At 41.4% G+C, this 72089-nt stretch overlaps 1 long non-coding RNA gene across 1 annotated transcript; it reads right to left on the bottom strand.

Annotated features, from left to right (window-relative positions):
- Positions 1-37426: 37426 nt before the first annotated feature.
- Positions 37427-64982, bottom strand: LOC118256071 (uncharacterized). The gene is made up of 4 exons (XR_004781141.2): positions 64879-64982; positions 63843-63967; positions 39941-40053; positions 37427-37540 (listed from the first exon to the last, which is right to left on the bottom strand). It is a non-coding gene; the product is annotated as an uncharacterized LOC118256071 (long non-coding RNA).
- Positions 64983-72089: the final 7107 nt, after the last annotated feature.

Below are 72089 nucleotides of genomic sequence, written 5' to 3'. Positions count from 1 at the left end.
ATAACCTCACGGGTGACTCTGCTTTTCTGTGTATTTACCCAGCAGTTTGTGGTTGGCTGACTGGGCTATAGAGTTAACTTGAAAAAAAAACCAAAGAGGAGCACGAGAGCTGTGTCTGAAGTGGCACCTGCTGACCTGCAAATATTAAGGCAAAAAAAGGGACGAATAATAGGTCAGACTTATCCCGACACGAGCTTTTAACACAGAGTTACCTCCAGGATGATTATGGTCCACTCAGAGATGCATTTTTTGTGCTCATGGTTTCACAGTTTGCAGCATGTCTATGTGCTTGCTCCCTAAGGCCAAAATGAAATGTTTACGAGAACACCAAGGCGGTGTTTCTTCTTCACAGGTCTTTACACATCGTCAAAGGAGACCTATTTACAATAGGCCTTTCACCTGCTATTCTTAGGAACCTTTGCACAGGGATTTCCAAGACCTGAAGTTAGTGTAGAAAAGCTGCCTATGCTCTAGGACTAGCAAATTATGCTAATGAATTTAATATCATTTTCCTGCCCTTGCCTTATTGGCTAGGACCCCAGGCTAAATCAATCACCCTTCACACCCTCAGGTCATCTCCACCTCTATGCTCATGCTCTCTCCCATGTTGTCCCATCTCATCCTTTGCTGAGAGCTCCACAGAAGCAAGTGATGCCCAGAAACGTTCACCTGTGCCAGAAAAGATCTTTAGCATCATAACCATTAACACAAGAACTGCTCAGAGCTACTGTAATGCTGGTTTAAAAATAAAGAAAAAAGAAAAAAGAATTGGAAAAAGAAAAAAAAAAGCTAATTGGAATAAAGGTTAATCAGGCAGGACTTCCTCTTATCACCGTCTTATCTTAGGAGCTGGGTTACAAAACTTTGTCCCACCACTGCATTGTGCAGACCTTCAACTCTTGGCTCCACCCAAGCAGCAAACCAGTGTGACACAGTGAATTTTGTAGAAAACCAGTGGGCATTAAGTGATTTCATGGGTCATCTGAGTTAGACTGCCCTCTGCAGCTGTTCCTAAAACTTGTGTTTTGCATGCTCCTGCTTATGCCTGCAGTAGCCAAATGCCTGCTGAATTCCTATCTGTGTTCTGCTTTATGTTAAATGTTAATGCTGAAAACACTAAATTCCAATATCTACTGTGATTTCCTTTCCTTTTGAACAGCAATCAAATTAAGCTTGACTTTCACTTAACTGCCTCCAGGTGGGCACCCATGGCTGGGGTCTATCACTGACAGCAGTAGGTGTGTAATCAAATCGAGTTAGACAGTGATTGATATTTTGCATACCCCGTAATTATGTTATTAAAGATCTGGCATGTTGTTTGATGTCAAATGATGTGTGATTGCTAGAAATGAAATGCAATTCATTTAGTATTTCAGAATGGGGAGAAAGTCTGGTAATGGGTTTCTGAGAGACAACAGCCATTTTCTACCAGCCTTTGTACAGTACAGTATGCTATAGTTGGGTGTATGTAGTTTTAATATTCATCAGAATTAACCCTTCTGTGTGCCTGGACCTAACAGAACACATATTGGTACAGATCTTTATCTGACAGAGTGATTTATACTAATGTATCACGCTGCTGCAAATCTGCAGCTACTTGAAGCTTCAGCATGAGGTGAAAAACACAATTTTAGTTTCAAGCCATTGTGAAGCTGTTGTACTTACAATACAGTCATGGAGATTTTTCTAGATGCTCAGCTCTCCCAGTATTCCCACACCTGTAGCCAGGCTCCAATCTCCTTCCAATTTAAGCACTAGAGGAAGACTGTTAGTGGTAATTACTCATCACTATATATATATATATATATATCTATATATATAAAATTCTCATTCCTCCATCCCCTCCAGACAGAACACACCCTAACCTAGGGGCTTATCTACACTTGAAAGTTAATTCAAGGTTACAGTAGGGCATGAGTTTACAGAGAAATAGATATTCTTTAATAACCACAGAGAGCGAGCTATTCTAGAATAAAGGGGCTTTATTTAGTTCAATTCACTTTCTTTAATCACTAATCCTAAACAGGTAATTAGTTCTTTATTAACACACTGAAACCGTATCTGAACCCTTCAAAAGCCATTTCTTAGAATTCCCTGGATAACAAGCGCGGTAACAGATCATAATTAAGCTCAGAGTGAGAAAGTATTGTTCTGCATGGCAGAGCCAAGCTGAGCAGGACTGGGTGTCAGACAGAAACTACACTCCAAGTCCTTCAGACAAATCATCTTTCCTTCGTTAGTAATTGCAAGCTCTGGATAGAGGGCAAACTCCTCAAAAGAAGTGTTGGCTGAACAGCCCCCTTGTTTATTTGCACATTCAGGAGAGCTTTGGAAATTAGGTTTTTATGATCCGTTATAACAACCCTCCAGCATGGAGACTTTGCAGCCAGAGATTTTAATTTATTTGCATTATCATTTTAGAAAGAGTTGCCCACAACAAAATGCCTTTAGAACATCATAAATAACATACTGCTAAGACTGTATCATTTTAAGAAATTCCTCAGTAGAGAAGAATGAAAGAAATTTACAGAAATTCTAGAAATACAGAAATTACACAGGAGAAATAACAGAGGCAATATTCTCTTAAGCTTTCACAAGGAACTAAGAGCATTTCATTTTTGGATGATTTATTCCTTTTATTTAAATTAGAAATGTGGCTGCAGAATGGAAAGAAAAAAAAGGAGAAAAAAAACACCATTCCATGTTTTTTAAAGTAGTCTTGCAAGAGAGAGAGCTTTATGGAAGAGCCTCACAGGCTTGGAAGACTGACCTCAAATTTAAGGGTGGAAGTCCTAAGAAATCAGATCTCCCCTTCTCTACTCTCCCACAAACCCTTGAAGTGTCACTGAGCAAGCCATGTGAGCAGAGATTTTTCAAAAGCACTTCAGTGCAGCATCTAATTCCCAAGGACTTAAGGCAGTTTGGAAAAGCAGAAGCACAAATTTGGTTTGCGCAGCCCTTTACTTCCCAGGGGTAGTTAGAAGAAGAATACATCAGTGCTGAATATATATTCAGATACTTTGGCAGGAGACACCTATGCCATGAGAAAGACTTAAAGAGGGAGTTTCAGGGCTTCACAGAAATCTTGCCAAACACAGATTTAACTCATCCTGTAGATTGCTTAAGATGGATACAATTATTTGCTTTTTTCAATTTAAAATGGTGACAAAAAAATTACATTATGTTCAAGAGTGCTTTTCAGTCACACTTCAAGAAGCCCAACAGAAATCCTACAGTGGATTACTGATGTGGATGCTCAAAGCATGGAAGCATTTGAAAAATTGAATCTGTATCTAAAGTCATTTATATTAGCTTTGTAAAGCAAATTACACGGACCACCAGAGAGGTTTTAAGAGCAGTTTGGCCTCTAAAAATGAGACAGGTCTTCTGTACAAACTTTGGACTCATGTTCAGATTTGTAGTGTTCAGTTTAAGGCTTTTTGAGGATTTTGGTTGCTTTTCAATCTTAGGTACAATTCTGGAAATTTAAAACAATTAGAACAGTATTTATGTCCACATCCATCTCTAAAAATCAATAAACAATGAAGTTCTTTATTGCAAATTCACTTGGCATGGGAAGGCTGAGAATTACACCCACTTCTGACAACTCAGTCCAAGACATAGTTGCTGACTTCTGATTGCAGATGAACTTCATTTCAAGTTTCCCCAAATGTCCCTGCTAAATTCTCACGGACAATTCCAGAAAAGCCACACAAATCTGAAATTAATGCTTTGCACGAGCCAGGGCAAATTGAGGAAGTGCTGAGCTTTAACCTTCACCATTTGATCATCTACTATGCAGAATTCACTGAGATCTCGGAATTACCATCTGCAACTTCTTATATCAAAGCTGTTTCTTGCTTGTACTCATTTGTTTCCGTCCCCAAGTGTACTGGGGAAGGTATGCTGCTGCTCTTTGTGCACCTAATCCTTTGATAGTACATCATTTATGAACTAAAGACTGGTGCTCTCAGTTTGCTTGGGGTGTTTTAGTGACCCATAGATTCTTCAGCTGGAAAAAAATAGCCTCTGCTATAACTGTCCGCATAACCCCTGAGTGATAGCTCACTTCAAAAGAAACTACAAAGAACTGGCAAGTAGTGGTGACATCAAAATGTGCCAGTCTGGGTTTGCTTTACAGACAACCAGAAGCTCTGTGGGACAGCATGGGAGGGAAGAAGGCGATCAGGAGTAGAGCAAGACTTCTGCATGTAGTTATGAGACAATTCGACAGCTGGCCTCCTCTGTGCAGGACCACGTCGTGTTTTAGACAGCAGGGACTGCCATCACCCCCTGTCTCCTACCTAACAATTGAGCACAACATGAGCACAACAATTTCAGGACAACAGGAACTCCATTCTAAGTCCCCAAAGGATTTATATCCACTACATTTTCCCACTGCCTTTTTTTTTTTTATTTTTGTTTCCAATAATGTTTAATATGCTAGTCCACATTTCACTTTGAACACTTGGTCTACAAAACGTGTGTATACACCTACCGTAACACAGCAGTGACTCCAGCAGCAGCAGTGGGGTTGCTCTTTATATTCAGGAAAGTCAACCCTCATATTTTGTGTTGCTCACTCTTACAATCTTTATCTTCTGAAAATGATGCTCAAGTCCTTGCTGTTGAAATATATGAGAATGTATCAATTATAAAATATTTTAATATACCAGCCAAAACCTTGAAATTATAATGCTATTGTGTCTTTAAGTCTTGTGAAGCAGAAGACTTAATAATTGTATTTGACAAGAAACTTTTCTCATTATTTTAAGAGCACCTGGTTTATGATTTTTGAATATTTGGGACTGGTAATGGAAATATAGGTGCTCAGATAGAACTTTAAAATCTTAACGTGAGGCTGAAGATTTCCAGATCTCAGCCTTTTATAACATTTCTTCTCACCACATCATTTGGTATAACCCATAGTAGTTGGAAAAATAAAGAAAATAACCAGGCAGAACCCAAAATCCAATTCATGTTTGTATGCAGTCTTTATTCTTCCTGTTACAGGTCATTCTACTCACAGAAGTTGTTTGTCATGTGTATGAGCGTACAGGCATTTCAGGGAGTCCACACTTGTTGTCAGCCAGATGGAATCACATTTATGACCCAGCAGTAAATACCTGTCACACAATGAACTAGATCTATTGGTTCCATTCCATAAGATGCTGAGCCGTTAAATCGAGTGAATAATACAAACTGACTTCTGGCACGCTCACAGCTAAGCGCATGCTTAAGCACTGGAGAAGTCAGGCAGGCTCAGGATGCTCTTACCTTCCTTCCCCAGAATCAGAATCGACGTGAGGCTTAGAAGCCCAACTTATCTTCATTAAAAACCACCACGGGGACTGTATAAACCTTATCTGGGCTTTTAATATTTTTTCAGACTGTCTGTAACAAAGCTGCTTTCACAACCTCACCTAAGAGCTGCCAAAACGATGCTAATACTCAAGGCCTCAGCACTGCGCATTCAGATTAGCTTTAATTCTTCACATGAAAGCTTAAGAAGAGCCTGTCTGAGGAAGGTATTCTCCAGGCTGCAAAGCTGAAAATCATTTCTGGGGATTACGTGTGGAAAATTCAGTATATCAGAATATCCAGAAACAGGAGAGTAAGACAACAACGGGAAGTACCAGTTTAACACCAGTTCATTCAGCTCCAGTTCACATCATTGGCCATGAAAACGCAGTTCGGTGCATATGATGAGGTCCATGGAATGATCTGTGCCCCTTCTTCATGCTCTCTCTGATCCGGTTCTCCTCTCTCATTTAGCTAGAAGAGCAAAACTGTTTCGGGACACCTTGTCTGCTTCTAGAAGTATAAACAAGATCAGTGCAAAGATGGTATATGGGCATGAACATAATGTAAAAGTAGTAATACATTACAGAAGTTGTCATGCATACCATATCCTTAATTTGCCAAAGTATTAAAGCTAATTTAATAACAACATCCAATACTTTTTTTTTTTTTTTTTTTTTTTATGTACGTACTTCACATACCATGTCCTGCAAAGTAAATTTTAGCACATTCCAAACAACGGTGTCAGGATCCACAGGGTATTTCTGTAACACGAAGCGGGTCAGCATCCGGAGAACAGCAACTCTCAGCACAGCAAGGTATCAATTTTCTCCACTATTCCGAGGTATTCTCCAGAAAACAAGGTACTAAGTCCAAAGGGAAATGTTATAAAGTTTACTACCGCAATTATCACTTTCAGTGAATGTTTAGCACCCTGTAGCTCAATTAAAAATAAATAGGTCAGCTGGATTGAATGAAAAAGCACTAATTAAGGCATTTTTTTTATTTTTAATTTTGCCCATAAGAACTGAATCCTCAACTAGTATTTTTATTGAAGCTACCTGATTTATATAATGCTGGATTAATTAATTTTGAATCACTGTTTGATCTTTTATGATATTGCTTTACTTTCTTCCCCCTGCTTGCAAAGTGTGATTAGGCTGTGCCGCTAATGAGAAACATTAATTTAATAGTTTTTAAATACATGATTAAACTCATTTCTTGAATACATTAATATTTCTGATTTATTTTGAATTCAAACACCAGCTCTTCCCCTTCAAGCAATGAAAACTTCATTCTGCATTTCTAATGAGATCAGTTGATGGTGTACAGGGGCATCTGCCTTCCTAGCTCTCTGTCTCTCTATTAGAGTACAGAAATTGCTAAGTGCAATCAGAGACCTGCTCTTTCTTCCATATCTGACACCTGTTACAACTGTCAAGCCTAGGGAATCAAAAACAGGAAAATTCCTAACGTGTCTTATAGCCATAAATGTTCCTAACCCTACAGCATACTGTATATTTCAATTGCAGATCAGCATAATCCCTATGGCTAGATCTCTTAACGTACCAAGTATCATTTCGTTAATCCCTAGGAGAAACAACTCTTTCCCACTATGCAACAGCTAAGGAGCTTATCCTAGGCTTTAAATACTGCCAAGCACAGTATTTGCACCAGTACCAGATCCCTGAAGCCAATGCAGTGTCTGTTGAGAAATTACTTGCTTTTATTAGCATAGGAATGGAGAGATAAAATGAACTCTTTCACAATAAGGGTGGCATTTTCTTCAGCTTTTCTTTCTGCTAAGTGACTGTGCTATTATGGCTTGGTGTAATGCACTGTTGCATGTTATTACAAGAAAAAAGAATATAAAGGTGAAACCAGGAAAAAAAAAAAAAAAACTCTTCTACATTTTGACTAACTTCTGGCATTTCCCCTTTCCCCTCCTTTCGATATAACACAATAATAAAGAGTATAACTTTATCGGCACTTCAAACACTAGGATTCTTCAGAAAACAAGATGTTTCTGGTCTTGTTCCCTTTTTCTATCAACAAAAAAAGCAAAAGGAAAAGAAGAAAAGCATGACAGCCACCCTTGGGATCACACCCAGCAAAAAGAGAAAGAATAATCAAAAAATATTTCAACTGCTGAAGAGGACAGGATGTCAGCTCCAAGGCAAATAGCCGATGATATAAAACCTGACTGTCTCCATCAATTTCATGGACCAATCTCACAGAGAAAGTGCTGGGGGGGTTCAGGTTCTTATGGTATCCATGGTTCTGCACAGTTCATTGCTTTCAGATGTGCTCACTTCAGATTGTTTGACTACGTCTGGAATTTATTTGATGATTGATTGTATTGAGAAATGTAAGGAGGCATTTAATAGCAATCACCTTAGATTGCTTAGGTTGTGCAGTCAAATAGAAAGACTATTCTACCCACGTAATGCAGTAATGGATTTAGGCAACAGGGCATAGACGTGTGTATGTGTGACAGCAACCAGCATCTCTGAACTACCTCTTTCTTGCCTTTATTTCTATGGGAACTAGAAAGGAGACCTATCAGTCAATCAAAGGAAGCAAAGAACAAGAAATAAAAATATGAATTACCTTGTTTGACGAGACTGGAAGTAAAATTAGATGCCAAGACATCCGAAGCTGCAGAAAGCTTTTTCTGCTGGACAAAGCAAAGTGGGTGAAGTACGTAAACCGGTCAAGAAAAGTTGGCTCAGTTCAAACCTAATTACACTAATTTTACACCAACAACACCCTGCAGTTATTGCCAATTTACACTAGAAACACGGTGCCAGCTCAGGAATACACCTATAACCATGGAAAAGTCACACAAATTGACCAGGTTCAGTGCACATTTAAATCCTTTGCTGAATAAGCAAGTACCACAACTTATTTCAAGTGTGTGGACTTCGCCTGCTGATCGTGTTGAATGGTGCCATGCCATATTTCCCTCCTTATCTGCTGCAATAAGCGGGTGACACTATCCATATGTAAAGCCTTTCTACCACTTGGTGCCGGGAGCAGATTGAAAGGTGCTGGAGGTCATCACGCTGTGCTGGACTCATGGGACAATCAGAGGAAGGTTCTGTGCTCTTACAGAGACTGGTGAAAAATGACTGACCTTTAATTTCCTTGCAAAGCTTTGCCCCTTTTTAAAGGAAAGGGGATTTGTCTCTTCCTTCTCCCCTACTCCTTCCATTGTTGTTTAGAAGTATTTTAGGCAGGGAAGATCATCTCCCATCCAGCTCATGCTGCTGTGATGCCTCAGTCTCCCAGCTGCAATACAACAAGCATACAGCAAACAGCAGTGAAATTTCTTTCCAAGATCAAGCCCAGGAAGGGTGGTGGTTTTTTAATGCAGATTTAATTTATTGGTGAACAATAAGGGCTATAAAAGCAGTCATTTCAAGGTTAACGTGCTACTCAAATATCCAACAGTCAAGCGGAGTGAATAATCCATAACTAATTGCTTATTTAATTGCACACTCTTTGTACATGATGCAATTGTAATATTCCTGAAGGCTTTAGGTTCCCCCTCAGCCCCCTTCCATTGAAGCAAACCATAAAAATTCTGTATCTGGTCTACAACACGTGCACTTTGTTGCTTGACTATATCAAGCAAGAGGTATCATTTCCCAATTAAATTTTTTCTATAGGCATTAATTAAAGGTAGCAACTTATGGAAAAAAAATACTGAGGAACGTTCATATAACCTATTTTTAAACATGGCTTTTATTTTCTTCTTTTTCATGGTGGAATAATGAAAAACAGTCTCAAATATCAAAAAAACAGTCTCAAATAACAATCTCAAATATCAGGCTTCTGAAGGAAAGATAGAAGGAAAGACCTGCATGGAGGATCTCCATGGAAGGAAACACAACCAGGTCACAGCATCCAGCAGTGGTCCTGCATTATTTAATGCACAGATTCCCAGTTACCAAAAACCAAAGTGTGGGGTAGTGTGCCACAAGCCAAATTACAAACCCAGTTTCAATCATTCCACTGCTCTTAATTTTTTTAAGATCAGAATAGAAAGTTTTACTTCATTACCATCCAAACGTTAATTTTTTAAACTTTAATTTACTCATTAGCTATAGGAACATATAGGAATAATCAACTTTTAATAGCATCATTTTAATTTTTCTGAAAAATGACTACAGAAAATCCAATCTACAGACTTAAATATTTAATACCAACTTAAATATTTCTTACGTATCACAAGCTCCCTAAACTGGATGTGCCATTATTCTTAAGATGCTCTTTAAGAATAGATATTATGGCCCTAAGCATCCTTTGGCAGGGATTGCCCTAAAAATACGGTGTTATCTAGCAACATAATCTCATATTATAGATTTTAACTGTACTTAAGAGCAGAAAAGGCTGAGTGGAGGGCAAAAAGCTTGTCGAACTCTTTCAGATTACCTCCTGAGACAATTTGGATTTCTCCATTTCACAGAAGGTATCTTTTTTTAAAAAAAAAATCAATACTTGGAATACAACTTTTCCCTTATCAGACTATCACAATTAAGAACAGACTCAACCTACCACACTTGCTGACATCCTTCAAGTGCAGTGTTTATAGGAGAATTCAATTTAAACTTTATTAACTTGCTAAAACTTTCCTGCACTTTGATGCAATCATCCAAAATTAAATAGTTCACAACAAAGATAGCCAGCACCAATTTATTCTGTTCACATTTCCGTGCAATAAAAAATGACTAGCATGTTAAACTGCAAATCCCTCAAGTAGACCATAGCATCCTGGAGAAAATGTCAGGAATAATTAAGATGGAAAACTAATTTGGCAAGTACCTCTACCAGACACTGTGTGGGGAAAGAAGAAAACCAAGAGCTGTAGGAAACTTTATGCTACCCCTTAATTTTGCTCTTAAAAATATAGGATCACCAGTCAAAAATTAAACAGTTACACATTTAGTAAGTTTGTTCTGCGAATGGAGGCTTTTGTTTCATGAAACATCAGATTTAGTGGATGATCTTTCCATTGTCCCTATTAATATAGGTTTTGAGGAGGAGGCAGAACATTATCGTCTGCTTTACCTAGACCATAGGCTTCAGCACATCCCCGCGTGTTTAATGCAAGCTTTCACCACCGCCTTCAGCTCCATGACAACTCCTCTGTCCTTCGCACAGGATCAGAAAGACGTCACTGCAACCCAACCACTGCTGGACAGACGGGACCATCTCAAGGATGCGACAAGAAGTGAAGAGCACTTCCTGCTGTGGGTGGGGAGGGAATTAGCTGTACGTTAATTACCTCCGTGCTGCCTTCTAATAAAAAACAGAAGCGGTTCTGCTGTTTTTCAGTGTCCATACCTCTGCCATCGTTTCGACGGTCCTGCACAGCTACGGGAACCTTTATTAACCTCATCTGTAAAAACAGAGCTCTGACACTTGCACTTCCAGGCATGAAGATGACTTCTACCCACAGCGACACTCTACCTGTGTAAAAATCATTTCCATTCCAATTTACCTAATTTGTAAGAGTGATTGTGCTTTCCAAATGCACCAGCATGGCTCAAAGAGCAGCTTTCCAGTGCAGACAAAACTCTACCGTCATTTCTAGCTCACAGAACATCCTTTACCTTCCCCTCCTTTCTCCATGCCCTTTTCTAAACTGACCTCTAGCAGACAAAATATCACCCCCACATCTGGGCTATACCCACAAGTGCTTACAACAGAGCAATGACATTTTACCACTAGCTAGCACATGTATTTTGCTTCCTACATACAGCAGAAGAGAGGGGTGGTGATATATAAAAATTCTAATTCTATTCATACTGACATTTACTATGGAATCCCAGCAACAGAGAAAACTCTCATTTTCAAGCCTTGCTCACACACGAGTGGCCTAGAAAGTGAGCTGGAAGTTTTAAACCCCTGCAAGGAATTTGCAAAACCAACTGACTTGCTACACAAAAACACCAGCATGTTTTAATTAATCAAAGTAAAATACTTAAGAGGCTGCCAAATGAAAATCTTGGAAAGAAAGTGGTATTTCCTACTAAAGGTTAGTGACTAGAAATAGGCTGGTGGGGATTTTTATATATATTTAATTAAACAGTCTAGCCATCATCATTACAGGACAATTCAGTAAAAAATAATTTGGACAATTCTACTCAAGTCTGTAAGGAGCTTTTTAGTGTTGTATCCATTCTAGTCATGGAAGCCAGCAGTATCTACACAAAGAGTCTCATGGCTGGAAATAAGAGAACAGTATCTTCTGACAACAGGAGTGCAGGAAATAATTCATGGTTGCAGCTTGCGAATCCAAAAGCAATTATTTCCATTCCCAAATACAGTCCTTTGCTCACTGTATTCAGCCCACTCTGCAACATGGTACAAGAAGCCTATCAGGTCACCTTTTGCAGGATTTGAAGGTTTGAAACATACTGGTTCGCCACCCATTGGAGCAAACTCCAATTAGATGACCTTTCAATCAGCAAGGCACACAGGCCTGGTAAAACTAAGACATCCTGTCTCCGTGACAAGCCCTTTACTCTTTGTATTTTAAGGATGCTTGCTATGGGAAAGACATTATTCATAGCGCACTTGGTCATGTTTACTAGAAGTCTTCAAACTTGCTGCCAGCCATTGCACAGCAGGCTATTGAGCAAAGCTTTAAGGTCTACAACTCAAAACACAGCCCCTCCTGTGCAAAACATCAGGTGTTATCTTTGGAAAGCTATTGGGATAGCTCTCAAATTATCAAGATGCACTGGCATGTGTTCAAGTCCATTTCTATTTAGCATATCAGTTAAATGTAAAGTGATAAGCATGTGCTTCAAGGCTTAGAAGTTGTTGGACTCAGCCCTGTGTTTAAAATTAGGGAGGTGCTTCACTGAATCAAGAAAAATCTAATTCCTCTGGATTTCACCATCCACACCCATGAGGATGCATTTTGTATACTGGAGTAGCTGCTCTGGTCACCAGAGACTGATTCAGTAATTGCAAAAACAGGTGATAGAAAAGATTTTGTCAAGAGCCTTCAATGGTGCTTCCTCGTCTTATAACTCACTCCTGTAGCTGAGGAGTTAGGTGCAGTTCTTGCACCTAAAGGCTGCAGATAAAATCATAGCCCCTTCCCAGAAGTTATGCTGTACCAGACCTTGTACACTAACCTGTTTCTGAAGTGATATTTAGCTCCACTTCAACAATGTACTTAGAATAAACAGGGGAAAAAAAAAATCAACTTTCTAGTGGCTCCCTTTCTGAAAAGAACAATCATTTTCAGCTCTTGGGAAACAGCACAGAACTGAATTCTGATAACCTCTAATGATGGTTTTCAGAAGAAAAGATGGCAAGCGCAGAACACTGTGGTTCGGTGTTGGATTCATCCCTCTTCAGCATTTAATAGGGTACTGCATAAGGATAAAGAAAAGACTTCCTATTCCCAAAATTCACATGTATCTAGAACTCAGGCGGCGTTCCCTAAACTTGAAAAGAACAAAACCCTTGATTCTCATGAAGGCAAAGAATTGATTTCAACGGAGTACCAAAGAACTTAGGCTCATCCAGACGCAGTCTGTGGTTGTGAATCCATCCAGCCATAGTCTAAGTTGATCATGGTGGAACAGTGGCAAGAAGTCCATTCCTGTTCTTCTGCTCCCACCACATCTCTCTTAACAGAAGACATTTCCTCAAGCTGTTACTCCATCTTCTGTAAGCGATGCAATTTCCAAAGAAAACTGAGAAATAATTCAAGATTAAAACATGAATTAAATTATTTTTAACCCCCAGAAATGAAGATGTTTAAGTTGCTACCTGCTTCTTGGCGGTAATTTACGTGTCAATGGATTATGTGGGGTTTTAATACCTAATTGTTTTGTAAGTCAAAATGAACTGTTGCCATAGCAATCCCTGCATGCTATCTAAGATGTATTATTAGTGAAGTGTCTCCTTAAAGACAAAGCCTACCCAAACACTCATTGACAGTTTCAATGAGAAGCCATAAGTTAAGCCATACATCTAAATGTCTGCACTGTCGAGACATCTCAAAACCAGCGATTAAAAAGAGACAAGTCAAGAGTGCAGACCACTACTAGCCATTTTTTGATGCCCTGTTTACAACAAAACTCATATATGGTTGATGTTCTTTGTGCATTTTCTAGCACGGAAGCATTCTGGTTTTAGGATTTTTTTATTATTATTTTTATTTTTTAAACAGCTTGCTTGACTTGTACTGTAACATAAAGAGAATTCCTTATGAACTATGACATTTTAGTCCTCAAGAGAAGTTCTTCTGTCAGTTTATTAGCACTAGCCTTAAAGTTCCCAGTTCATTTTCTGTCTGCCACAGATTCCTCCACAACTATCATTTGAAATAATAAATAGGCTTTATGATTTGTTTCTTTTTTTTTTCTCCGATGCAGAATGTTAGTGCTTGTCTTCAAAGAGCATGATGCAAACCTGAGAACAAATTAGTCCTTGGGCTCATCACACTCTATAAATTGATATGCTGAGAATAAGCATCGCTAGCCATGATGACTGCAATTCTCCTGCCAGTCTCAACATGCTTTATCAAAACTTGTTGCCTTAAAACTACGTGATGTTTTAAGGTTACTAATCAGCAATGCCATCATTTAGCTGGTGGTCAAAATAAAGTTAAGAGATTGGGTAAATTGCTTCAGATGTGTTAATAGTACCTGGAAAGATAATAAATTAACATGAGATTCAATGGGTAGGGATCAATTTGTATCAGGGCATTTGTGCTGGTGCACTGCAGCCCTGGTCCCTCTTCTTATTGGTGGGTTCTTCACTCAGGAAGAGGTGGCAAGAGTGTGGCAGCTGGACACAGACATAGAAATGCTTGCACAAGTGCAGTGATGCCTATGTGCAAATGATCATTCTAAATTAATTAAAAGTTTGATGCAAAAATAGTTAAGAAACCTTACCTCGGGACATGCGAGTCAATGAGATCCAGTATTAATGGGTCATCCAAATTGAAGATATCAAGCAATTAATTGAGGAAAGTTTATATAACAAAGCAGGTATCTGTGCTGAACTATGTTCTTCATGTCAGAGGAGAGGAAGGAAACACATCAACAAAGCTCTTTGAGATGCCAAGGTTCAGGTAACAGCAGCTTTCTTATATTTTGTTGTCCAGAGTAATTAAGAGTTGCCGGGGCAGCCTGGAGATCCAACACCAGCTTTCTGCAGGATTACAGGGGTCATTTCTCAGCCTAAAGAGCTGAAAAGGAGCTGTTGATAATGCTTTACCAGCTAGATTATTTGCAGTCCTACATACACTTATTTCAACGTTTGAAAGGCACTTAACATTTCCCTTGATCTAAATAGATTAAACAAACACTGTCCTATTGTTACTGCAGTGTTGCTCATGTCATTTCATCTTCAAATTCTCTTCTATACTATTTCTACAAGTAGAAATTTCAACGATTTGTAGCTGAAGCCCTTTAGATTTCTCTGCTAAACTACAGCAGCATTCCTTTACACCTCCCAAGTCCCCAAGGACCCTACATACCAAACTACTCTTTCAACGCCTGCATTCCCAAACATTTTAAACACCTTAATGACTTTTTTCACTGGACCATAAAAATTATTTATAAATCCATTCTAGGATATTCACACAACAAGAAACTCATAACACAATGTGAAACACAAATTATATTTACTGGAGTATAAAAAATTCTTTGTGTCTATGTATACATAATGAAGGAAAAAGCCAACTGCTTCTCAAAGTGGACTCTTATTATAAGCAATCACCAACTGCAAGGTGAGGAGGTAATGAATTATTTGCTCTACAGTAATTTTTTAAACAAACAACTTGACAGGAGAGAGCAGTACCTTCTAAGACTTAATTTGAATTAAGTACATTTGGTGCGGTTGCAAAGAATGATCACAGTGCTTTATCCAGTATGTTTCACATCTAAGTAGCTGCAGCATCTGCTTTCCTCTAAGGTTAATACTAACACCATGGGCTATTAATCTTTGTTACCTCTCCAAAAGCGAGCAAGGGAAATCACCCCAACACTGACATTTCAGGGGAAATATTTTTTAATCAAGATTCATATGTTATTAGGGCTCCACAAGAAGGAGAGGTTAGTTTTTACATAACTAATGATATGTGAAGCACTGACAGCTGGTAGTCATTTTGGAAACATTCAGCTGTTGAAGGCATAACTATATAAACACAAACACACTCAGACGCATAAAATTCTAAAAATTAAGTTTAAAAAAATATGAAAATTGAAACTAAATTCAAACTCCTCAAAACGCAACCGGCAGAGTTTTGACCTCTGATTCCCCAGAGTTGTGTGCTATGCTGTTAGGTCGATACATGGATAATTAAAAAAAGGATCGTACCTTGGGCATGAAACATGGCATGTAAAACAGGGTCTCTCTCCAGTTGTCTCTGGTTGCAGGTACTCCTCAGCCCCAGTTTGCCCTCCTCAGGAGGCTTACAGCTGTAGCTCATCCTGTGGCACTATGGCACAGACATTCAGACTCACACAAAAAAAATGTCCAGGGGTTATTAGCTAACAACTCTTGGATACCCTTCCATGCCCACCTGGTCACCTTTAGGGCATCACCTCAGCCCATTTTGCCATTTTACGATCTTTTTCTCTCTCCGTCCATAAAACACTACCCCAGCGTCACACGTTCTCTTTCCCCTTACTCAAGAGCACAAACTGAGAGTAAGAGCTCACCATTAATGCCAAAGGACCTTTAAAGGATGATGATATCTGAGAGAGCACGAGAGAGACACCAATGTTTTCAGTATCGGTGGACCAGGATTCTCTTCTCCGTGGGAAATGGGTCATAACATCTCTTTACAAGTTTATTATAAAGTATTTCAAAGCAAAGCTTAATCTGCCAGATCTATAATGCAGATTTTTAGCAGGATCCTTGTGCAAGGGAAAGGACATAAACCACCTGCCTTTGAATTCAGATGGAAACATGGATGATCTAAATCATCCAAGCCTGGTATATAAATGAAAAGCAACAACCAGACCAGGGACTGATCCCTGGAGAACTTGGTTATGATTCACTGTGGAAGATGAAAAGCTGTCTGTGTAAACAAATTGTTTATGGTCTGTTAAGCGAAAGTAAAACCAATGGAGTGCAGCAGATGCAATTCCAGCTGAGGATTCAATCTTACAAAAGTGCACGGCTCTGACCCTGCAGCCCTTTTTCATAAGAACTTTCCTGGTAGACACTCAAACAAGCAAGGACTGCAGTATTTGCCATCTGTGCCCAAACGGCCCCCAAAGAGAAGAGTCAAAGCTTGAAGGAGCACTTTGTGTTCTGCCATTTGAAGAAAGGCAGAGAAGCCAAAGGCAAGCTCTGGGACTACAACAGCCTAACTCAGTCCTTGCGTTGCCACCATGTTCACCCAGACAAACCGTCAGCTCTGCTCTTTCGGGTTCCAACCTCAACTCATTTAAGAGCAATCTCTTTATTAGTTGATGGGCACTGGAGCATGTTCATAAGGGAACTATAAAGACAAGGGGCATTTAAACTGTCAGTCTCATGAATGACTCCACAACCCACTTCCTTCTTTGCTCGACCCCACCAAAACCACACCACTGGAAGGACCTAGGACATCTTCTCCAACTTGAGCACAGGTTTCAGATGACCTCATGGCAGCAGGTATATTTAAATACTGCCAGAGATCCTTATGTTTGCCCCCCCATTCCCCCTTGCCATTTTCAGTTTATTTCCAGACATGATTGCATTCAACCTAGGACTTCTTTGTTAATCAAAGGAGCTGGTATTTCCAAGGCTCCAACGACAGCTGCACCACCCTGGGTGGAGGCAATCTGGGCAGACAGGAGCTGTGGGGATTCAGCTAATAGCCCCTGATGTGCTTTCATGCTCAACTGGCCGCCCTTATGGCATCCTTTAGAGCATTACACAGAGCACTTCTTCACTTTGGTTTTAAAGCTTAAAAACCTTCAAGCATTTCCTGTTTACAGGTTCATGATAATTGCTACCGCTGTTTGATACGACGAAAGGATAAACACCCCACCCAGCATAGCTTTAGGGAGAGGATTTATGATTGCATAACAGATTTGCAGGTAAAATAAGATATTTCAAATCCATTCTCCAGTTAGATGATCCCATCATCTAACTGATTTTTAGGGTTTGTAACCACCCCATGGGTACTAATTAAAACTGGTCTCTGCAGGCTTGTACCATAAGAAATATCAGCTCTCCTAACTGAAGATGTATAAATAGGTGTTTAGCACTGAGAAACATTCAAACAAAAATCCAATCAAGCATGAAAAATAGGATGCTAGAAATAGAAACATATAAATGGTGTTAAGTAGGAAATAAGTTAGACAAGGCACGCAGTGTTCAAAAGTCTGTCCACTGAGCTAGGAGGAGTTTGCTTAACCCAGATAATTGTCTCTAAGAAAAAAATGGAAAAGATTATGAAATCTATAGTATTTTCCTACTTGTCTGAGATGCACACACAAATCAGCTGTCCTAATTACTTCTGAAGGGGATAACATTTAGCTCATTACTAAATTAGTGCCAACAGCAGATAGGGAAGATGCCACGCATCTTCCAACTCTTAATTTTCAAATGTATCTCTAAGAGCATTGTCTAAACATCCATATCTACAGAAGGCAAAAAGCATTCATAATCACAGGACAAATCTGATCTTAATAAGCAGGAAATCATAGAAGCTTCCCACATCTGTTTTCCGCTTACTAGATTAGCAGTGGTGTCACATCTGATGTCATGCTGCTGTACACTGACTTTCAGCAACCTACAGCTTTTTTCCTTCCTTTCCAAGGAAGCATTTGGAAGCTACTTTTCTTGGCAAAGAACGTACATATTTGCACATCGTGTAATCAAGGATATCTAAGAAGTGACAGAACTGCATAACCAGGGATAAGGGGAGCCTCGTTGCAAATACCTTCAAGGCCTGAACCTCCCCGTTTTCCCAAGCAGTGTTTCTTGGAAATATTTGTTACAATCAATTTTGGTATTGGCATTTCCAAATTCAGGGTGCATTTGGGTCACTTATGTAAAAGCTCCTCACTCTGGCAGTACTTACATACCTTTTAGCACCAATGCAGCGAACTTAATCCACATCACTGGTTAAAGTTCCCCCTGCGAGGCTGCTTGCGCTGGGATGGCATCTTGCATATAAGCAACGAGGGTTCAAATGTGTGATATTTAATTAGCAGACAAACTTACACTAACATGCATGGTAAAAGGTCAGGACTTTCATCTTTTATCTGGGAGATTTGCAGGAGTGTACATGGCTTCTAGAACCTTTTGATTTGCCCTCAAGTCGGTCATCTAAATACCGGGCTAGGTGACAGGCATCCTGGTTCTGCAATTCCAGCAGAACAGGATAAGTTAAAGTTTCTGTGGATGTCTAGCTCTTGCACTGCTTAGACAATATTAGCAGATTTACTCTGTGTATCCTAACCTACCTTAGAAATGCTCACTACACCTGAAGGACTCTAGTCTTTGTTTACCACATCGCAAAACCTTTTTACCAACGGTTTCTGAGAGCTAGGCAAACCCATCCAAGGTTTTCCCTTGCTTTTCTTTTAAAAGCAGAGACTTTGCTGTACACCAAGAACCACGACCAGTAGCTGCATATTATTTCTTATTCTATCACAAAGAGGCAAAGGACAGGCTAACTCGCCTCCAAGCGGAGAGGTTTTGTTTTCAGAGCAGAACTTGCCATTCTGCTGGAAATGGCAAAACACCCAGACTTCAAAACATCCTCTCATCCCCCAGTGCAAAGCAAACAAATACATTCTCCATGACACAAGCAATTAACCCTGAAGTCCTTCACTTCAGACACAAGTCAACCTCCTCTCTTCTCCATTACTTTATAGAACAAAAGCCTCAATTTCAGGTTTTGGCCTCATCAACATATCCCATTTCAAAAAACTGGCAAATTACCACATGAAATATTACAGTAGATTTGTATTTTCCAAAAATTGTTCTTTTTTTTTTTTTTAGAAAATTTTCAGCCAGTTACAGCTACTCCCCATTACAAAAAGCATATCTTAATATCAGATATTCTTGAAATCCTCACTACTAGACAGACTGTTTTTTGAGTAGTCAATGTTAATACTATCCATAATCTTGCTTTCCAAAGCATCTGTATTTCATAGAGTTTCCTACTGAGGTTCACGAAGAACAGATTTGTTTTGTTGGCTCTCGCTTGATATCAGTTCACAAAAATGTCAGCGCAGTTGCTTAATCCCTGTGGACCTCAGGTGAGGTCGAGGCATCAGTTTATCTGGGATGACTCTCCTAGAGAAACAGCATCCAGCAGCCCACAAAGGTTCTCTGATACCAAACAAACATTTGCCTTAACGCAATTTTTAAAACTAAACTTTTGCATATTTAATTAGCCACAGATGAAGGGAAACATCCCCAAGTCCTACAGGAGCAATTGTGCAATTATGCACCCAAATAATTATGTTCAGGAGAGCTGCTGTGAAACTCAACTGCAAGATTCCTGATTTCTCCCATCTGTGTAACCGAGTAGCCCCTCGGATGCCAGGCTACAGAGATATCTCAGGTGAAATCCGCACTTTAGAAATGAAAGAGCTCAACTCCTGTAAGATATCCTACAACAGCAGCTGATTTTGAACACTGCTCAGCATCACACATTCGTGCAACCTCACCTGCTGAACTCAGCCATGCATTTGCAACGCAGTCTGGCAGTATAAAAATCAAGTTTGGGTTTTGATGCTGAATCCTCTCTTGGCCTTCCATCAGACGTAAACTCAGGTCTTCAGGGACCAAAACAGCAATGCTTAGAAGTTGATGCAGGAGACGTAGCCTAAACAAACAGCTCTGCCCAGGAAGAGGGTTGCAGAGTTCACCCACACATCCTGGAAAGCTTAACAAAGTTGTGAGTAGTCAAGTCATGACTTTGCCGTGGCTATTGCAAGCTGGCAGAGCAGTCCTAGAAAAATGTTTGCTACTGGCTGCAAACCAAGCCAGCCTAATTTAGGGCAAGGTGTTGTTTGGTGACTCAAAGCCTTTAAACTTCACACTTTTTCTGAAGCTGTAAAAAGAGTGCTGGATGATGTTTTGGCACATAGGTTCTCATTAATAGAGAGGACTACGTGTACTAGGAAAAATTCCTTACAAAGTCTCATCACAGAATGTTTTCTATGCTGACGAGCACTATGTTCGGCTTCAAAATATATATTTTCGCACTTGGGCTATTTTATTTCCCTCCTGTTAAAATAAAAATTGGCTAAACCACTTCAGCAGTGCCCGTCATGCACTTCCTTTCACCTGCAAATCCTAAAGCTCCGATTCTCTTCATTAAGTCACTGATGATATAAAGACAGACTGCTACGTAAACCACCATCAACAAAGATAAATGCACAGCAATGATATAGAAAGTGGCCTGCAGCATCATTGCAACACAAACAGAACTTTCTGAAGATGAAATTCATCCAGTCACTAGGAGAACTCAACACAAAACAATAACGACTTGAATTTTAAAAGCCCTCCTGTATCAAATGCTGCAGAAGGATTCAAAAGCCTTTCAAACTTCATAAATCATTAAAAAAAAAAGACTCCACTCCACACAGATAGAGCCATCAACTCCACAAGACAACAAGAACAATATAGTTAACAAACACTTCTCTCTGCAAAAGTACAAGTCCAACTGAAGGTCAATCCGATAGCTTGCCAAGCCCAGTTTGTCTGGTAGAGTATGCTTGAAAAAACATTGAGTGGAGACGAGCATACAAGAATTTGTCACCCATCCTCATAACAGGGTTACAACACATCTTTTCAGAGCTGGAAGTACCAGCTGAAACACTAGTGAATGTACCCTCCAATAAATCCTTTAACCCTTTTTAGAATTAACCTATATTTTGAGTTTCTGCAACATCAAGTTGCCAGGGTCCCACAACTTAATCACTTTTCTTAAACATTATTTCTGTTTCTTTTTTTTTTAAACTCACTGCTTTCTAATTTTATCTAGTGCCCCTCTGCTTCTTGTACTACAAAAAAAACAATATCCAACAGTAATAATTTCCTATGTCTTCTCCTTCATCTCTTTCTTCTTCATTTTTATCATTTCAGCTAAACTGAAGGCCATGCCTCCAATCATCCTCGTGCCGCACAGGGGCTGGAATGCAATGGCAAAACAGAATGAGGATAACCAAGCTGTACTCCTAGATATTTATTTGATCTTTAATAATAAAACTAGTTTGAGTGTAAATTCAGGGAGGGGGAAGGATGGAGATTTCTACTGTCCTTCCCTCTGCAGTACAGCTTGGCATGACCATTTCTACAAACTTTCTCAGAAAAATACGACGGAGAGCATAGCAGAAGTGGTTACTACATCTCCAGGAGCAGTTCCCTACACCAGCATTTGTACCTTCCCCAAGCACCAGGCAGTTTAACACTTGTCCAAGCTAAGAGTTGCCTCGCATCCTGATCTGAGCATTTGGAAGTCAACAGGGAGATTACAGCTGCTGCAATTAATCCAAGTGTAAAAAGATTAACAACAGTCTATTCATCTTTTATTCTCTTACGACTGACTGCAGTTAATGCTACCAACACCTCCAAGGATACACAGTCCAGGTCCAACAGCAGCTTAACTGTTCCTACATCCTCCAAAATGAGACACTCAATAACTGAATATCAGTTTTCCTTCTCCCATACATCCCTGCATATCCATGGCAAAACTTGATTTTCTTCCTTCCTGCCGAGGAACGCTAGTCACAAATGTTCAGCTTATATTTAGGAAAGAAAAGGTAAAGGGTGCTTCTGAACCTGACTTCATGTGCCAGGTTTGATGAGGCATCAAGTCTTTTTGGGGTGTTTCTATGCAATACATGCTGTTTCTTCCATCAGATATCCACAATCACATCAGTGACATACTGCCAGAGATCACTTTTATTCCACGGGACATTAAGGTCTTCAAATGACACAGCTAGGTCCAGAATAGAGCATGGAAAATAAAGAAAATACACTCTTTAATTTTGTGGTGCCATTTACGCCATTTGCCCCGCCATCCTTTTCCTGAAAACCCACAGTGATGGCAACAATGCAAACGATGACATTTCTTGGAGCAGAAGTGCTTTGTAAACAAATAGCCACAGCTTGGAGTACAAAACAAGCAGCTCCAACTTTAAACATTTGGCGAGGTACAGGTGCATGATGACAGCGTGTTAAATTCATTATTCAACACGCTGCAAAGCGTAACGTGTCAAAGTGACAATTTATACTATACTTACCTCCAGTCAAAGATATTAGAACAGAGTGATGGGTGCTTGAGCAGCAGAAGTGATTCAGTAATAGAGATATCCAACCTGCAACAGCAAAGAAAACTGCTTACCAAACTTAAACACCCTGATGCCAAAGGGGGATCAAAGGAAGTGTTTGGTGCCAGAACAATTCAGTGAATAAATCCATTGCATTTAGTTCACATTGTCTTTTGTAGAGGAATAAAGTATATAAGCAATTATATTTCTAGTATCCTTAGAGCTTCATATGAAAGAGAGTTCCCATGTTATATCATACAGTACTTCCCTTGTATTCTTAGTGACCCGAAGAACCCAAGGGGATTGAATCTACCCAGACACAGGCGTAGGAGGTCTCCTCTGTGCTCCCGTTGCTGGGACCACAGCCCAGTACCCTGGAGGTCAGCAGAGCTGGGTTATCTCCCCAGCTTTGCTGCTAGCCTGGAGGCTGACTTGGTGGTGAGCAGGTCCAGCTCTCTGCATGTCAGTCTGTCCAGTCGTAAACTGAAGTTAACACTGATACTCACTGCCAAACTCTTGGAAATGAGCTGAAGTGAAACATATTCTGCTAGGACAGGCATCACTGTTGTGGTTAGTATTGTAATTAAGCACAAGACCTTGTCATTTCCCTTGTCAAAGAATTCTCCCAGCTACAAGCAAGCAAAACTTCCCCCAATCCCCCAAAAAACAACTCTTATTTAAGGCATAAGTTGATAAACAAGAAACCTTAGTTGCAGGCACACAGCATAAAGGCAACGAACACCTTGAGAGCCCAGGTAACTCAGTCCTTATTGCTGCAGCAGCCACCAGTGCCACCCATATTACACAGCCAACGAGCAGCAGCAGAGGGCCACTGCTGGTGTTTATCGTAAGTCATTCACCGAAATGGATGTTACACGACGTTAAAAGTATGTTGGGTGTCTGGGTGCAATAAAAAATTAATTTACCATTCACAAAGCTTCTCATTTAGTTAAATCAGCTGTGTTTCAGCTACATTATCTGTATGTTTCTAATGTATTTATTCCCTATATTTTTGCAGAGCTGGCTCAAACTGAGCTTTATTTTTTTTATTATTAATTCAATATAATTTCTACATATTCCTGGGAGTAGGCCGTGGTGTAACAATTGTGCTACCACATTGCCATCTCCAGGCAAGCTGAAGAACTGTGTAAAAAGCACTTTCAGAATTGAGTATATATATCTCTTTTTAAAAGAATATATTTTAACATTTTTTAATTAAAAAAATACAATGTGTGTACTAAAATCAGTCTTAGAGAACAGAATGATATAGGTGTATATTATTCCTAAGCTGACAAACCCTCATTAGACGAGTCCATACCCTCCTATCAAGCTACTCCCAAGAGCTCTGACTGAGAAGGACAAAAAGTCAGTCACTTCGTATATACAACATACATTTCATTTTAAAGTATCATGTCACATTAAGACTTCCAGCAGATTAATAAAGAGCGCTACCAAAGACATGCTCTGGGTCGTACTTTGACTGGCAAGAGCCAGCCAGCACCACGTTAAGGCTTTCTCGATCTCACACATGCTTCTGCTGAAAAGTGGCTGCACACAATAGCTGTGCTGCTCTGTTTTAAAGATAACTAAGGTGTTCCAACTAAGTACTCTACCCTTCAAGCACCATGATGAGAAATGGCATATGTAAAATTTCTTGGAAGCATTCTTCACTCGGCAGCCTCCTTGCTTTAAAAATGAAGGGAGCAAGCCTAATTGTTAAACCATTCAAACACAGATCAAGACTATATTTAAAATAAAATTTCCAGAATTACCATGGTTCATAACAGAATAAGAGGCAGGTTTACAGGACCATAATACAGCTGTGTGAGATGCAAAAATGTGCTGATCCTCACTTGAAGCAACAGAATTTCATGCTGCATCAGCAAGTTACACCTCTTGGTAGCTGGGACCCTGCCAGTTACACAGTTGCACAACAGCAAAGACATTATTCTGCCAGAACCATGCAAGATCTGTAAAACTGGTGGGCACTCTCACATGGGAAAGGACCTGGAAAATTAGAGGTTGGTCTTCATAGATGTTCTGTTCTTGTCCTCCTTGCCCACTGCAAGCTCCCTCCAAAGGTGGCTGGTAGCTCAGCACTGGCTGCAATTCATTGTGTTTCCCAGGTTCAGCTTCTGAAACTGAAATATTGGGTTTTTAGAGAAAAGCCACAGGCAGCGAGATGTATGTTTCTTACAGAAACACCTCCCTACCAGGGCTGAGGAAGGAAAATAAACCACAAAAGGAAAAATCTTATCTCTAGAGGCACATAAAACTTAAAAGAATAAAAGGATTCATTCCAGAAAAGAAATTCTGTGCTTTATGAACAGCAAAGCTTCATTACCTGAAAAAAAAAGAATTAAAACTGTAGCCTTAGACTACACTCAGTTCCTTCTGAACTGCTTCTTGCAGGTAGAGGTGAAATTGTATAAAAGTTATTGGATTCCTCTATCTTTCACCAGCTACAGTGATGTATATCATCATGCCATGTTAGCAACACTTACCAGTATAAACAAAATGCACTTCTCTGGAGAAGCATAAACCTCATCTAACCCCTAAGCAAAGATATGCAAGAAGTTGTTTTTTTTTTTTTTTTCCCTCCAGTGATAACGAATCTGATTGTTACCATATACACGTATGGCTTTGCTCATCAGAAGTCAGACACGTTGACCTGGCTCTGCTCCCACACAAGATGGGGAACGAGCTGTCCCGACAACATTAACCTTTGCGGTAAAACAACTTGTTTCTCAGCAAGGCTTATCATCTTGGGCTCCATTTTGTGATAACACCATTTATACCCCTATGCCAATATCAGAACAATCAGTTCAATTCCAAAAAGTACAGATGAATCATATCCCTGTTGGAAGTAGTTGTATTTCTACGGTGAATACAAAGCAGAAAGTTTCATGTGCATAGGAAGCCTCCTCTCACTACTGCTTGATACCAGTGACAATGTGTGCTGCAGCTCCATAGCTCTTCAGAAAACTTTGTGCACCACAGCAACTAGAAAAAAATAACTAGTTCTTTGAGGGATTATGGTTTTAGCCTGCAATTTAACTGAACAGCAAATTATTTAAGTTCCACTGGAGGAGCGAGAGAAAGCATCCGTCAAAACACACTTCACATGCTTAGCACTTACTTGATGTCAAATCAAAACATTTTGTTTTGTTCTTCAAATCATGAAACCTAAGAACAAATTACCTCAAAGTCAGACTGTACATATTAAAGCTCAGGCGAAAAAATGGTGGGTTTTGTGGTTGTTTTATTTGTTTGCTTTGTTTTCCAAACACTGATTGCAGCTCTTCAGATGTTAGAAACTAGTTGAGAAAACCAAAGTTTACACTGGCACTTAAACAACCGTAAAGGTCTTTCAAAGAAATTTAGTTACCTTGTGTAAAGCTTGAAGTGATGCAGTGTTGTAGGAGGCAAAGTCTTTTACAGCTGGGCAAATACTTCCCAAATTACTGTCACAGCCCACATTTTCCAACTGGCTTTGGAACAGTGCTGTAACTCTGCAGAAACCCAAGTTGCTAGGTCACTTCTGAAAAGGAGACTTCAATACTTGAGAATATTTTATCCAAAAGTAAAGCCTCAAGTTTATCCAAATTTTATCCAAAAGTAAAGCCTCAAATCCTCAAGAAACAATCTAGTAATTTGCAAAGGCAAAGGAAGGGCAGCCCCAGCCCAACTTTTAGATGCAACCCTCAAATGTAACACAAGCCACAAGAATACAAAACACGGAAGGCATAAAACACACATCCAAATTAACTCAAAATACACAGCGTTACTTCCAGTCCTGTCAAAACCATCCAGCTTTCTGCCAGCAGACTGTAATTTGCCAGTCAAGGTTCGGCGCATGCTGTGCTACCTCTGCAAGAACTGATCTCGCAAACCACACCATACCCCAGCACACTTCTCCGAGGGAAGTTTGGGCCCATTAAGTTAACACAAGTAGAATCAAAAGGCACCAAGTGGTTCTTAAAATGCACAGAACATTTATTTTCTCTGCACTGTGCAAAAAAATAAGCTTAGATCGACAATTGAAAAGATATATATGCATATACACACATTCAGAAGTGTCACTGCAGTGTCTCTGGACTTCTCTATTCCCTTGGGCATGACTAAATTAAATTTTCAAATTAAATCTCTCTTGATTTACAACAGCAAAATGTAACAGCATTACACCACAGCAGCTCAGCAAAAAGGACAGTGTGATGTATCATGAGGTGCGGTGCTTAGCCTGAGCACTGGCCCCTCAGAGAAGAATATATCCCAAAATTAACTGAACTACAGCACCCATGCAGGAGCCAGAGGAGCATTTATACGTTTACCATGTTCGCTTTCAGTCTAAAGGGTGTTTTTCTCTCCCATTTTTACCTTCTATGCCAAATCAAGAAGTTGAAAATATCATCAAACCTTTCTAACCAATAAATTCATAGGAGCGAAATACGAATACAAAGTGAGGACAAAGTTATCACAAACATGATGAAGTGATGGCAAATGTAATAAAGGTCAAAACAGTGTAGTTCAACGGTTTGACTTCCTTAACCAAGTTTTGGATATTCAACCCCTGATAGCCAATGACAGATTCTTCCTTTATTATTATTATTGTTATTATTATTTTTTTTTCAACTAGCCTTTTCACCATGGTTCAATGGCAACCTCTAAAAGTAATCAGCCAAGCACAGATTAAGCTGTGAATCCATATAAAGCCTATGTACCCTCCATATAACAAAGCAAACAGAAAAGACTCACCACTGAGGACCCGTTTAAAAGCAGAACGGCAGCATGATGTGCTCTGCTTTACCAATGCTCTGTTTCCATGGGACACTAACAGTCTAGGCAAAGCTACAAATTAATTCAGCTATCATTTTCAAACTCATTTCTCATCTCGTGAAAAAATGCATGCAGCACAGAAACAAACAGTTACATGCTTTTGAGCATATTCAATGAGACCGTTTGACACGGTGTTGTAAAGGGCATCCAGACCTGTTTGTTTTGACTAATTTCAATAAACTATTATGTCTGCATCTGGAAACACTTGACTCCATCGCTTTCAGAGGCAGCTCAGTTTTCCAGACCCCTTATTTTCCATTCCTCTTCAGTAATGCCTTATTTTCCTATTTTCTCTCGTTTCATTTCATCTTGACGTGAAGAATTTCCTCTGGATCACTTGAGAAAGAATATAGCAGTCCGGAGGGAGTCCAGAGTAGCTGTTTCCATGGGGCATGAAGACCACCAACATCCTATCCATATCAGTGACTACAGAAACTAAGAAATGAGCCAAGGTAAAAGACATCTTCCTATAGCATTAAAATGAAAATATATATATATAAATAAAACAAATTTACACTAGCCACATACCCTGAAATTATACTTTCTTCATCTTTCCAGAAGCACCAAGTATGCTGTTTCTGCAGGACACAGACATTGCTAGGCTAACAATCCAAGTTAGGTATTTATAGTGAACACAAATACGTGTTGTTTAAGTGCCTTGCAGCTCCTATGTCATTTATCTGCAAAATCCTAGAGAGGCAGGGAGGCTTCCCCCTCCTGCTGAGGAGGACATAAGGAGGTGTACAGCTATTTGCCAGGTACTGGCAAATGTTGAAGGAAAATCCCCTCCTATGTCAACCCGTAGCACTGCTTCCTGCAGAGTTTTTATTCTAATTTAAACTTATCTGCTCTTCTGTGAGTGAATCACAGCTCCCAAAACAATTTTGCTGTCTTAGAGAAAAGAATGCAATAAAATTAAGGAAAAAAAAATCAAACACCTTTGAAGATGTGGCACAATACAGGAGCAAAGAGACCGATTACTCTCATCTCACTCACTCTAGGTCCAGAAGCAAATTGCACAGCTATGTCAGCACAGCACTGCCCCATGGCTAATAACCTGTGATGCCACACTGCTTTCTGACACGAAGAAAACCTCCCTGCACAACACCATCCTGTGCCCTCCGGCTGTGTGAGGCTCAGTCTCTGCTTTCACTGCATGGCAAAAGTGTCCACAACGCCCGCTCTCCTCTGCCGTACAGATCTGTCCTAGCACACAAGTGGAGAGAAGCCCCAAACTAAGCATGACAGCAATTAAAAGGTATTTGAGGCACGTGGACGTGGCACTAACAGACAAGGTTTAGTGTTTGATCGTTGGACTTCATGACCTTGAAGATCTTTTCCAACCAAAGTGTTTCTTGTGGTGGAGACTGGTCAATCCAATTGATCAGGATGGGGAGGAAGAATCTAGTCCCATGTTCTGGGCTGCAATCAAACTGAGGCAGAAACGTTAAATGCCCTGCGTGGGTTAGCCTCCTTAGCAGGAGAGATGAGCCAGGTAACCACAGCTCCTTCACCATCACTGCAAACTGCATTTTCATGACTTTGCAGAAAACTGGATGTAAATCTCCCATCAGGCGAACAGACAACCCTTATGATTCTGAAGAGCCCCGAGTTCCGTGAGTGAGAAGTGCTACGGATATTATCCTTATTATTTGCAGCTATCAATCAACTACATTTCAGCAGCACTAAAAATTCAGTCAAAGCAAAGTCTCAGCAGAATCGCTCCAGAACAGGTCACGCTACACCACGAGTATTCTCTCTTTCAGGACCGATTGGCTGATACAACACGTACGAGCCCTAGCTCAGCATGCTGCTCTGCTAATGCTTCCTCCTGTACCAATTATACTCTTGTATGTGTTAATGTTACACGAGAAATCTTTACAATTACAGTAAATCACCCACTCTGAATTCTGCAGATAACATTTTCTAATGAACATTCATTATAGGAAGAAAATATCTCCTCAGACAAAACTGTGGAAAAATACAGTTTTATGACATGAAATTCTGGCTTTCCCTGTCTATCTAGGCTAATTTGTTTTGTAGATTTAGCCCAATATGCAGCTCTCGCATACATAAACTGCCAATGTTTTAGACTCCATCCAATCAATCGGTAACTGGGAGACCAAACAGTGTCACTAATGTTTTGGTTTCAATACACAAGCCAAAGCATTCTGTCAGAGCTCACAGAGTCCTTGGCACGTCCTCTGGTCAGGATAAGCTCTGCAGCCATGGACCCATCAGCCACACAGCTGCCACATGCAGCAGCACAACACTGAGATGCCAGCATCTAAAACACATCGCTGAGACACAAGGAAGAGGCAACACGGGTCAGTGGTAAGATCAGAATGACCATTAGCAAGTGTCACAACACGTTTAGCTGGCACTACTTGTGGCCGAAGCGAGCCATAGGGAAAGAATTTACTTTGGTGCACCCATAAGCCCAAGACCCACTGGAATACATCTAGGTAAAAAACACACTATGTTCTATAATCTCAGCAGGAAACTAACCTGAAAGTATAGGTTTCCCTTGAATAATTTCTCAGGCAAGCTGTCTGCCAAAGTTTGCATCTAACCCGCAGGATATTTCACCACCTCCCACAGGCAACCTCCACCAGTGATGGAGATAAGTGGGCATTGCTGCTGTTAGGAGGATGAGACCTCACAAACAGATTTTCTTCCAACTGCTGGGAACGACCGGATATTTATTTGTGGTCTCTGGAAATCATTTTGATCCGAGCCCTTATAATTAGCTGCAGCAATGGCTGAGAAATTATTTATGTAAGAATCATTGCTCTTGCATTAAGAAGGTGAGTTAGAAAGCACGAAATCACACCAGGGTGGGGTTGGGGATGAAGGCAGGACCAGGGCAGGCTTTGCAATAAAAAAATAAAGCTTTTCATCTGTAAGTAAGCTGAATAAACAAACACTGAAATCAATCCCCCTTAAGTGAAAATAATACTGCATCACTAAGCACAAGCAAGCTGGACCAAGTGATGGAACAAGTGTTTAAAACCCTATCAAAAGATAGATTATAAAAAATCAGTTTACAAATTAATTGGCAGAAGTAAACCATTGAAAGCAGATGGTTTCACAGGGAATTTCTGGACAAATCTTTTACCAAGGAAACAAAACAAAACACCTAAAATGCGTATTCATAGGGTGAGGAATATGGTCAGCAAGTGAGGCAACCACTTCATCTCATGTTAATGCAGTAACAAGGTACAAGGCTTTGGCCTTCTACTGTCTTTTTGTCACAGCACAGCTCTGCTACTCCTTAAGAAAGTATAAAATGCTAAAAAATATTGTGTCAATGTTGTTTATTCTGAAAATAAGCAGTCCAAGTAGAAACTGGGAAAGAAAGGGAATAGCAAAGCCACTGGGCATAACTACATGCTTACTAAGGAATGCTCCTGCTTGAAATATGGAGTCTATGATGCATCCGTGAGCAGCTTTATGTCACCCAGTAGAAAAAATGATCTGGTCATTCATTAGAGGGCAGGTCTTCATAGATGCAACTGCACATCAATTGACACATGAGGAAAAAGAACCTGAACAGAATAAATAATTAGATGTGGTGATTTCAAACAGCTGTGAAGTCACTTCTGCCATCTGACGCTTGCTTTGGGGAATGTTGGCTTGGAAAAAGTATACTATGTGGCTAAAATCACACAAGAATCATCAGTAAGGCAACATCTGCTTCCTTGTTTCTCAAGTGTCTGAGGCCTAATTCAATGTGTGTGTTTGGCATTCCAGTTTTCAGTAGATATCTATTATATACTTAAGAATAAAGCTAAGCAAGGTTTTTAATCTGCACTGTACAGAAATGAAACTGACACAAAACAAGTGATTTCACTCATAGGATGCGGGAGCTGAAATATGGACGCAAACTCTTGATTAGAGTAACCCAAACTGAAGCCAGAAACGAAGTGTCTTTCCCACTCCAACTCTCTTAAGACCAATTTAATTAATAAAATAGTAACAAGATCAACAAATTCTTCAACAATTTGACATAAGTTAAAGCCATCCTACCCACTCCCAAGCACCACAGAACAAATTGGATCGTGCCATCTTGAGGCAAATTGGTGGTCTACTCCCTCCACAATACTTACTGCATTCCAGCACTGAATATTAGTGACTGAGCTTTATTTGGTTACAGGGCAGGGTGGAAGATGAGTCTTCAGAAGCTGTTCATTCCGTAGAAGAGAAAATCAAGGCATTTACAAATCGTGGTAGTAAAGTCAGGGAACAGCTCAATTACTGCATCTGCTGCTACTGGAAACAAAACTACGTGCCAGAGGCACAATGAATAACGACTGTGGCACATAAATGAAGAAAATAATTCCAATGGGTAATGAAAATCAGATGAAGTTATGTATTATAACCATAAGAAAAAGAGCTCACTGCAAGCAACGCGGTGGCAGTGACAACCAACAGGACTTAACCTTCAATTACAGCTCTCATGTTGTAGCTGCACTGAAGGCAACGGGGGCTCATTGCATGGCACCACCCCAATGGGAAGCAGCTTCGGGGAACATGGGCCACCCCAGTTCCCATTGAGGTGCCAGCTGCTTGAATGGGGGAAAAACCACCAATGTGTTAAGCAATGGCCACATTGCATTGCCTATTTCAAAGGTCTTCCATGCACCCTCTTATTTCATTGTTGTTTTTTTGTTTGTTTTAAATCCAGTCCAGGTTTTTAAGTCTTCCCTGCTTGAATCCCTAGAAAAAACATTCTAAGAAATATTGCTGTTACTTCTCAGTTAGTTTTCTTGAAAACCATACAAGAGTAATACTAAACAGTGGTAGGTGGAAGAACAATAGACAGACTCCAACAGACTTTGGTGCAAAGATTAATAGATGAGTGAGGCAGCATCCCTGCAGATAAAGGTGGGTTAGTGATAACTTCAATAAGTCCTTATCACATTCCTCCAGGTATCAAAAAACAGAGGAACAAAGAAAAGGGTCAAAAGAAAAGTATAATTAATGAATGGTGGGGAATTGGAAGAAAAGAGATAAGTCTCTGGGCTGTAAAATGGAAAAGGTTTTGGTAAAAGAGCTTTTATCATCTGTCTTTTTCCCCACACTACAGCAAAACAACTGCAGACAGGACGAATAGAATGTGGGAGCAGGAGCTAAACTGGGCTGGATATTTGACATGGGATTTGGCTGCACAAAAAAGATTTAAGGAGCAAGTTATCTAGTCTGATGTATTTCCAAGAAAATAGCCCTCAGAGAGATTTACCAGGAGGTCCACTAATCTTAGGTCTCAAGTCCTTCCAACTGGTTTTGAAATTCAAGAGAGCCTGGATCAAGCTTCGTTGGAAAGAGAGGGAATTGATGTTTAGACAGCTTTGTGCTCCAAATCTGTACAAACTGTTACTTATGCCATAGAAGCAGTCAGAAGCCTCAGGTGCTAACCACAAGCAGGCTACCCTGTGTTAACTCTACCTGTAAGAATACACAAGTAATTACAGTTGATTAACTAGATCACATTATTAACTAGATCCGTAGGGAGACATAGGCTATTTTCAGCATGACAAAACCTTCTTTTCTATGTCACCCAGAATAGCCATCTATTCAGCAACTTTTACATGATAAAGAGAGATGGATTTGAGCCAGTGAATAAAACTCTGCGAATGAACTGAGGGAGGAATGACATGAGCATCCAGAAAAAAAAGCTTAAAAAAATCATAGAGCTATGTTGCAAGTGTGCTGCCATCACTGGACTTGTGGTGTACGTGTTCTACTGGATACTCAAACAGAAGTGCAACGGCAGCAGTGATTGCAGAGACCAAGAGGACCATCATTTTGCCTGCAGCATCCATATTACCTGTACTGAATCCTGAGAACCGAAGAGGCTGCTTCACTCCTAGCCTTAAGGGGAGCTGCAGGGCTGCCAGTTAAGGAGCAAAATGATCCTTTTATATGTAAGCTTCTCGTTGATTTTCCAGAGCAAATGTGCTATAGTGAGTAACACAGAATCTCATTACAGCATTTCATTCTATTTTTCAAGAGACACGCCAAGTGAAAGCCGACTTTGAAATCACATATTTTGGGGCAAGTGTCTGTGGAATAGCTCCTCCTCTCTAAATGATCATCTTTTTCCAGCCAGTGCACTACTCTTCCCCAAACTGTTACACAAAGTGTTTGATGGCTGCATAATTAAAATAGCCTTAGGAGGAAGTTCCCAGAGAGATCCCCAAGAGATCCAAGTGCCCAAGGCTTACGGACTTTTCAGCTGAAGTTAAGAGCACACAAAGTCTTTGAAACAAATTCAGCAAGAACAAAGTCATCACAACCCCACTACAGCCACCAAAAAATAAAAAGTCCCTTTCTCCCCAGTCACTCTTCCTGCTCTGTGCTTCTCCTAACAGAAATATGTGGGTAGTAAACCAAAGCCTAACCAGCAAATAGCTGATTTTCATGAAGCACAAACTGCTTAGATTGGTACGGTTTTGGAAAGTACCACTTGCAGCTGTCTAACCCATCCCTGCAGCACAACCCTATCTATCCTGTAAGCCAGCTGTAGAATCTGCTGTGCAAGCACCGGTTCACAAGGCTGTGCTCCTGGTGGCTGGAGGGCATAACCCCATTAGCTACCCCAAATTACACAACCCCTACCCCAAAGCGTATCAGGACTATTCCTGCTAGATTCCAGCTCCAGTGACAGCCTTGAAGAAATAAATGTGTTTACAGGAACTTGGGAGTGAGTCGACACAGATTTCAGAGGCTGTAGGGAGAAAGACATGGAGGTGGGTCCAACTATCGAGGATTGCAGTCTTACAGTTTGTTAGACTCATGCCCAAGATACATTATCACTGTAATTACAATAAAACATCTCAGAGAGCGCAACGACAAAATGCTAGATCTTTATTCTACTGCAGTTGAGCTCAGAAAAAGAATAAAGAACACCCTGCTTTTCTGTGAATGGCAGGGCCCTGCCAATTCCAAGAGGGGAAAGTAAAAAGCTGTCTAGAAATGATTATGCAAATTTCCTTAGTGGCTTGAGGGGGGGAATGACATTAACGTCATTTTGCAAGACCTTGAATATTTTTAATTCAAAATATGTATCACATTTTAATCAAACCAGCTCTGTGCTATTTCTATCGAAGTAATTTGCATTCTGGCTATGTCATGGGGGCAGTTATGAGTCAGCTAAGCTCTCTAATATAATAACTATCAGAAAATTGTGTTGCATTATTCATGTTAATTATGCTGAACCAAACACTGTAGACGGGAAAATGTATTTTCCTTTATGATTTTTTTTTTTTTGCCTTGTAGAGATTTTAAGAATTGATTGGACCAAGTTTCTTTCTTAGGATTAAACCTTTCAGACAACAGGGATGTCAAACATGCATGTGCTTTTGCAAACAACAGGAGCTCAGCGTCTGGGTTTTTGTTACCTTTGGCTGGTGTAGCTGCAGTGTATAGATTTCATTTCTTCTTAAACAGGTAAAATAAATAACAAAAGCCATTGCCCTGAATTAACAGCACGTTCAGCATTAACAGATACCTGGAACATGCAAAGGAAGCATCTGCTAAGAGAAATCAATTTTCCTGGCTTGCCTCCACTCCAGTCACTCTAGTCTTTTGACTTTTGTCTTAAAATTTTAAAAGACGACTTGCTTTTTCATGAGTAGCCTTATTAAGTATACCATCCACCCCATACCACAGGTATACAGGGACAGCTGTAGATATCTGTATAGGTGTCTCTGGAATTCAAATTAGCGTGAGCAAAATCTGTATGATTTCACCTATAATACAGCTTCACCAGGAAGCTCTGGAAAAATGTCCCTCTACTATACCCCATTCCCAACCTACGCATCCACCCACCCTTTCTGCATTTAGACCACGCTCTTCGTGCAGCCAATACAATAAAAAAATTAAAAGAGACTGCAGAAGGTGAAGATGTTCCTCATCTACCCCACCGAAGGTAGACAAGGGACAGTTTCCCTGCCCTCCCTGTCTTCCCACTGCTAGCTGTGACAGAGGTTTAATACACCTTGTCACATTTTATGTTCATTAAATAGTCATTACCCCGACATTTTTGTATCAGGTCTCAGTTGCACGGAACTAATTGCATGAGAAAATCCTGATGTGAAGTGTCAGAAGCAGGCTCAACACTCACATGTATTGTCAATAATCATTAGAAACTTCAGTGGATGGCAGACAAGAACATACAGTCAAATATTCTGATAGAATCAAGCAAATTCACAACTTCCTTTGTACAGGTGTTGGGTTTTTTTTAATAAACTCTTAGCCATTAATTTTTTCCTATATTAAGGATAATTCATTATGTTCCCTTGGTTGCTTGCACTCCAAGAAATTCTTCAAATTTCTAAAGAAGTAATCTATAAAAGCAACCTGGTCTAGAAGCTGGGCTGCTACCAGCTATTGTTACCATCTCATCTGTAGGACAACATCTGTATTCGTGCTGTCAGAGCCTTATGACAGTAGCTTTCTGGAATGGCAAGGGAATTAATGGGTCAATGAAGACGTAGGAGAAGGTAAGAAAGGGAAGGATTTAACTCCCCACCTTGAATTTCACCACTGTGACAAGCCTCAGTGAAGGAGTTAGTTACCAAATATTAACGTGCAGGGGCTGGGAGAGCTACTTTTAATTCCCGAAAGCGGAGGAGGCTATGTTCCTTTTGCACACCAATCTATCAACAGCAAGTAACATAACAAAAAGAAATTTATCAACATAAAGTCAGCCGGTTCACAGCCACTTTGCTCCACATAATCTCAACAGCTCTCCAGAACCCCATTATCACCATATCCTTGAGGATGTCTAACATAAAAGACTATTAGCTCCTGTTGTAGGTGTAGACCTGAACATAACCACTGGCAGATTTATGCTGCTACAAATACAGCTGCTTGATCAAGACCGTGATCAGTAAAACAGATTGATAGTCTGAGCACACTTAACCCTAAAGGGCAGAGTGATAATACTTAGTCTTTATTACAGTAATTTAAAAGGTATGCTTCGGATAATTATCATTGGAGGGTTTACATACTTCTAATTTGAGTCTCTGGTAAGTTTATTAATTAAATATTTGCAGATCCAGAAGGATAACGTAGGCATCCTGCACAAATTTTAGAGAACGTGTGCCATGGACAGTGTGTCGATAGGTGCCTTCAAAGTCAGAAAGCTCTCTTGAAAAGGACAAAGCAATAAGGTACCTTGAGCTTGATTTGAGAAGGCTTTCAGGCGTGTGTTTTCCCACAGCTTTCACCAAGGAAACTTCCAACAACCAAGTTCAGCATACAAACTTGCCTCTGAATCAAGTTTTAATGAATGTCTATTATCCTCATTTTTCAGAGCAGGCGTTGGGGACAGCAGGCAATTCTGAGTGCAGCATCGCCGCTTGTTTTTAAGAAATGCAAACTGAAGGTAATAAAACAATGAACTTGACATGCAAGAACCAATACACATGCCTATACTGACACACGTTCAGAAAAGACAGTTGCCTGAGACTCTCTTAGCTTCTGGAGAGACTGCTGGATTTAGTTTGGTATGAAAAAATTGTACCCAAAGTGAGACTGATTTTTGAAGTCAAGCTTGCTGGTATTTTCCCTACAACTCACTGTAATTACCTAGCAAAGCATCATCAGGAGACACCCCAATTATTCACTACACTACAACCTTAACTGTATTTAGAAGAAAAATGACTATTTGCTCAGGAAGTTGCAAAAGGACATGCCTTGAATGGAGCCTTGACACAGGTATGTGAGGCACAGCAGCTGGAAGGGTTGAAATAAATCTGTCCTCACTTAAAGCCACCAGGGGTGTGCCTGGGCTTCTGATTCCCTCTTTCTTTGGGAATACAGGCACTGATGCTGCATACGCCTGCATAGGTGCTCCCTCAAGCAGTCACTAAGTGGTTGTCACTGCTTCTATTATTATATTTTTATTTAGTGTGTTGACCCTTGCTAGAGAACAATACTAGCTCATACCTGCTGTCTCCTTTCTGCTCCATACATACCTGCGTGGCGTGTAGGTTCACAGGGGCACCAACTTCATGAGCCTGAATGGCAGCCAGCACAGTTACCCCCAGCAACCATATACCAATTATCAGGTCAACGGAAGACGTAGTAATTCTTCTTAAGGACTTGAATAACCTTTTTACCAGCTAAATAAAAAAAGAAGGTCAGCCAATGCTAATTAAATATAATGCTGCTTTGTGCAGCAAAAGCAAAAGACGAAGCCCGTTAATGAGCTAACAAAATCAAAATTAATGGTTTTATGTAACACCCCTCCCCCAATCAATTATTTTGCAATAAGCATCCCAGCACACAGCAAGTTACACAGGCAGAAGATTACCATGCTGTTGTCAGTACAACCTAAGAATCCATCCAACAAGTGGGGCGGTAAGCAAGGAACAAGGTCCTGCACGTGGCTCAGACACTGGCAAACAGGGCGATTCAGAAAGTATCTTTGTCCTGCTAGTTCACATCCCATCTCCTGTTTAATTGCTTAGGGTTGATTCCTATTACACAGCACCATTGATTACATGTACAAAAACATCTGAGGCTTCAAGCACTAGCTGTAAATACTCCTGAGATGGGTGTCTGCACCAACCACAGATGACTACGAGATATTTTCACGTTGCCTACAGTACAGTATTGCATCAACAATAACTCCCCTAGATATTTATAATTCCATTAAGCCAGTAAAAATTCATGAGCCAGTATTTATGTAATTTTCGTCACTAGAAGAAATAACACAGTTTCCTCCAGGATTTCCTAGGCTTGTCTGTAGTGTTAGAGCCCTTCAAGTCTGCCCCAGGTCGCGTTGCCCTTAACCTAGACCTTAGATCATGAAGCCAAACACACAGACTGGCTGTACCACGACCAGCTGGGGTTTAGATGGCTGAAGTCTGGTCTGTTTTAAGGACTCTAACTTCCTGGGTTTGGGGAAAAAATCTTTAGAGCTCTTACAGAAGTGTCAAGGCATGTCACAGGAATGCATATGGACAAGCTTTTAGGACTACTCTTCTTAACTTTCAGATAAGCTATTCAGCACCTGTTAATAAATTTGGAAGGTGCTTTGCAAGCATTCAAATAAACAACAATCATGACTACAAAGACTGCTGAAGAGCAACATCAAATATCAGATTTGAGAGGAACTGAGCTTTATTTTTTTTTCCTACTGCACAGTCTGAGCTTCCTGCCTCACTGAGAGGATGCTGGAAATTTGGGCTAAGTGGTACACTACTGAGGCTGTTGAGCTGGGACCTGGAGGCTCACAATGTCTTCCTCTCCAGTGCAGAGAGTGCACCTGCGACCTTTGGCACAACTCATGCAGAAACCCTCTCCTCCACAATAGGTCCTCATTTGCTACAGGTCAACCCTGCTGGCCTGCAGTACAAAGGTATATGACAAACACATGTAAGTGGGGGTTTCTTGTCCATTTTGATTACTCAAGGGAAAAAAAAAAAAAATCTTTTTTTTAACTTGATTTTTCACTCATACCTAACTCTCCTCAAAAAGAAAGAAATTCTTGGCTAAACGATGATGAATTTACAATAGGAAGCTATAAATCCATCTTTGGATACAGAAGGTAGCACAAACTGCAAAAACAAAACTTCTACATCAGTCTTAGTTCACAAAGATCAAGTTCACTGCATCCATCTCCACTCATTGTTCTCTCTATAAATCTCCTTTGCTAAGAGCAATACCAGGTTTCCCAGAGGCATCATTTACTGTTACAAGGTCCATTCTTCAGCTGATTTTGTGCACACAATTATTCCAACTTAGGAAAGGGATTGGATTTTTTGCCTTTTTTTTTAAAAAAAAAAGTTTGCAGCTCAGTTTTTCGAATAACCCAAAGCTTTAAACAAATTTCAGAACAAATTGAACTTAAGACATCCAGCTCCAGATCCCATTTATGAATCTGAAAAAATCTAACAATTCCTTTCCCTCCTCCATTTCCTTTGGTATTTACAAAACACAGAGACACTTCACCTAATTTAATTCATATCACACTTAATATTTCCTAGCTTCCTCAAAAAGTTTTCTGAATACTTCTATCCCACCACCGCCCTCCCACCGGTTTCCCTTCTCCCACTGCTCACTGCAGCAAGGGCAAGCAGCCACAGCAGAACCCATGCCATAAGCTCTCATCTGTGAATGGGTTGATTTAGGTTTCCAAGTGTAGATTTCTCTACATTTTTGTTCCCTTCATGGTTTCAAGATGCATGCCTCAACTGAAAGCTCCTTGTGGCGTAGACTATTTATTCAGATAATAAACTCTGAGGCAAAAGCATTTTATAAGTACTTATCCAGCCAGGCCAGATGGGACAAACTTTGGAATTCTACCAAAATAAAATGACTAAAAAAAGAGGTTTCATTCTCTGCATCTCATTACAGCCAGTTTCTCAACGTACCCGTGGCTGCTGTGGATGAATAGCAGCACAAAGTTTGCTTTCCCATCAGAGTGAACTGAAAACATGTGATTTTCTTTGTGCCGTGACCATGTAAACACACAATTACTGCTAACAGCGACCGGGAGCTGCAGGATACACGTTTACCTTTCCGAGCACTGCGGTGCACCTCTGTCCAGAGGAAAGCAAGAAAACTGGCTGGTGTTGCTGAAGAACTGCAATTTGGAAAGCCCAACGGTGGTTTCAAAAAGCAAGCTTCCCTGCAGGAGACAAAGATGAGATGTGACAATTACTGCAGAACCATCTATCGGAAGGAACACTCAACAACCTAAAAACGTCAGCTCTTGTCATGTTACTGACACTGCTGGTGATTTTAATTGCCTTTTGTCCTTCTCAAGTGAGCAATAGAGAGGACAGGTGGAATATTAGATTTTAAGTCCCTGGAAGTTTAGTCCAACAAACATAAAACAAACGTAAAATCCTTGCCGTGTCCTTTGCAGCAAGTGAGGCTGTGAATGAGCAACTTCACAAAGGCATGGCTGGGAGGAAAACTTTTAGCAGGATAACTTTTAGTGGGATAGTTTTGTCCAAACCCCCTTAAAATTACAACACGACCATGTTCTGTTTCCAAAACCTCGACCATTGGCACTGTTTGAAAACATGAGGCAAAGAAACTGCTCTGTGAAGCTTGCGTTGCTTACCACATCTGTCACAAAAAGCCACAGAGTGAACCAGGGAATGGCGAAGGAGAAACCAGAAATTAGCAATTTTCATAACCAGATTTTATATTTTTCCCCCCACAACCTGTAAACTTAATATTTTCTATCAAGTTTCCAAATGTATTCAAACCTCAAAAAAAGAGTTTAAACATTTCCTAACAGAAAGGCATTTTCTGTTCTGAGGCGATGTGTTCTTTAAGCCTCACAAAACCCAAGACTGAGTTTAGATTCGATGGCATCATTTTGTAAATCCTTTGTGTTGGTCGATTGCCTTGGGCATCTGCACTCGTAATTCCTCATACAACCGTGTTGCAGCATAGTTGTAGTGCAATAAGATTTGCACACATCCTTGTGGCACTAAACCTTTCCAGTATTTACTTGGAAAGAATGCATTTCCAACTTCAGTCCAGTGATTCCTCCCGTGCTGTCAGGGCATCCATCACTGATGAGTACGCTAGCATAAATCCCTATAAAGTTAGAGAAACTCAACTCTGAAAGCAAATATTCGAACAGACAGCACCAGGATCTCCCAGACCACCACAAAGCACACACCCCCCGGCAAACTGCTCTTCAGGAATCTGGCAATGGACAGGCTCATGAAGAGAAAACTCTGGGAGATCTGTCTATTAAGGCCTGCCGTGTGGAAAAATCGTATTCAGATATATGGAAAAGATGCATGAAGCTTTCTGTTACACTGCCTGACAGTTGAAGCTAACTGAAGCTCTGTTACTGTGAGGATCAGCGATGGCTCCAGCTGGTTCCAGTTCAAAGCAAGTTTACTGGTGCAGGGAGGGCTCACTGACAACAGCTATGACCCACAGCAAAGCGTGACATTTCATTTTTAGGGGATCAAGCATTCCCAACATTGGTAAACTACCTGAGCAGAGCAGGGGGAAGATGCATTCGTCACAACTGAACCAACATTATTCTGGGTGGCAACCCTCTGGAAGTCTAAAGAGAATAAATTAAACAGGAATTAAATATACACAAGCACAGAAAATACATTTTGTAAGTACCTGCATAGAGATGTATGGCTTTTCATAATCTTTAGCATGTGATGCTCACGTATCACAGGTCTCTGCCCTTCTAGCAGCAAGAGGCAAAGCCTCCCAATTCCTCAGCTGCTGCGGTTTATTCAGCTTGGTCTCTTATCCTAAACCACAGCACGAATGCAAGACAGCATGAACTGCAAGGAGTAGACACACACTGAGCTTGGAAGGAGAGCTGTGAGCAGTAAAACCTGAAAGCTCTGGAGCTAAACCCAATAAAATGTGCTGCCCCTTTCAGGATTTGCAGCCTAATGGAAAGGTTCCCGTTGACTTCAGTGAGCTCCAGGTCATGCCTGGGGCTTTTACAGGAATCCTGGCTCCCAGTGCCCATGTCTGGCCTGAGTTATACAGGGCACTGAGGTAATTTATCCAAATAACCTGGCAGGCCAAAGGTGGTGGTCCTGGGAATCAATCCCCCTCAACCATCCCTTCCAACTAACGTTACTGAAGCACTAAATACCAGGCACAATGTGCTGGAAGGGTAAATGATGTACAAAAGCTGTTAAGTCTCGGCAGATTTTTGAACAGTCCTCAAAACTGAAGAGAGAAAAGCATAAGAAGAGTCTTTTTGCCAGTTTTCAGCCCTGTATACACTGCAAATTCAGCTTACTGTTCTTGAAAAGGAAGGAACATGGATGTTTTAGCATCAGCTGGAAAGTTCGGAAGGATTTGGTGGGTTCACATCTTGAATGGGAAGAGCCAGCTCACACAAAAGCATCCCACGCCACATCGGCTTTTGTTCCAAGTCACTATGCCCAACTCTGTCTAGACAGACACACGTACCATTAAAAAATAAATAAAAATAAAAATAAATAAATACACTCAAGATCTTAAAGAAAAAACATTCAACTGTACAGGATTCCCTTGAAAAGGCTTAAGATTGGAAAATGTTTTTGAACAGACAGACTACTCCGCGAAAAGCAGAGACACAAGTTTGAGAAGAAAGGGGTTTGGCTTTAAATTTATTTTATTATTTTCCCTGCCTGGTAATGCCTTCAGAAAAGTTGGAAACTTGGAGGAATCTTTAGCCTTTGCAAAGGAAGTTTCTGCTGCTCAGGATGCTTTGTCACATCAACAGAGGCAACTCATTGCATTTCTTTCCAAACAGAGCAGTGAATCTATGGCATCAAGAAAATGCTCACAAAAAAAAAAGTGAATTAAACCTAAAAATGTTGTTTGGAGACAGCAATATAATATCTACACAGCTCTTTAAATCTCAGGAGCTTTACCAAGCTGTGGGTGGGGCAGACTGAGAACATTTATGACGTGCCTTAGCATCAGGCTTTAAGCCAACTTTGAAACTTCTTTCCACTTGAAATACAAATGTTATTCCTCCTTTTTACAACTTCCTACTCTAAAAGCTGCAGGGTACAGTCAGCACCTAAGGCTTCTCTGTCCACTGAACCAAACCTTGGATGGCTGCTAACAGATTAATTTTGACAGCAGTGGTATCTATAAAATAAGGACACCGTCATTTATTTTATAAATAGAGGAGAAAGTGCTTAAATTTCCCAGCAAACTAATAAAACAAAACCTGCTTCTGATCAGTTCGAGTGAAGAGCCAAGTGATTAACCATCACTTTGAATGAACACCTTTATTCCTGGGACCTTGGGCTGTCCTAGGACCCAGAGAACAGGACAAACCTCAGCTTTTGGAGAAGAATTAGACTCCAAGAGGCTCTGAATTAAGGCTTACCTGCAGAACACACCAAAATGGTGTAGGATGGAAGGCAGAAATGCAAGTTATTACAGCTATGCAGGTGCAATGCACACGACTCATGGCCCCTAAGGAACGCAGTGGGATGTCTGGCACGCAGCGAGCAGCAGGTCACATATAGTCCTGGGATAAACATTTCATTTCCTCGACATTTATTACCAAAACTATAGCAACAGCTTGATTTCTTTTCCTTGTCTCTCCTCCACGCATGCTGAGAACTTCTCCAAAGTTACTCATGCAATATATTTCTGGAGGTTAATTCAGGACAAAAATCCCAGGAAGCAAATAGCACAGAAACTACCAACATATTCCTTTTTTTATTGTTTCTGACAATCAGTAGTAAAATGTGTTGCTGCTACCAAGGGAGCCAGTTCTAGCATTACTCATTTTACATTAGGATCCAGAAGAATAAATCCTTCCAGAGCTCTTGCTGGCGTTAAGCTGAAACATAAGTCTAGATTTGTAAAGGAAATGTATTAAACAGATGAGACAGCAGTAGAATACAGATTTAAAGGAGAAGAGAGACATATCTTCCTGCCCTGTATACTATTAAAGAACAAACAGAAGGGAACCACATGGAAACAGCCGAGCTGCAAATAAGCATCAACTAATACATAGATGTGTCACCCTAAAAGGAAACAAATCTCTGTATTTCATCCTGTTCTGCTTAAAATCTGGAAGCTTCTGCAAGAGCAGATCAAGCGGACCAGGAGAGCACCCACACGGTTTGGATGGAAACTGCCCGAATCTTGTTTCCTAAAGAAAAGGAGAACACAGGCAGAATACAAAGTTCTCTTTTCAGCATGAAAACAGTGCAGGATTGGGACTTTGTCCTCCTGGACAGGTTGGAGGAACTTGTAGGGGAGAAGCACGAAGAAAATAAAAGGTAAGTACAGTTCGAGGATTACGTGTAGAGGTTTAAGTACACCTTCTGGACACAGCAAAAAACAACTGGTGGACCACAAATGCCTTTTTTTGTTATTAAGTTCACAGGGCCACTTCACAGCAACAACCCAGCTGGTTTTGCTGCAGTGCTAGACAAAAAAAAAACACTACAGCAAAGAGAAAAGATAATCCAGCTGTACAAGCAGGGAATGGAAGTCAGGAGATGTGGCAGCTTCGGTATTTAGCTCTGCCAGGTATTCCCTGCATGCTCCACAAAACATGGTTCCAGCATTAAAGCAAGTGAACATTTTTTCCTCAAATATCTCTTCGTTTCAGAGCCTGTAGGACCACTACACAGCCCAGCCACACCGGGGTTTAGCCCCTACTAGTACTTTCACTATAAAATCATAAACTTGACCGCTAAACTTGGAAAAAGTATTTTGTCACGAAGAATCACCATGACTTGGGTACAGACAACAGAGCAGAGATGCCCAGAAAGTCCCAGGGATGCTATGAAGCCACAGTGCATATTTTTAAATCAATTATCCTGGACAATTTTATGAACAGCTGCAGAGATCAAGTAAATTGTACTCTCTAGGTTTACAGGGAGCAGGCATGAAAATTGTATGGAAATACGGTAATCAGAGGGGTTTTTTCATTGTTGTCACTGCACAAAGCTGGAAAGTACTCCATTAACCTAGGCTCCAGGTGCAGCAAACCCTGTTTGAAGTACGGAATCAGGACCATTATACGCTGAGGCAATATAGCTGGCTAAAAAGCTTCAGCAGACCTGCACAATTATTTAGCAGCACAAAGCAACTCCTAACCACTGTCCCCAGAGTTCGTGTAAGAGATGCTCATGTGACAAGCAAGCTAAGTGTTCAGTGTTGAAGCCCTTCTGACACATATTTTGATCATAGGCAAATTTGTTCTATGTATCTAAAGGTAAACATAATAGAAATAAAAGTCTACAGGATTTAAGGTGTCCAAAAATTAGAGTTTAGAAGAGTAAATAAAAGAAATCAGAGGTCTCGAAAGGATTTGATTTTACTCCTCAGTACTCCTTACAAGGTATTTGGTATTGCCCAGTGCAGGTGTAATCACTGGCTGCTGCTTCTTTGCCAGTGTATCCTGAGGCTCCTTTTCTATTACGATCAAGCCTGCTGAAGGAGAGAGAAGCCCTACCCTGCTAACACTGCTCCGGCGTGGCCACAGGGTTTGCAGCAGCAGCTGTTGGAGCACACAAGTGCTGGCACTGCCGCTGCTCCTGAAACAAGGACTTCAGCTAATGTATCCACAGGCTTTTTTGGTCTCTTAGGTGAAAGGCTCATTTCAGCTTTCTCACGTGTTAGTTATCCGCTCCTTGCATTCATTCGTACATCAGCCCGTAACAGACAAGGATACGCACCTCTTACCATGAAGAGGAAGCTCAAGGGGCTGCACCGTGCTGCTTGCATACAGGCAGGCAGATTATCACTCCCAATCCCCTCCCCACTGCAGAGCAGGGGGAAAACCATCAAGGGACAAAGAAAGGTCTTCAAAATCAGCACATCTTTGGGGCCTGATTAAAACCCAGCTCGGATGCTGCAGCATTTCCTTGCCTGTCACACGAGGCTGCTCCACACAGCTGTTTGAGCAGGAGAACAAAATCAAATTGCCTGTGCTGCCCAGGCAAAGGGAATGAAAAACCTCCCTGGCTGTCAAGGTGGAAAAAAAGATCTAGTCCGTGGTGTGCCAAGGGCTGTAGCCATCATAGGAAGCATCGAGCCCAGAGGAACAATTACAGCGTGACAGATAACACAGCGGTACTGCACCCACAAAGGAAGCTGAAGAAGAGGCTGGAGCTGGATGCTGGGGGAGAGGTGGCAGCCTGGGTTACATCAGCACACTTCGGGAGATCACCCGCATGTCTGCGGTGCACGAGTCTCGCCCAGCAGTGCACAAACGGCGAGCAGGCAGGTTTGCAAGTCAGGCTGACAGCCCAGTGCAGGCCCTTTGGTGACAATATCATCTGGGCTAGTCAACTAAGGCTGCCCAGGGCTGAAAGCTGATCTGCAGACCTTCAGCGCATCAGATGAATTGTACTTCAAAAGGACTTGATCCAACCCTCCTTAAATAACTGATTTTTTTTTCCTGCTGTTAATAAACATTATCTGCAAAGCCTTTTGGATGACTGCCCTTCCAGAAGCTTTATAAAAGAGTCACCCAAGCCAAAGCAGCACACTGGAAGCAGTGGCTGAAATGCAGTTCCAGGGAGTTCAGAACCAACAAGCCAACCAAAACTAGAAGTACACAGACCAAGAATGTGTTTCCTCACAAAAAAGGACATCTCTTTTCTGGCTACAACAGCAGAAGGGTGGTTCTAATAAGCTGACATAAATCATCAGCTGGTGATGCTGATTACCAATCCTTCCCCATCCATTCCTTCTTCCCCTGCAGCCCAAGTGCAGCATCCTCTACCATCACTCAAAAGTGGCAGAGCAGCTTGTCGAGCCCACAGTGCTTGTTTGTGACCATTTAAGAGCAAAGATATTCCTGTGATATCCCAGACAGGCCAAAAGAAGAACAACCTGACAGCCAGCTAACCCAGGCTCTGTGCAGGACTTGAAGATCTCAGCACGGCACCACCGCACACGCACGGCTTGCACATCCAGTTTCACTGGGCTCCTTCCAAGGGGAACACGCGGAGTTAAGCATTCACACCACATCCTGCAGAAAAAGGTGCTTTCCCCATCCTTTCTACTACAAAATTCTGAAGTGTTCATTCACATTTAGAGCTTGGCACAGGAAGAGAAAATCCAAGGCTTGTCTATAGCTCAAGATGTCTGTGTGGGTGAGAAATCCATCATCACTTTTACCACCTGCTCTTGGAGGCCAGACCCAGTGTGGATCTTGAACATAGCAAGCGCTGCTCAAGGTCTTAGCGTGATCTTCAGCAAATCTTTACTATCTCGTCCATCAGCCACATAACTCAGATAATGCTAAATTCATCTCTGTGCCCTGCAGGAACGCACAGTGTTCTCCTATAGAGGACTTCTAAAAACACAAAAGCTTGTAAACATTTGATTTGTTCTCAAGTCTTGTTCAACGCGAAAGAACCTTGTCTGTAGCACTGAACAATATGCTGCGTACCTGAGCGAGGCAAATCTGAGCAGTAAGCTGTTTATCAGCGTGCTGCTCTAACAGCTGGATTCTCTATGAAAAAGCTGAATTTCAAAAATCACGATATTTGGGACCGTATTAGAACCAATATAGATCTATTAATAGAGAAATGAGAAACATCCCATGGAATTTCATCCGGATTACATGAATTGAACAGGGGACACTGAATAGTTTAGAGAACGTAAGCAATCCAAAGACAAATAAAACAAACACTACTGCTTAAGTGTTCCTAAAAAAAATAAAGATTCTGCTCAAGGGGGAAATTATAAGCCCAAGTGCTTCAGTTACTCTCAGCAGAAACTCGTATATTAGTCAAAACTTAGTGTATTTCCAGCCACTGAGCTGTGTTGCACATAATTACAGGGCGGGGATTCAAATCCACTATATTTGCTTCACTTAATCCTATAGAACGTTAACGTGGCATGGCACACACAACATTTATCGTGAGAAAACAGATTAGGAGTCCCCTGCTACAATAATAGTCCAAACGACAGCAGTGTTTTACCATCACACTACATGAATAGCGGCCACGGGTGATCATAAGAAGATTTGCAGGTACGAGGGAGTACCCATTACGTCTGCATCCAGCACAAGTCCACAAGGGCTGAACTACGTAGGGAAGGTATCAAAAACGGCGCTCCAGACAAGAAAGGGTTTCCTCTTTTCCACCAGGAATAATCATTTGCAACCCAATGAAAAATTTTACGCAAACTGAAATGAAATAGTTTGTTTCCACTTGAGTTGGAGAAGGCTGCATTTGTTATTTAAGCAAAGCCTTAAGATTAGTCATTTTAATTGAAATACTTGTTTTAAAAACTGTTAACGATGGCAAAATTGAAACTGTTTTTGTCTGGCAGCTAACACGTGAACCACACACTTGCCTGGAGACTGCCATAAAACTGAAAAATAATCATGGCAGAAAAAGATAACAAGTCTCCAAATGTGTCTACACCTGCTGAAAGAAGCTTCATTGACACAACTCTAAACACAGGCCAGGTTACCAAATTCACTCATACTTACATAAATACTTCTGGGCTATTTAGATGCCAACATTTAGTTTTCAATTGCTTTTTTAATGAAACCTCCTTCCAAGTCTTGACACAACAGATTATTCCTTGATAGGATGAATTAAGGTCTATACAGTCTTCTGAAGCATCACATTTAATGACTATTTACTTCGAGCCAGGGTTGTAAATTGTTCCGATTCAGACTTGATACACCCATGCTGTTAGAGAGCTCAAATATTCTCCTAATATCGCAGCAGAATCTCATTAACCTGCTTGTTTAAGGGTATTTATCCTTTTGACTCATCCGCTGTGCTTCCTTTATAGTCCTTTAAATTTAATTTAATTTCTACTGGGGATAAAGAAGGCAGCTGGGGGAGACTGGTCACATATTCCGACTGCATTTCCTTCTGGCTGCAGCTGCTGACACCCGTTTGTGGCAGACACCTGCGCGCAGCATCCCTGCTCTAAGTGGAAGTTCTTGGAAGCTGCTCCTACCCAGCACCAGCACCAACCGCTCACAAAGCAGCCCCTGCAACACAGTTTAAAAGAAATTCCTTGAGCAGCATTACAGAAATCACCGAGGGAAGGCTCCAGCCACCCTCCCAAGCTGGCACTTACAGATTTTATCTGCAGCTCTAGTTGTTTGCATTGTAATGTCGCCGGTTTAAGGAGCTACACAAAGCTTTACAACTGTAGGAATAAACAACGCGTTGGGGCTTTATTTCCTCTTCTCTCCCCAACTGGCAATGCTGCTGAGGATAAAAGGATTAATGCACAATTACTCCTGACATAAAGAGATGGGGAAAAGACCCAGACCCTCTACTTGCAGCGAGCAGTGCCCGGTTTGAAGCCCACCGAGGACACCAGAAGCCTTCCTCCTGAATACCTGGACAAGTTATTAAGAAAACACTTCCAAGCACTCCATCCGCTGGACAATGCCTGCCTGCCTGCCTGCCTCAGAGCACATGCGATACAGCCCGACCTAACCATGCTGGACAGGGGAAATTCACAAGCAAGGTTTGCTGTGGTGCTGAATGCGAGCTGCTGCTCAAAAACTGTAGGCCAAGCAGATCTTTTATCTGTGCAGCAACGCAATCGCTGGTGGAGCATTTTACAGCCTCCAAAGAGGTTCTAGGAACAGCGACAGGTCAGCAGTTTTTTCCTCGAGTCACTCTACTGTGAATTAATACAGTTTAATGAAGTTAGCGATGTGCTGCAGCGGATGGTTCAATGGGTTGTATTTGAAGTTCAGCTCTCTCTAGGCTTCGGTTCGGCTTTGTCCACAAGGGCACAGCAAACACAGAGCACGCTGAGCAGACTGCACTGGTCCCGAGGTGCTGAGCCTTCCCAGTTCTCCTTTCCCCGAAAATAAACGTGCTGAATGTGTTCCCAGCCTTGCCAACAGCAGTGAATGAGGTGATAAATGTTAGGGAAGTAGCTGTGCTATTTACAGTGAATTCATTATTAGCATCAAATAACACATTAACATTTGTTTTATTAATGGAAAAATAGAGCTTAATAACCTCATCCATTGCTAGCAGAGCAATGCAGGGCTTAATCAAAATTGTGTTTCTTTCAGACATTTTTTTAATCAGCAAAGCCGACCGTCCTATACTTGGGCTAAACAATTTTATCTGTAATCACCAAAACTTACTATATCCCCTTCATTACATGCTTTCCCTCCAAAGTAATACCTCTGCAACGTTTAATTATGCAGCACATTACAAATCCATCATCTTTACAGCAGAAACAGGTGTATATGAAGAACTTCTTTCATTGCGAGCACGAATAGTTTTATTGTACACAACCTAAATAATGCAGCATGTTGTTTGAGTTAGTTACTCGGCAAGACTATTAGATTTCAAGACTCATATCTTTTAAAAAGGCTGTCTTTTAAAGCTCATCTTGCATTAAAGACACAAGCACATACTGCATTTTGACAGCCGCGCTGTCTACATACATGTCTACTTCCATGCCTACAATGTGAGCGGACACCCAGCATCCAGCAAGCTTCCTGGTATCCAGGTGGCTGTAATGAAGTGATCTGGAAATGGTTTCCTTCAGAAAAAAAAAAATAATAATTTAAAAAGAAGATGCTGCACTAATTGGAAGCCCCTCATCAGCAGTATTTGATCCCCCTCTTTGGGGTGGCATTTGCGTCAAGCTGCTTGGTCTCTAAGCACAGCCTTCACTTGTGAAACAGATAAATCACACACCACCACTTCCTTATGGGGGATCTTAAAAACAAATGCTCAAAAACCAACCCAACTACTCTTGGATTGAGCGTCTTGTTGCTAGAGATGATGAACTAATAGGATTTCTACCCTACCACAGACTTGTGCTTCGTATAGGTGGTTGTTCCACGTAGCCTCTGCGGGATCTGCGGGACCAAGAGCAGAAGCGAAGCCTTCTGTGCTCTAACCCCAGTTCCTCAACCGTCCTGAGCTGAAAACTAAGCCAAGGAAGACTTCAGGTAGGACACAGACTGAGAGGTTTGAGGTTCAGTAAGGAAAAAGCAACAGTAAAGGTCTGCCTTCGAGACCTGAAGACGCTCAGAAGCTTCAAAGGACAGGTTAGATGTACAGCCTGAAAACAACCTTCCAGGAGCCCCTCAAGCTTTACTTTTTCCATCAAAAGGTAATAGAAACTTTATTTCCGATGTAGCACAGGAAGGGAAGAAAAGGGCACAGAGCTAAAACCTTCCAGTGTGGAAAAGGAGGTTGAAAAAAAAAAAAAAAGACACAAGACTTATCTGCAGGGTTTGTAATCATTTCTGGCTTCCTCTCATCCTGTTCCAAGAACTGATCCAGGCTACGACCTAACCCTCCAGACTGCTCTGTTTTACACTCTGATTCCCACTTCCTTACATGATCCCCAGAAATAAGCACCGCAGAGCACGCTCTGACATCGCCTCTAAAACACCTTCTGCTGGGAACTGTGCCAGGGTACAGCTTTCAGAGAGCTTTGGGGCTATTTCTGCCCGTACCGAAGCTACTTTATTTTACAAGAGCACATGAAAAGGGATTTTGGATGACAGAATTTAGCCCCAGTAGAGAGAAAGTTTCTGAAGTTTGAAAACAGATGATTTTAAATGCCCCAAGAGGATGTTTCAAGGAAAAAAAGCACTAAGTCTTTAACAAAATGTTTGCATGCTATTTTGAAGGCACTCCCTCCACTGTTACAAACCCTCAATTTCATGAAGCAGATATTAACAGAATTTGCACATATATTCCAAAGGTAAAATAAATCCACATCTCCGCTGCTTTAGCCTCACCGGACTACAAGACATCCACCTGGGACACCAAAAATACAACCTGCAAAGGCTTTGGGAACAGAAGTTTAATTGCAGCTGCATTTTCCATTTCCGTTCCAGCTGTGTCTCTGCTTGCTTACAGCAGGGCTTAGGAAAGAAGGCGGATAAGACAATAGCGACTCCCAGACTACTTCCAGCTCTGTCTCCACCCAGTGGCCTCAAGCAGCGACTTAAGAAGCACAGGGCTACGCGATGGTTCACATCTGAGATACAGAAAAATTATTTACACATTTCTTCCGTGGCCGTAAGACCAAGACATTGCTCTGTACAGCAATATCTGTGCGGAGCACTGCAAAGCCTCACCCCATGCCTGCTGAAATTAGAACTCCCCACCTACGCCAAAGGACCCCAGCTGAAAATGTCCTTTGGATGGGTTGCAAATAATGCACTTGAAATAATTTCTTCCTGTGCAAGGAGATCAGATATAAGTTGTCTCATGGCTGAAACCATGCAGCTCCTGCACTCACAAGTCCATTGCTCCACATGGGCCACCTCTCAGCTTTTTCGGTTAACTTGGAAGCCAGGAAAAAAGTAAAGAAATATGTAAAGACAGGTTGCTAGTTGGCCTAATTTCTTTGTCTTACTATGAGATCTAGCTTAATTCTGGAGCTCTACCCAGAAGTACTTTTATAAAATGCATTTGTGTTTCAACATCTTGCCATACACACTTCCTCCTTGGACGCCAATTTTAGTTATAAAGAAGCTGTCTTAGCACGAGGCCCAGTGACACGTCTCAGCCAAGTCCGGAGCTATAATTAAAACTTGCAGGGGAGGAAGGTAGGTGGCATCAGGCTTCCAGCCGCTCTTTTTAATATATTGCTCCTGCTGAATGCAAAAGGCCATGTGCAATGCAAGCAGCGTGCTCCTGCTCCGTCCTGCCCGTGCCTTTTAAGAAGGAACGCTTGCTAACTGGCGATTAACCACCTTCTGCCAAGGTGCACATACCAAGCAGCAATGTGATTGCTACCCCTGTGATAAGAAAAAATGTTATTTATGCTACAAGTCTCTGGCAAGTCCGCTTTGCCCAGCCAGAGGGAATGGTTTCAGGCCCTCAGTCTGTGTGCTTCATTTGCAAAGAAGCGGGGAGTTTCAGGATTCACCAAGGCTGCCAACTTTTGCAACCACAGCCTGAGGTTTTCTCCCCTCACTCCCCTCTGGCTGCAAAGAATCAATGCTTTTATGAAATAGTTTCAAGTCCTTAATGTTTGCAAATAAAAGGATAAAGAGCTAAAGACTGGAGCTATTGCACAACAGAGAGGCGGTTCGTGATCCACATAAACATCACTCAGAACGGAAAAGGATGGACAGTGTTAAAAATCACATTCCCAAAGCTATTGCTAGATCAGCTGCAAAGTCAAGAATACACAAGCTCAAGTTGGCTCAGCACCATCCTGAATGAAGCAGTAATCGTGTACTAAAAGGTCTTTCTTGCCCATCTTTCCTCGCTGTCTACAGCCCTGGTGGCTGCCCGTGTCCCCAGGCAGTGTCTTCAACAAGGGGCTTGTTCCAGCCTGCTTCCAGAAGATGAAACCACAGGCTTAAGCGGCTTTCTGGATTTCTTTGGAGCTTTCCCATTCCCTCACCCCTGTGCTATTATTTGACACTTAAATATTTGCACAACAAACAAGCAACAAAGAGGAACTCAAGCTGATAGATTTAAATGTACACAACGATAGACCCAGAGCAGATAATGTCTCGCCAGGAACATTAGACATCCCAAATTAAATTTGTTTGCGTGTTTTCTCACACTTACATCCACAAACAATTTGAAATTGGCCCGTGACTGAGAGCAGGAAAAATAACCTTTGTGTCATAGAAATCACAAACCCTTAAGCAACTTCATTGTTTCCATACTCATAGAGCAAATGAGAAAATAGCTGGCTGCTCACTTTTACTGAAACCTTGCTTGTGCACAGATCCCAGAACTCAGAACTGAATCCCAGAACTCCCGGAACTGGTAAGCCGTTAATACGGACAGGAGCTGATAGGACAGCAGATCTTTACAATGGGATTGATAAGGATAATTAAGATCCTTAACTGTGGCAGTCAAGGGATAGTGTCTTTCAGAATAAAGTGTATTTCCCTGTTTTATCTGATAAACAACAGGTCTCTTCCCTGGATAGGATATTAGGTGGAAGTCCAGTGAATAACATATAAACAGGAGAAGGCTTCTGTGCGCTTTAAGGGTCAATTTTCTCTTACATCTGAAAGCAACATTAATGTTTCCTCTTAATGGTCCATCGCTTTTTCACTTTTGCTTAGTCCCCTAGCTCCATCTAGCGCCAAAACGAAACAAAAAGCCTTGTTCTTTCAGCAACCTCAATAAACCTAGTCCTCGAAGTCCAAGCCAAAGGAAAAACAATTTGCTTCGTGCCAAGTTCTGTAACTCTGCGTCTCTGCACAGGGATTTCTGCTGATCCAACGCCCCGGACACAAAGGGATCGCAGCCTGCGCATCAGGCAAAACCCAATTAGCAGGGGTTCCCAAAGCAGTGTGCAAGCAGGAAGACGGAGAGCTCGTCTTCAAACAAAATCCGCATTATGGACAGGTAAACAGCAATATCAAGACTTTTCCCAGAGGAAAGGCCTGATTCTAGCAGCTTGCTTTCTTTTCCCACGGCCTGCTTTCAGCAGGAGAAGAGAAGGGCATTACCTTGCGCTTTTCCAGCTATTACACTTAGATACCATCACAACTCATGATTCCCTTCCGACAGGGATTTCATCATTTTAAAATGTATTTTCATTTCAAAATGTCCCCAGAGATCCTCCTTGAAACAAATCATCTTTAAACAAACGTTTGAAACTACACCTTATAAATGATGAATAGCTTTTTGTATGGTTCCTTGAGCTATTTTCCAGCGGCAAAAGTTTAGTAAGCACTACCAGGCAATATTGCTGTAATAAACATAGTCCTAGCTCTGTCATCTCCAAAAGTTATGACGTATAAAATATTTTCTTGAAACTCTTAGGTACAAACTACTTGAAGTATTGGATTTTTCAGCTCCATCATCTTAATTACTGTGGAGGAAATCCTGAACTATTTTCAGCAAAGGTAGCTTTTGGAAAAAAAAAATAATAATAAATAAATAAATAATTCTCTGGAAAATTTGAAAAACTAAAAAAAAAAAAAAAAACAAGAAAAAAAAAGTCTTCCTTCCTATTACCTTTCCTTAAGGGTAAAGGTAAGCAGATCGGGAAGACAAATGCATTGCATCTGAATTGTATTGAATTGGGATCAGAATCTGTTTTCTAATGTTTGCTAAAATGTTACTGAGCAAAGACTAACACAAGTGACACTTTAGACCTTGCAATAGCCCTAATTTTTATTTTCCTGCACTGAATGCCAGATTAGATCATTCAATCTCAATTAGATCATCAATCTCTACTGCTTTAATGATTTTTCTACTCTTCTACAGCAAATATCCGCTGCAGCAAAGCAGGCAAGGCAACTCGGGGGAAAAAAAAAAATCTCCTGTGATTTATATTCCCCATACAGGAACTGGGGCTTTTCATCTAGGAGAGTCGGGGGGTCCTTACCTGGTGTTTACACCCTAAATGAGGTGCACCCTGAGCCTTGTAGACCTTTGGGTCCCTGTTACAGCAGACTTTGCACATCCCATTACTCAAGGTAGAAATAAACACACTGTGGATTGGAAAATCCCCAGTATAATTTAAGCATTAATTAAACAAATGGATTTTTATCACAATTCTTACATATTTACCCAGTGCAAGCAGCATCCCCTGAGAACAGATACTTCTCCACATTCTCATTTAGGAACAAGATAGGGAAATGCATGATATTGTAACGCTGTTTAATGTCAGAGAGAAGACCATGTTGTCCAAGAACTACATGCACGCAAAATAACAAGAATTTTGTCAAATGTAGTACTTCTTTTTTTCCTGCAAGAATGAATGAGTCCCTTCAAATCGATCACTACATGTGGTAAACGCAGGTAAATGTGAGAAGGAAGTACAGCTATTTGGTAGCATGCTGCCCACAGCTACCACTACTGCAAAGCTGAACTCAGAAGGAAAAGTTCAGAGACGATAACCAAGGGCAACAGCACTGAAAAATTAAATTAGACCAAATCTCATTGCACAGAGTATATTCTCATTACTAAATCCCCTACCTTTCTACCAGAACCACAGCACAACCTCTGGATCTCACCAGGCCAAGCTGCCAATAGCTCAGTTTCCTCCCCAAACACCTTTTTAACGTTTACCCCCCCCCCACCACCTGTTCATCTGAAGAAACCCTGGTGCAATCACTGCTAACCTTCCCCAGGGAATCAGATTAACTCGATAGCTCTTTATGCTGGTTTAGGTGATTCTGCCCCAGATGAGTTTGGGAATGACGAGATTCTTTGTACGCAGGACCACAGAGAAAATTTTCCAGTAGTTTAGATGATCAGCTGGTGTTTGTGACTTTATTCACAGAAAACAAATTGTGAGATTCACTTCAAGATCTGCCCTGTAGAAAAGCCACGGTTACTGGGCAAGCTGAGGCTTTGCTTTTAGGTCCTTCCCAGCTTCAGTTTGACACATTTAGGGGCATAACCACAGCTTGTTTGATGTGCCCATATCTGTGGCCCACAAAAGCTGTTGCTGCCCCACCGCTCACTCCAAAGCAGTCCTCGAGGTCTGCCATGTGCACACGGACAGGCTGAGGCATTAACCTGAACCCAGCCAGTTCCTGCGTAGCTTTGTTTGCCAAAACCTTCCCCAGAACAGGCCCAAGGTGGGATGAGCTACCTGCTCACAGCCTTCTTCTGAAAGCTCCCTGCAAGGCTCATCCCGGTAGTAAAACTGTACCTTATCTAAACTGCTCCTCTGAGAGATGCCTACTGCCCCTAGGAGGGCTCCTTCTTTGTTTCTGCACAAATTTGCTCACAGCATCTGCAGCATTGCTTGAAGAAACTCACTTGACACAGTATGAAATGGACCGTGAGCATTCGCAGTCAGGACCTGCATCCGTGCTGGGAGAAGCCACAAGGAAGCCGTCGAGCCTCGGCTGGGAGTGTGCTTAGAAAAATCAGATGACAGCTGAGGAATACTCCAGGGCTGTGTATAACTGTAGGCTACCACTGCAGTGTAAACATGTTAATATTTAATAACATCTAATGCAAAATCAACCTCTGCATGCTCTGCTAACATGAGCTAATATGTTAAGGCTGACAGTGAGGTTTTCCAAGAGCCTTTTCAACAAAGAGAACATTTCCACAGCAAAGCTTAGACACTGTAATAGCTGTTAGCAGGAAAGGAGACAAGTGCACGCATGAGGAAGTGCCAGAGTATGTCAGGAAAAGAGACACCAAGGTAAGCAACCTTCCTAAGGGTAATAAAAATGCTGTTCTGAGCAATTGTTGAAGCCAATATCAAGAACAATAGAGGAAACCTTCAACCAAGGCTTTTGCAAGATGCCAGACGACATAGCAGCACCACTTTCGTGTCTTGTTACATCTTAATCCCCATTCAAAGAACATAAAATCTCCAGAAGAGGAAATCTCAAGGACTGCATTCAAACCCACGTGACAGGTTCAGACCCCATGTGAGTTCAGCTGTTCTCTATATTGGTATTTACACGGTTTGCAAGCCTGGGGTGGCTCCAAGTCAATACAGACAGGGTCAGATGGTAGGGGGGCAGGGGCAGGGGCTATGCACTATTTTCAAACATAGAACAACTTTCTTGAATCTTACTAGCGTATAGACAGAGCAGTGTATTCTTATATTCTAGTATCTGGCACATTACCTACCTAAAAATACACAGACACATCCCTTATGGATCACTTTCAAAACACTGGATTAAAAATGGGAAGTGAAACTATGAAACTAGGGCTGCACAGAAGAGCAAGGGTGAAAAAAAAAAATCTCACCTGCAAATAGATGATACTGTAAAAGCACAGAAGAAAAAAAAAAAAAAGAATTCCCATAATGGACACTGCAATTTTAAAAAGTACGTATAAACACTTACTGGTGCCTGTTTTCATGCATATAAAAATATCCCATATTTAAACGCATTCTTTAAGTGACCATAAGAACCTTGTGTTAGAGATTACTGTAGAAATGAAGTCAGGCTCATGGAAATAGAGACAATAAAATAAACTTCAAAAGATAAATTGTTTGACTTTGGAGACATTTAATGAATCAATCAGTGCTTAAAGCATAGCATTTAAAGGGACTGAAGGGCAAGAAATTGATATATGCCACAGACTCCTCGGTCAGAAACAACTTGAAAACGTAATAGCAGATGACAGGATAAAACAGGCTTATAAAGTGAACGATATTGTGATTTGGAGTGACCTCCAGCCTCCCTAATCTTTAATAGCAAAACCTTTCTGACACCAAGGAAAGCATGATGGATCTTCCCTAGCATTCAGCTGCTTCTTGAAAGCCGTCAAGAGCTGCCTGAGACAGTTCATCTAACTCCAGTCTTGAGTGATCAGGGGATTAAGGAGGGAATCGGATGCAGTCAGGGGTGCTGTATTTTGGGAAGATAAACTGGACATCAAAAGCAGTGATTTAAAATCATTAAAGAGAGCAAGGGCAACTGCTAAAGCAAGCTGAGAGGGAAGCAAAAGAAAGGGCTTGTTCCATGGTCAAAACAGACAGCGGTGCATAGAGCACATAAAGAAAAACCCCCACGGCGAAGGTGACAGCGAAGGGCTCCGCTCTGCAGCTTCTAAACACGCTGCTTGACCTTGCTTGATGCAGTGGGACGGAACCTCAGGCCCATGTATAAAAGAGTGATATAATTTATCAGACCTGCTTCTTGTATAAAACTTAACAAATGCTTATCTCAAAGCATTTTATAAAGGAGATAAGCATCATTACCCCAGCTGGACAGATACACCGGGGTTGGTGAAGAGCAGTTATTTGTCCCGCAATACCCAGATGTTGTCACAGGATGCAGCTTCTTAAATCAAGAACCTGAATTCACCCAGGCTCCTAGGAATAAATGGCAGCGCGGTGGCCTCAACACGCGGAGCTGTATTCCTCAACATGCTGCCACCTATTGATTCACTTTTAGAAATAACTGTACGTGGGAGAGTATTTAGTGCCAATACCCTAAGACAGAAAGCCATCCAAAATTGGTGAAAGAATAAAGAAAGCCTATGCAAGCTGACAGTCTTGCACCAGGCATGCTCCCGTTTAGAGCAGTAAGGGCTTTGCCTAAATGGATTTGCCTGGTTTGGCCCCCATTAGCCTTCTCATCCCCTCCTCAATAAAGTACCATCTGGATTTCCCAAATATGATGTATAAATGTGATGTCTCATAAAAAAAGTCCAGTTCGATCCCAACATACTATTCAGGGTGTACAGGCCAAAAGAAACTGTGGCTCCTTCCAGCTATGTGATGGGCCAGGGGAATTCAAAAAAGACCAGAAAAAGCCAAGTGTGTGGTTGTTTCTTAATAAAATAAAATTAAATTAAATTAAAAAAAAAAAAAAAAGACTCAAAGACCTTTAGCAGTATCCTTACAGATATAGGACACAACTCAAACACATGGCTACTTCCACTGCCACGTTTCACAACTGGGCATGCCCTCACCAACCCAAAGTAGGGGATAATAATTTCTATTGTAGTTTCAATGAAAATTCTCTGAGGTTGCAAAGCCACAGGGAGAATTCCCTGCACCCTTCAGTCCAGGCTCCAGCTTGCCATGTAGCGACCGGCAGACTGACAGGCACCTGGTTTCTTTAAAGGCTGAGAATCCAAGGGGCTAAACACGTATCAGTCCTGAGTCCCACTTAACCCAAACAATCAGAGCAAAGCAATAGCTCTTCTAAAACAAGCCCTCACGATGCTGTATTTATTTCCATTGCCGAAGACAGAATCAAAATGGAAACTTTGAAGGCCTGATAGAAGTGGGAAATTGCTTGGTTTGTGGCTTGAACTTTGAAAAAGCACTCAGGGCCATGCTGCTCTGTCCAAATGCAAGCTCCAAACTGAAATTTGAAAAATCACTGCAAAGTCCTGAGGCAAATGAACCTGTCTGTCTCCCAGCACTTGTACAGGACTGATAATGCTTGGAAGACTTCGCATTTCCAAGTACTAATTACAAGAATGTGATGGATGCACCGCCTGAATTAAATTTACAGGAACAAGAGAGTATGGAAGGGAAAACAAACAAAAACTAGGAGGAGGAATTAAATGATGCATTTAATGAAGAGAAATCAAAACTCATTTGTTGTTTTGGGAGGGGAAGGCAACTTTTAACGCCATCGCAATACTAGCAGAACAGCATAAAATTGATATCTAGCCTGTCAGAGCTGGAGTAATAAATTATTATTTTCCATTATTTCATTTTTCCTTTTAAAGCAAATACTTTATTTTGTTCAGCTTTAAAAAGAAAGCCACATTATTTAAAATGACTTAAAAATATAAGTGTAATGAGCTATAATACAGACATTTATAGAATGCAACGTGTTTTGTGATGAGGTATTTAACTTCTTATAAGTAGTAAGGAGCAACATTTTTTACTAGGAGGTGTATTTCCCGAGCAATTAGGCACAGGAGCCTAATTAAAAATTAAGTCAATGTTCAAATAAGCATAATAGAATAATATCTGTAATCTGCAGAAACACAGGAACAGCTGGAATGCTGCTTAGTTTTACTACTTCCTTGAAAAATGCTAAAAAATTTCAGGAACGCATTCCAGGAGGTGCATTTCCAAGGTCACCTTTGCATATAGGTTGCTTCATTCTTGAAAATAAGAGCTGGCAGCCCTGGGGACCAGGGCTGGTGTCACCTCGCACCCCAACCAGTCTTAATTGCAGCAGACAGCCCCCTGCCCAGCAGGTGCAGGGACCTGGTGATGAAACCTACCTCTCCAAAAAACATTCCTTCATAGTAGCACATGTATCATGCTGCAGGCTCCATCCAGGTTATTTCTGGGACGTGCCAGCTGTGGTCTGCTCTGGCTGCCTTGCACTTATCCGTACTTACTTCCCCATGGCACACAGCTCTCTGCCACCACAGGTAGCAAAAAGTCCCTCTGTGGTAAGGGAAACAGTTTGGGGCAGTTTGGCTGAAGTCTTTCCTTGATATAACCTGGTCTGGGATTTCTCATGGTTGTCTTTAAACAAGCTTGCCTACATCTGGGCTTTTATATATAAATTAGATATCCATACATACAAACCCCACCCACATACATATATATTTATATACATATATACACACACATTTTCATGAAAATCTGGCTATTGACCTCAATTTAAGGTGGAAAACAGAACTTTTGCACATTTTCTGTCAGCTGAGATTCAGGTAACACAGCTAGAGTTGCTCTGAAACTACTTTCCAAAATTTGAAGGTAGAAACCCAAGGTGATAAACTTTAATACCATACTATAAGCTAGGTAAATATTTACCACAAGAAGAAAATACACTGAAACATGCAAACAGACAGTTATCTGTAAGCTGCAGGAGGAAGGTCTCCTCCAGAGACTCACAGAGTGAAGTTGCCACAGGAAATTGGACATCAGCATCTCACAAAGTCATCCTCCAGGTTGCACATACCCACGACCACTCACTCATATCACTCATATTTGTATTTTTCATAGCTAGTTATGAAAAGATGCCATGCCCTTTAAATGAGGCAGGCTTAACCTTATCTGTGACATGGGGATTAGACTGAAATCAGGGATGAACTGATCAGCTGCAGGTCAGCAAAGACTTCATATTTAGGCATCGGAAGATCTAGAAAGGCTACAGTTTAGCATGTTATACCACCATATTTAGGTATTTAAATACTTTTCAATATGGTCCACTGGATAATTTTAATACTTCTGCCACTAATGTATTATAAAGAGAAATCTCCATACATAAATCGCCAGCTAGCATGATATTTAATCAGACACCCACTGAACACTAGCTAGCACAAACAAACAAGCTAATAACACACTCCAAAAGTCTTCACCCAGAGACACTTTTCAATGATCTGTCAACAAAAATTACATTTGTCACCAAAGACTGGGATGCCTACATATACTGTGGAGGCAAATCAGCAAAGCCCAGATTTTTCTTTAGCTGAATAAGCTGCTTTCCTGAAGGACAGGGGCAGACAGCCACCACCACTTGTCAGAGGGGATGAGATCCACAGCCCTACACATTTTGACAGCTGTGAGCCTCAGGGTGCCGTGCACATGTACCTTATCTCCTGCCATACAACCTGTCTGCGAGGTGGTGGCACTCACAAATGTCCCCATGCACCAGGAGCACACCAAAGGCACAGCTGTAAGGCAGCATGCTTGCAGGTGGCAATGCAGTCCCTGTGAAAAGCCAGGCTTCAGATTAGCTTTACGTTGCATTACAAACCCACATTTTAATCACATCTCGGTCTACATATTTAAAATGAATTGGTTCAGTGTTAATTGCCATTAAAGGGAGAACTTTTTAGACTTAATAATTCTGAGTGACAGTTCAGGTCCCAGTGTAATAAGCACAAAGCCAAAGCAGATTATGAAGACTGTGATTACACAATCGATTAAAGCAACAAGGTATATTTAAACATGACACTGACGTTAAAGACATTTCTAGCAGGTTAATTGCAAGTCAGTTAACATGGAGAAAGTTAATTGCCAAAAACACCTTGTTTTTTTCCAGTAAAATTCAATTTCATTTAGACAACCCCTCACAAACAGTTCAAGAAAAAGATACCCAGGATGTATGGGTGCAAATGTCAATAAGTGTTCTTTAAAAAGAATTGGAAGAAAACCTGTGGTAACTAGTATTCCCCACCTCCTTCCATCCACCTGTGAGTTCAGATGTTTGCCCATCACCCTGTATCTGATCCTCCAGCTCCCCCATTTTCACTGTGGCTCTGTTGCAAAGCCAGAGTCCCTGACAGCAAGCTTGGCCAGGAGATAACGAGGCAAACAGCCTGGAGCAAGCTGCTGAGACCATCAGGGAAACCTGGGAGGGACAGATGATGATTACTTCTTTATTAACACAAGCTGTGAAACACAGGAAGCAAGCAATTCTCCCTTTTAAAAGAGTCAATACACAGCCAAGCTTTCTACACAGTCTAAGTATGGACAAAGTACGTGTAAAAACAAGGCAAGTCCATTTGATGTGTCATTCCCCTCCCAAAACTGTCCCTCAATATCTTTCACTATAGCTGCTCCTGAAATGATTAGCTGTGGCCTCTGTGCAAGTCAGACTTGTCTTAGATTGCTCCCTTCTAGCTCAAGGGACTCAAAGCAGCTGAAGCAGGCAGCACAGAAATCACAGCACCATGAATAACACAAAGCTGCTCTGCCCTGCCTCGGGGGGCTGCTTCTTGGTGTACACTGGTAACCCTCCTTCTGCAAGAGCCCTTGTCTCTAGGATCCACACTGTGCTGAAAGACCGGTATCATTTCTGAACACTTCACATGCTAAACGCAATGGCACCTGCTCTGGGGAGGAAGTGTTTTAAAAATTCTGCATTTTGTTTGACTTCAGAAAAGAGACAGACAGAAGAGAACAAACCAGAAACAACCAGAAGTCAAGAGGCAGTAAGCACTCATCATCCAAAGAAGTCCTGGGAGCACACTGTATCTCTGGAAGTTCAACAGCTCTTACAGCATTGAAGACAATGAGGGCTTAACTATTATTTTAATAACACAAGTATTCCGTGTTTTTTTTTCTATAGCCTAAGGCAGGCATCGATCACTATACATAAAAACACACCAGAGACTCAGCTGCGAGTCAAGTTGTTGCAGATAGAAATCAAAAGTGGATGTTTTCATTTTAATTTCACTTTTCACTGTAATTCGTGTCTCAAAACTCAGAAAGCTGGTTTGCCATTGTTCTGTAATAACAAGTCACGCATTCTGTTTCCAGCCCTTTTCCAAGTAATTGTGTATTACAGCTGCTAAAACAAGTTGTTCTTAGGTCCACCAACAGACAACACTCCTACCACTGTAAGTCAGTATATTCCTGTACAAGTCATACTTTTTCAGTTTCCTAAGTAGCCCTGAGCTCTTCCACCAGCTCCAAGAGAGCTGTGCTGCTTCACAATAAGCCATTTAGAAAAAAAAAAAATAGTTCACACAGGATTAAGCATAAACTCTTGCAGCAAAGACAGACAGCCCTGGGGGCTGCGTTGACGTGGGACAGAGGGAGGTATTTTTTCCCCTCAACTCAGCACTGGTGAGACCACAGCTGGAGAGTATCCAGCTCTGGGCTCCCCAGGAAAAAAAGAGAGAAACATGGACATACCAGAACAAGTCCAGGAAAGGGCCACTTGGAGAATTAGGGACTGGAGCAGCTGTCAGACAAGGAGAAGTGAAGGGCTGGGGGGTGGAGGGAGGTGTGGTGGTTGTCTTATCGATGTGTATAAATACCTGAGGGAGAGAGCAAAGAAAACACGGTCAGACCCTTCTTAGCAGTGCCCAAACGCACATCAAGAGACAATAGGCACAAACTGAAATAGAGCAAATTCCATTTAAAAATAAGAAAAAGCTTTTCACTGTGAGGACAGTGACACACAGGAACAGGTTGCCCAGAGAGGCTGTAGAATCTCCATCCTCAGAGATGTTTAAAACACAAATGTACATGGCCTTGAACAATAAAAAGACAATAATCAGTCACTCTTTACAGAAATACCTTTTGTTAGACATCTTAAACCTATGTAATATTCTCCCTGGGTCGTTAATTTGGGAAATTTTCACATGAATACTAATACTCTACTTTGTTCCCAATGAGATCCTATGGCTAAATTAGCTATTTTACTTTCTTTAACTTAGGCATTTAAAGTCACGGAGTTTAATCTCCCTGAGAATTAATGAGCCCCAGTTAAAGAGATTACTGCAAAGGTCTGGAGACCCAAATTGATTTCAATCTATTTATTCTATACCTGCTTGGAGATAAGATTACCACTAAACAAGGCTTTTGTGTCCCTGCCTGTTTATGTTAATGTATTTTTATTACCTGTTCTGTCATCTGGACTGTGGTCTCAAGCCTGCTTTCTAGGAATTGGGCATCCCCTTTCACACTTTAAACATGTGGTAGTGTGCTTTCTCCGATTTCCCTGTTTAAGCATTAAGTATTTATAGCATATAACCCATAGCAGCCCAACAGCACTTTAAACATGTACAGGAATCCTTACTACAGACGGGGACTAAATATTTAAGTAGGCAACGTTCTGCAAATGGGCAACAGTCCTGGGTTTTGCATTTGCTGATGCTCCTGAAGGAGCAAAACTGAAAATTATCTGACTTGTACTTTGGATTCTCTTGCATATGGAGGTACTTACTGTATGGACGTATGGAGGTACCTGGTGCTTCAGGAATTTGGGCTCCCATGACAATTTTGCAGACTGTTTTCCTGTGAGTGGTTACATGTTAAGCCAGGCCCAAGCTGACAGAAGGAAGCATCAGAGAATGAACATTAAATACAGATTTCAGGAACAGGAAGCAAAGCACAGGTAAAATTACACATGCTGGTGGTGGGAATTAGAGCAGATATGGCACTGAAAGGTCCTAAGTAAAAAACCTAGACATTGAAGCTGAACTTTATTGAGAAATCACTGAGCACAATAATCTGGTTCTGTTCTGTTCCGGTAATGACAGAGATGAAATGTGACACTGAGGAAGAGATTAAGCAGCAGTACCCATAATAGTGTGAAAAACATTCTGTTCCTCTTGAATCCTTTTCAGCTCAAGTGCTGGAAAAGAAAAAAAAATAAGATAGTTTTAATGACGCCAAAAATGCAATTGCCATGGAAGCTAATTCAAACCCTGTGAATTTACTTTAAGATTCCATAATTTACATATAGGAGCAACACACCCCAAGCACCACAAACCCCCAGCCTTCAAAGAAACCTCGCTAAACTCACCTGCAAGCGCTGCTGACTTGCTTACCTCCAAGGCAGCAATGGCTGCGTGTACATCTTTCTTGAGGCTGGGCTGATGAACACCAGGCCGCATGAGATGGGCACTCTGGGCTTAGTAGCTTAAGGCAGGGGATGCCAGGACACCGGCCAGCCCCCCAGCTATGGGGCGGCCCGGCTCCCAGGGGACACAGGAAGACTCCCCCCTTTTCCATTCAGGGCCCTACCAGCCTGCACCCCACTGCCACGGCGGCCCTAAAAACCACTGCTGGCTGGGCATGCCATCTCACAGCCCCAGGCCCTAGCTACAGGCAGGTCAGCACCCAGGGGTTCCCCGAGCTCAGCCTTCCCCCACAGCTCCAGGAAGGACTCTCCGAGCCAGGCAGCAGGGCAGAGCAGCCACAGGCCAGGCCAGCTGGCACCCAGAGCTCCCCTGCTCCATGCTCCTCTCACCTGCACCTCAGAAAGGCAGGGGCAAGGCACAGCCACCTGCTTACAGGGGCAAGGCACAGCCACCTGCTTACAGGGACCTCCTCTGGCCTAAAGATTTACACAGTGGCTGAGCTCTGCCCTAAAGCAAGGGCGCAAAGCCCGAATTCTCCTTTTGCTCAGGTACCACCAGGATGGCCCTACAGCTGCACACAGAGCTTCCTTTCAGTCCAGGGAAGTTTAGCAAAGTACACTGCAGTGACTTTAAAACTGGTCTAAGAACAAGGACACACACACACACCCCTACACAGAGACAAGGGCAATGCCAGCGCTTCCCCCATAGACACCAGTGTTGATGTACCTCACCACTTCCTGTCACTCCTGCCCTTTCAGGTCCCTTTTCCATTCCCCGCCCTAGAGCCGCCATTTGCTGTTAGCTCCACCATTTCCCCACAACCACCTCGGGGCAGATTCCCGCCCCTCCAACCCCAACCCAGTATTTTCCACCACGGTTCCAGCCCAGACCACGTAACACAGCATTCCTCTGTCACATCACTACCTGGGCTCCTCCTCATATCTCACCTCTTTTTTAGGGAGCCCCCCCAGAATCACAAGGGAGCCACCATGCTGTTGATATTAATGGAGATATTTTGTCACAGGAAAAGTGCTGGGGCAGCACCCAACTCCCACTGAAAAGAGGGGAGAAATGCTGTGAGCTGCACTCTCTGCCCTTGGATTTTACTATGTGAGAGTTCTGGGCCTTACAAATCCTATTCCTGTTACTCACCATTTCTTTTTTCCCCCCCCTTGTCTTCCAGGGAATAAAATCAGACTCTACAGCCCATTCATATTTCACAAATTACACCTAAATACCCCATCATTGTGAATTTTGGGGCTGTCATGACAGAGTGACTGCTCATTAGTGAAATAATTTGGTATTCTAGTGGGTGCCAAGTACAGTTCTGGAGACTTCAACATGTTTTGACACTCATTGATGGACACTTGAACAATAAAATATGGCATGAGTGAAAATTCTAGTGCTTTCCAAAAAGGATCAGTTTTGCAAACAGCCAAGATTTTGACCAAGATTGGAATCTCTTTTTAAATGGATTTATCTATTATAATGCTCCCACTTAGTCTGAGAATGTAAGAATGTAACTACTGCCTAACATTGCAAGTTTTAGTCCTTACACATGTTAAATGATGAAAATGTTTGACAGAGCATGTGCAATTCCAGCCCATGTACGGTTCAATTCAGTCCTGCCTAATACTAAATTTCTCCTGCCAATTGCTTGACATAACAGGCCCTGAAGTTTCATTTAGCAATGAAAGAGCAATATTGTTTCCCAAAATGACCCCTAAAAATGGGAGATGCATCTATCAAAGCAAATCTCACCTCCAGTTTTCCATTGCCTGTATGTAATTCCAGTGTATCTATAAAGAAAACTCAGGCCATATATTCTGTATATGATGAGGGACTTGCAATAGCTAAAGACAAAACGCAACAAAGATAGGTTTTATGAGCAAATTGTTTTCTTTCTCAGAATTCCAGTGTACAGCAATCAGAATGATCAACTCAGACCTTCATGACTGACTTGCTAGCATGAATTTCTGATTCTCATTGGCAAAAGAAGGCAGAGAAATTGTTCTTTCTAACATGGCTATGGCTGATGTTAAAACCATTTCTGAGATGAGAAACGCCACCGTGATAAGTCTTCTGCTCATCATTTCAGAAGAATAGTTAGTGTAAATTCTTAGGCTAACGGGCTTATTCCCATAAAAACACAGCGTCTAATTAGTTGCAGACGCTTCGATAACCACTGATGGTCTGGTACTGACTAATTGCAGCTGCTAATGAAAGATTATACAATGGCAAAAGCAAAACAAAGAAATCTTTGCTCGAGTCTCAGCACACTTCCCTTTTCTATTTCTTTGCTTTTTTATCCGAAGTCCAAAAAAGAACGTGTCAGAAACTCCAGCAGCAGCAGACTGTGGACCTTCTCATTTGCCCAGTGGGCACTGTGGCTGTTCAAGCTCGGCATGCTTCCCCAGGCAGTGCCCAGAGCCCGGCTGTATATGTCTGGCATAGGAGACTTCAAAAAAAGGTATGTTGGGGAATAGACATAGAAAGGAAGGGCACAACAGATGACATGGAAATCTGTATCTGCTTTACAGGTAGCATGACTGTGGTTTGTTCATCATTTCAGCTGCAATATGAATTTGGGAAACAGGTCCAGATTCTTGAAAGTATTCAGACACCTCTGTTTCATTGTTTTTGTCAGTTTTTTTTTCCTTTCTTATCGTTTGCCTCTTATTTTTATGATTGTCAGGAAGCAGACATCTCTTCCTCTTGATGATCTCTGTAGCTCATGGAATAACAGGGCTCTGGTTTCAGGTGGTAACAGTAGGTAGCATTGAACTACAAGAGAGGACAAACCTCTCCCACCATTTTGAACGGGACTATTCTCTTTTGTCTCCTGGTTGCAAGTTCAGATGACTTTCTGGTGCTCTGAGCAAGGTGCCAGACTGCAGATAAGGAGCTTCAGATGTCCCAGCACAAACTACAGGAAGCTTCCTCCACAGGCTGGACTCCTCTAAACTCACACCACTCCAGGTTTTTTCTTGTTGTGAAAGTAAAGAAAGGAAAAAATTCCTTCCTCATGAGCTCTTATACATGTGTCTGAGGGAGGTCATTAGATATGTTAAATGCAGCAAACTGGAATAATACAGCTCAGGATTTGATTTGTTCTAGATTTGGTGGGCTTTACAGACTCCAGGTAGTAAGGCAGGGGTTAACTCCAGCAGCAGGTAAGGAGCAGCTAGAATAAAATCCAATTCTGCATGACAAAAAGGACTAAGAGGAAATAAAAGAGGAGCAATCTCTCAGGAGAGAGCTGCCTGAAAGAGAGCCAAGAAATAAATCCGTAAAGCAAGTAAAATGTGGTTTCCAAGATGAGGCTGGGGAACCGTGGGGGGCCACAAAGTAGCCTGGTGCCTTCTGTACAAGGCAGGCCACAGATGGTGCTCACATCCCAGCTGTCGTGGCTCCTTAGCCACCTCACTGCACTCCCCTTGGGTTAAGTGACCCAGGCTAGAAGTTAAGACAAATTTTATATTTCCCTTTTCTTTATGAAATCTAACAAAAAATATGAAAAGTTTCAGGGCTACTATAAACTGCTACGAGCTCTTGCAGACTCCAGAAGCAAGTGGGAATATCCAGGCTGCAGATTTTGGTCCATGCCTTCTGTTCCCAAGGAACATATTCTAACTGAAAGACGCAGAAGTGTGTGCCATGCCCCTCATTCTCCAAGTTCACTCTAAGTAAAGGGCCCTTCATCCAGCAGGAGTTTTCTGATTCCTCTCCCTCAGCAGAGTAGCAGTGTTTTGAGAACAGGATCTAAATATCTTTTGCAGAATGGTTTCTTTAAAAGAAGTGAATTACTGACGGTGGCTCAACATACCCAACAATTTTAAGTGTTTTGTATTTATGAGTCTCTAATGTGTGGGCTTTATCCACCTTCATCCTTCCTACTCCCCAGCAAAATAATTGTAGTTATTAGGCTGTCTGCTCACCTGTTCTCCAATTTCATATTTGGCATCTCTATTGCTAAGCATGGTCTACCTAGAGATTTTAATTAGCTTTGAATGAAATATTGTTCATTAATAAAACCTCAGGACAATAAAACATATGCCAATTAGTTCAGGGTGCAGCAGGGAACAATACATACTGCTTGCAAATAAGAGTGATTCCTAGGTTTTAGACCCAAACACATGATTTTTATAGAGACCTTTTAAATTCAAATGCCAAGAGAAACTCAGGGAACATTTCAGGCATTGTCATTTGCCTTTTTGGTAAGATTTCTAAGCTAAAAAACAAACATGGAAAACTGAGTATTTACCACCTGATATTTTTCAGGCTACTGCATTTGAATGTAGTCAGGGAGTATTTATAAAGATGCCATAAAATAGGAGGCAGTGGTTACATGCTGCACGGCTAAGACAATAGTGGGAGGTATCCCAGTTGTTGTCCTCTTGGGTGCTGTACAGATTAACAGAACATAGCAAGAAGGTAAATTGGTCACTTCAGGTCGGCAGTAGTTGAAGCCGGCTCAGCTTCTCCTACATTTCTTCCATGCAACAGGGCACAGGAGATTTCCACGAGAGCAAAAAGAAAGTTTTGAGAGATGCTTCAGAAGGAAAAAGCTTCTGGGGGCTGCTCACTGCCTCTTTATAAAGCACAGATGTCTTCAAACACCAGTTGGGTAAAGAATAAATCGGTAGGTGGGTTTAGGGTGTATGCACTGCCTGCCAGCCAGGGAAGAAGCAGGCAGCCACTGCCCTGAGCCCATTTTGCAAGCCTTAAATCTAGCTCTAAACCGCTGATGGGGAATTAAACCACACAGGGACAGATGCCAGAGATCAGCAAGGAAGAAGCTTCAAAAGAAGAAGGCAGGAGAGCTGAACGGCGAGGAATGAAGCCACCGCCAGAGGGACCCCGCGAAGCACCGCAGGCAGGGAGCTGCTGCCTGGTGGCACTCGGCAGGCAGAAGTCAAAGCAGCATCCCCTGGTTCAAACTTCAGCGTATTTAGCTTCATACAGATGTCTACATTGTCACAAAAAATAGACAAAAAAGAAATATCAGGTCTAAATGTAATAACACACCTGATGCTATACTTATACAACTGATTGACATCTCCCTTTTTCGTGCTTGCTGTTTGAATTAATGAAAAAATGCTTATCGATGCTTTTTGTCAGGATTTTGGTTTTGTGCATATGTGGGGTGGGAAGAAACAGGATAGTTTATTTTTTCATTTTAAAACTAGTTTTCCTTTGTCCACTGTCTAGAATTTCGGTCATCCTAGGACAATCTGAATTTTTTATCATTAGGATTTCCTTTTAGTTAATATGTTTAAAAGGTTTTGATAGAAAAAAAAATTAGTTACCTCTGAAGTGTCATTAATTTCAATTCTGTTGTTCCTGACTCATGCATTTGTAGTTCAAATAAGAATCCAAACGATGCTAATTTTCTGATTACGTTGATGTGGTTTCCCTTTTAATTTAATCCAGTTTTCTGCAACTTGCTGCAATTTAACAGCAGAGACAGCCAGGTTGGGGAAAAAAAAATGAGCTCAGCAGTGCTTTTCAAATTTATGGCACATGGAAAACATTATTTCTAAAAAAAAAAAAAGAAACAAAAACAATTCTTACCTGTTGTGAGATAACTTTAAGAAGAAATTCTTGAAGCACTTCAAAGTTCTCCTGAATGTAGAAGTTACTATAGTGAAACACACCAGATGTCTATTTTTTTTTTGCCACTGTTGCAGCAACAGCAGGCACAGGCTTTGATTTATACTCATAAGGCTCTCAGGAGAGTGGTTGATTTTGCTTTTAGAATAGCTATTAGCACTTTCAAGTCAAATCAGGTGCAACGTTTCTCAGCATTGCTTCAAACTTGAGACAAATAGCAGCTTATGCAGCTAAGAGTAGAAACAGAAATTCCTAGTCTGATGACTGGGCAAATTAGTACTCCATTAATGCTTCACAGCTGGCATCTCTGCAGATTTAGGAAGAGAAAGCAAGTTTATGAACCGAACGATTTCTAAATTTTGCAATCAGATCTGTTTAGAAACCCCTCTTACTATCTTGTGAGCAGGATGTGAGTGATACAGGTGTGCAGAGAGGGAATGTGGATCATGGACAGCTAAGGAGAAGCCCAAGCTCTGACCTGGCCACACATGAAAGCAGTCCCATCCTCAGCCGTATAGATTCATTAACTCAACACTAGATCCAGACAAATTAACCTTCAGTCAAATACTAGACCTTCAGTCTAGTTCCCTGCAATATCCTGCTAATTATGCAGACAAAAATATGGTGTGTTTTTTAATACTTTCTCCTTGCACTCTGAAGAACGCTTTTATCTTTAGATCTCACTGTTTCAGTCCAGATTTTTTTTTTGTTTGTAGACCCTTACCATAGTTGGATTCCAGTCCATGAGCGAGATTTTCGGCACTATCGCAGGACTGCCTCTTTCCTCCGGAAGGTAGAAGCCTCACTCCTCCTACACCAGTATTCCCACAAAGGAACGACGGTGGCATCTAAGATGACCTGAACACTCAGCAGCTCAAAAGCTTTAACCTGCAGGGAATTTCACATCCACATATGTGATTAAGTCTTACCAGCTATTATTACCTTGTTAGCGTAGGAA

The sequence above is a fragment of the Cygnus atratus genome, chromosome 27 (assembly GCF_013377495.2).
Source record: "Cygnus atratus isolate AKBS03 ecotype Queensland, Australia chromosome 27, CAtr_DNAZoo_HiC_assembly, whole genome shotgun sequence".
Lineage (NCBI taxonomy): Eukaryota > Metazoa > Chordata > Aves > Anseriformes > Anatidae > Cygnus > Cygnus atratus.
Note: the sequence above shows the minus strand (reverse complement) of the source record. Positions and strands in the feature narration are given on the sequence as shown.